The sequence below is a fragment of the Thalassophryne amazonica genome, chromosome 5 (assembly GCF_902500255.1).
Source record: "Thalassophryne amazonica chromosome 5, fThaAma1.1, whole genome shotgun sequence".
Taxonomy (NCBI): domain Eukaryota; kingdom Metazoa; phylum Chordata; class Actinopteri; order Batrachoidiformes; family Batrachoididae; genus Thalassophryne; species Thalassophryne amazonica.
In genome coordinates, this window is record NC_047107.1 from 14,805,653 (window position 1) to 14,877,741 (window position 72,089).

General features: G+C 40.5%; 1 protein-coding gene across 1 annotated transcript; it reads right to left on the reverse strand.

Moving 5' to 3' along the window:
- Positions 1–8,386: 8,386 nt before the first annotated feature.
- Positions 8,387–35,742, reverse strand: LOC117510126. The gene is made up of 9 exons (XM_034169736.1): positions 35,053–35,742; positions 33,191–33,283; positions 31,267–31,460; positions 27,944–28,057; positions 24,752–24,826; positions 24,276–24,466; positions 21,939–22,093; positions 15,233–15,340; positions 8,387–8,617 (listed from the first exon to the last, which is right to left on the reverse strand). The coding sequence occupies exons 1-5, from the start codon at positions 35,531–35,533 to the stop codon at positions 24,809–24,811; spliced, it is 900 nt and encodes a 299-aa protein (XP_034025627.1). The 5' UTR covers positions 35,534–35,742; the 3' UTR covers positions 8,387–8,617; positions 15,233–15,340; positions 21,939–22,093; positions 24,276–24,466; positions 24,752–24,808.
- Between the last annotated feature and the right edge of the window lie 36,347 nt (positions 35,743–72,089).

Sequence of the window (72,089 nt, forward strand, 5' to 3'; positions counted from 1 at the left end):
TACATCTTATCAGATTTGCTGAGAACTGCTGCCCCCGAAATACAGTTTGATTATGCATCCGTATGATAAGACATTCTGTCACCCTAGCAGGTACGGTTTAGCCGTCAGAGCTGGGTGTGTTGAGGATATAGGTATTTGCGAACAAACATAATAATTAGTAACGTAATTCCATAGCCAATAAATGAACATATCTGTACCACATATTAGTATGGTATATATGAGGGTGTCCATCTGTCTCGTTCACATTATGAATAAACCTCTTCTGATGTTGCTTGCGTTGTTCTCTGGCTCGGTCCACAGTGAGCTGCAATTCTTGGGTCAACCACCAGGCCAGGAATCCGAGGAGCACGAAACACACTAAGATCACAACACAACCGGCTGCCCTACCAACAGTCCGGCAGCGGCGGCGCTGAGCACGCCGCTCCGGGGTCTGCTGTAGTTCAGTCATGATTGCTAGGATACAGTGTTGTTAACCACCTCACCTAATAGTGCAAGGATCTCCCTGCTTCACTGGCATTGAGACAATCTATTGCTAATTAAATAGACTCCCTTTGTAGCCAGACTTCCCCTTACACTGTGGAGGCCGCCAACACACGCTGTATCTTACAGTGATGTATCCACGTTGATCTCTCCGCTATCTTTACTGCAGTTGGTGTTGTTAACAGCACTCGGTATAGACCTTCCCAACGAGGACTGGACCAGTTCTTCCTCTTAATCACTCTGATGAACACCCAGTCTCCTGGCTAGACTACTGGAAGGCCGTCCTGTGGAAGATCAAAATTATTCGGCAGTAAATGTGTTTAAGTTATCTCTTTCTGTGTTAATGTCTTTTTCATAAAATTTGCTAATGTTTGTTCCTCATCTGCTGTTTTAGTATCCATGTCAAAATTGGTAGACGATATGGTCGTCCATAAAGTATCTCAAATGGTGTTAACCCTGATGGTGTTGGTGTTATTCTCATATACAATTTTACTAGGTCCAACATTCAATCCAGGTTCGTTTTGTCTCTTCTATACATTTCCTTAATCTTATTTTTATTGTGCCCTTTGTCCTTTCCACTAATCCGGCACTGTGTGGATGATAAGCGCAATGAGTTTTGAGATTGACCTGTAGCGCTTCTCCTACGTATTGCACTATTGTATTAACAAAATGCGCTCCATTATCTGAATAGACTGTTTCTGGTATTCCAAATCATGGAATGATGTCTTTGCACAATGCCTTAGCCACTGTAAGTGCATCTGCATGTTTTGTAGGGAACAATTCTACCCATTTTGAGAAGGCATCAATTATGACTAAACAAAATTCCTTCCCTTCATGTTTACTCAGCTGTATATAATCCATATGAATCACTTGAAAGGGATATTGTGGTGTTGGAAATTTACCTCTTTGGGGTCTCAAATTGCCTTGTGAGTTGTGTTTTGCACATGTCATGCATGCTCTACAATGCTGTTTTGCATATGCATCGAACCCATAAAGACAAAAAATAGATTGCAATTGCGATATCATACCCCCTGATGAGACATGCGTCACGCCATGGCTCATAATAGCTGCCCATTTAAACATATTTTTTTTTGGCAATATGGGTTTCTTTTGTGGTCATATCCGGAGGGGTGTCATATAGGAGAAAAATAGAAAGAGCTGTTGCCGCCTTTGCGGTTTTGTCAGCAACGTCATTTCCTTTTGAAACACTGTCAGAGCCTTTGGTGTGAGCCGCACATTTGCATATAGCAATTTGGTTAGGCAATTTCACAGCGTACTGAAAGCGTACTGGCTGTCTGTATAAATTGATACAGCCGTACCTTGAAACAGATAGCAAGCTGCAGTTAAAGCAACTAATTCAGCTGCTTGTGCTGAAAATGAGGATGGCAATGAAGCAGAATCCAATACTTCTGAATTTGTGACAACAGCATATCCAGATTGTGTTTGTCCATAAGCGTTTTTAGTGGAAGAACCATCCACATACACAATTGTACTGTTTGGGATGGGTGTGTCCTGGAGGTCTGGACGTGCTTTCGTACAGACCGTAGCTACATCAAGACAATTGTGCGGCTCACCATCCTCAGGTAAGGGTATCAATGTGGATGGATTCAATGTTGTACATCGCTCTACCGTAAGATGTGGTTGTGATAATAGCAAGGACATACACGAAAGATGTCTTGCTGGGGACAAAAGGCTCATGTTTGTCTGCAACAGAAGTGCAGAGACTGCATGTGGAACTTTCAGTGTCAACTGATGGAATAGAACAACATTACTGCTACTTTGAACAGCCATAGAGGCTGCAACAACAGCCTGTACACATGGTGGTAGAGCACTTGCTACTGCATCCAATTTAGATGAGTAGTAGGCAACTGGCCTCAATTTTGAGCCATACACTTGAACCAAAACACTAGTCATGAACTTATTCTTACAATCAACTGTTTGAATGAATGGTTTACTATAATCTGGTAGTGCCAAAACTGTGGATGACACTGTTTGTTTTACTTTTACAAAAGCTTCCTCAGCATCTTTGTTCCATTCCAACACGGTTGACATTGAAATATCATCCTTGTACATCAAATCAGAAAGTGGACTAGTCAATTCTGCATAGCAGGGAATCCATGCCCTGCAGTAATTAGTCAGTCCAAAAAATGACATCATCTGCTTTTTGGTTTGTGGTTTTGGAGCGTGCAAAATTGCTTCCTTCCTGTCAGACAGGATTGTGCGCCCTGTGGCTGATAATTCATGTCCTAAATATTTTACTTTATCCCTACACAACTGAACTTTGTTTTTACTCACTTTGTGGCCATTATCAAATAAGAAACATAATAATGCTACTGTGTCAGTTATGCAGTTTTCTCGTGTGTCAGAGGCAATCAAATGTCATCAACATACACTAATAGTTGGCTATCTGCCGGTGGAACGAAATTAGCTAAACATGCTGACATGACTTGAGAATAAATAGTTGGGCTCTCTGCGTAACCCTGCGGTAATCTGGTGAATGTATATCGTTGTCCTTTAAAGGTAAAAGCAAACCAGAATTGACTATCTGGGTGTACTGGTACGGAAAAAAAAAAAATGCATTACTGATATCTATTACAGAAAAACAACTAGAATTTAATCTCAATGAGCTTAACAGTGTGTGCGGATCTGGTACACATGGAGCTCTTTTTACTACAGCAGCATTTACTGCCTGCAGATCTTGAATCATTCTCCATCCCACTGAGGGCGGAGCCTTTTTTTACAGGAAATATGGGTGTGTTACATGGTGAATCTGGACATGGCACTATTACTCCTGCTGTTAATAAATTCTCTATTACTGGCCTGATTCCTTCAATTGCATCAGGTTTCAATGGATACTGTCTTACACATGGTCTGTATTCTGTTTTTGGTCTTATAACTACAGGTTGTGCATTTTTTTTATCAGTCCTACGTCTGAAGGACCTGTTGTCCACAATCCTGATGGTACAGAAGAGAGAAGATCGTCCTCTTCAGGACTCAACTGAAACACTCAGGATTGTGAAGTGGACACATCAATCTGTGTTCCAGCTGTCAGCACCAATGAGACATTAACTGGCACTTTATACAATTTAGTTGATGGACTGAACTCCGTTCGTGGTCCAACTCTGCTCCAATCAGTGGCTGACAAAGCTGTTATGACTGTCAGTCCCAATTCTTGCCATTCTGTCAAATATGGTTTACAAAGTGACACATGTAATGGCATACCTGTGAATCTCAATTTTAAAACATCTTCAGTGGCACCTGTTACTGTTATGACAGCTGTTGAGTTGCCATCATGAATCAAATCGGTCATTATCAGCTTCACAGGTGAAATATTTTTCAATTTGTTTTCATACACTGGTGTTCCTGGCAATATGCCACTATGGACTCTAAATACACTCAAATCTGCATCTAAACTCTATCCATGGTTCTCCTTCTTTCTGAGTTGTCCTGGTAATTTCAGTATAATTTATCTTTGGTCCTAACACTCCTTTTGCACGTGTAATCGTAGCTTCCACTCTTGTTTTCAAGACTAGATCATCATGTGTCAGTGGTACGCCTTGTTGATCTGCAGGATTCCAGTCTCCACGTACCTGACTCCATTTAGGGCCACATGCTTTCATCCACACCTGTTGGACTTCAGGTCCATTAAGGTGGTAAGATGTTCTAATGTTTTCTATATCCTGCATAAATCCCTCAATGTCGACATGTGGCGATGGTATCATGTCGACTGCTGCTTTGATATCATCAGCATTCCATGTCCGATAAACGAGCATGGTTGGTAGCTGTCCTGCTGTTTCTGCACGAGGATTTGGTACTTCTATCATAGGATAGGCACCTCCCTGATCACTATGTTCCACCATGGGAGGGGCTGTAGGCACTTTTGCTTGACTGCGTGTTTGTGGTTTTTCTCTTTTTACCTTAGGTTTTACTGCCAAATCATACTGTGGTGGCAATACATCGTCATCCTCTGGTAGAGGAGATAAAGGTCTCTTTGCCACCGACGGTCCAGCCGGCGGTGGTTGTTGAGGCTGTTCTGGTTCTCTGTGCTGAATTATCACATCTTCTTCTGCCTTACCTACAGCTTTCTTTTTTCTTGCTTTCTCTAATCGTCGCTTCTCTGCTCCCTTCTGTCTGTTCTCTGCTTCTTCCTCCCAAAATGCCACTAAATCTGCCCCTACTTTCTGCATCTTTTTCTCATCACCTTTATGTTGCTGTTCTAACTCCTTCTTCAGCTTCTGTATACTGATCAGGTTCAGTCGTCCGTCAAAGTCATGTTTATTAATCCAGGTCTCCAATTTTTTGTTGTTTTTGGATTTTTTGCTTCCATAAATTTCCAGTCGTCAGTTGATAAATTTTCCTTATTTATAGACGTCTTACCCCCCATTTTTATTATCCCTTGTTATAATTTGGACTTCAGACGGGGGCACACCTAGGGTGTTCTAAATCTGAAGTTTTCACACTTTCTTTGGACGTGACAATTAATTTGCCGTCGTGTGGTTGATTCCTTTCACCTCCCCGTAGGAAGCGGAATCACTTGCCTCTGCTTCCACACGCACGGTTGTCACCAACGTTGTCCAAAGTATTACACACACACAGTTTTCACACAGTTATTTACACTTGCGCAAAACACTATTTACACATAGAAACACTCCTAATAATCGTACGCGTATTCTTATGCCAGGGGAGCTCACCCTCCTGTGAAATTTAACTAATGTCCTGCATTAGGGGACTCCGCCGTCCCTGCCAAATTTAACTACTTTTTACAGTGCACGTATTTCTACCCGGGATTTCCTTTACGTATTAAAACAGAGGAGTCCGTATCCTCCTTCCGGAATTTAACTACTTGCGTCCCTCGCAACCGTAGAGGAGTCCGCCCTCCTTACAGAGTTTAACTGCTTTGCATTAACAGACGATTCTGTATCATCGCTTACGGAGTTTAACTGTTTTATGTGATCACTTTTATCCCCTACCGGTACGCGTATATAAACAGAGGAGTCCGCACCCTCCTTACAGAGTTTAACTGCTTTGCATTAACAGACGATTCTGTATCATCGCTTGCGGAATTTAACTGTTTATGTGATCTGATCACCACTCACTCAGTACTATTTACAAAGAAATTCTACTCACTGACTCGACTTCCTGTCTGTCTTCTTCGGGAAAATCTCGTCAACCAGACGATGCCAACGGTGGTCGACAATTGCAGACACGATCAATCGATCGGACCTTGGCCAAGGATTTACGTCTGGACTTGACGACCTCCGCTGGACACCTCCGGTATTGTTGAAATCCCGGACGAGCCCCCAGTCAATGTTGGGTATTTTCTCCTCCAAACATTTTTAAACCTTTAACAAGACAAACAGAGTCAAGAAACACCAGTGAGACAGAAAGTCAAATATTACGCGCGGAGTGCGGCCAGGCTGTACACCAAGGCTACACTAAAGTCTGGCCTGCTTTTCCGCTCTTTTTATTAAGAGACGCCCTCATCACATAAACAAGAAACTTGTCCTAAGGGTGGGGGTAATGACGCAAGACAAGTTTCTTCCCATAACATAAACGCATACGTCAAGTGCAGCTGTAAGGAAGAACACTTCAGGTCAGCACATCTCGTTCGTCTGTTGCAGTTATCAGCTGTTTTGCATCTGCCTGGAACACTAAGCATCACAATCAGTCAAAATTCAACCTTCAGTTCTTTTACTCCCAGTCGTTAGCGGCTACGAAAACAAAGTTATGTTATAACAATAAGTACATCCAGTCCTTCATTCCCAGTTCAGATTGACCCCAGAGTGCTAAAACAAAATTGAATTCTCAGGATTGCATTAAGACAGGTGCAAAACAGCACATCTCCGTTCTCATGAGAAAGAAGACAAAGCTAAAACAAGGTTGAATAACACGTACGTTCTCAGGGTGAAGTGCAAAACAGCACAACACCGTTCTCATGAGAAAGAAGACAAAGCTACAAATGTTTAACAGTGATAACATATATATATATATATATATAAAATCCTTAACAGTGTTTACAAACAACAAATGCACAAAAAAATAAACAAAGATAATGGCTTTTGAACTGGTTGCAGTGTTTTTGTCCACAGTGTAACTTATTCTGGCTCTTTAATCTGTTACGATGCTTCAAAAACATTTTTCCTCGTTTGTTTTAGATGAAGAAGAAGAGTCCTCTTCTTTTTTATAACATTTAATGGCAGCTGGCATCCTCATTGGTGCATTGTTGACACCTTCTGCATCAGTCCGTTATAACAGCATTGTCCATTACAGCACTCGTGCCATGCAATCGACTGGAACTCAGCCCGCGATCAGTCGATCACACCCTAGGGCCCTCTGTTAAACTCCTGAAGTTTGCAGATGGCACCACCATCATTGGTCTCATCCAGGATGGTGATGAGGCCGCATACAGACAAAAGGTGAAACAGTTGGTCCTCTAGTGTGGTCAGAACAACCTGGAGCTCAACCTACTCAAGACTGTGGAGATGATGGTGTACTTCAGGAGAAACCCCCATCACTCCTCCCCAACACCGTGTCTACTGGAGACACTTTGCAGTTCCTGGGATCCACTATCTCCTGGGATCTGAAGTGGACCTCCCACATAGACTACATCAGAAAAAAGACACAGCAGAGGTTGTACTTCCTCAGACAGCTCAGGCAGTTCAACCTGCCCCAGGAACTGTTCATCTTTTACATATCCATCATCCAGTCTGTCCTGTGCATCTTCATCTCTGTTTGGTTTCCATCTGCATCCAAACACAACAGGCACAGACTTCAACGAACAGTCAGGCCTGCAGAAAAAAATAATCTGAGTCAGCCTGCTCTCCGTCCAGGACTGACACCATTCCAAGACCAGGAAGTGTGCTGCAAACATCTCTGCAGACCCCTCACACCCTGGACACACACTGTCTAAACTCCTCCCCTCTGGTCGACGTTACAGAGCTCTGTACATCAAAACAACGAGGCACAGGAGCAATTTCTTTCTACAGGCCATCACACTGATGAACAATTTAACACCTGAAACTCACTCGTTCATACAACTTCACTGTTTATCTGTTTCTCCTTTACACTTTTTTTTTAAAGGGATATGCCACCACCATGCTTCATTATAGGGATGGTGGTTTTCCGCCAAACATGTCACCTAGAATTCACACCAAAGAGCTCAATCTTATTCACAATGGATCAAAGAATTTTGTTTCTCATAATCTGATAGCCCTTCACATGCCTTTTGGCAAATGCCAAGCAGGCTGCCATGTGTCATTTACTAGAGGCTTCCGTCTGGCCACTCTACAGGACAGGCCTGATTGGTGGATTGCAGCAGAGATGGTTGTACTTCTGGAAAGTTCTCCTCTGTCCACAGAGGGATGCTGGAGCTCTGACAGAGTGACCATCGGGTTGTTGGTCACCTCCTTGACTAAAGCCCTTCTCCACCGATCGCTTAGTTTAGACGGGCAACCAGGTCTTGGAAGAGTCCTGGTGGACCTAAATTTCTATTTACAGATGATGGCCACTGTGCTCATTGGGACCTTCAAAGCAGCAGAAATGTTTCTGTATCCTTCCCCAGATTTGTGCCTTGAGACAATCCTGTCTCAGAGGTCTACAGACAATTCCTTGACTTCATGCTTGGTTTGTGCTCTGGCATGCACTGTCAACTGTGGGACCTTATATGTAGAGAGGTGTGTGACTTTCCAAATCAGGTCCAATCAACTGAGTTTACCCAGGTGGAGTCTAATTAAGCTGTAGAAACATCTCAAGGATGATCAATGGAAACAGAAGGCACCTGAGCTCAATTTTGAGCTTCATGGCAAAGACTGAATACTTTTGTACATGCCACTTCTGAGTGTTTTTTTTTTTAATTATTTAAATAAATTTGCAAAAATCTAAAAAACACTTTTTTTTACATTGTCATTATGGGGAATGTGTGTAGAATTTTGAGGGGAAAAAAATTAATTTCATCAATTTTGAAATAAGGCTGTAACATAACAAAAAATGTGGAAAAAGTGAAGCCCTGTGAATATTTTCCGGGTACACTGTACATACAATTTTCTTTTGAATTTCTTGTCTGTGCTGCTCTTCAATCTGGTTTATCACACTCATCTTCAACCACTTAGTCCAATCAAGGGTTGTGGGGGGCTGGAGCCTATCCCAGAAGAAGAATACACGTTCAAAAAGAGGTCAGAAGAGAAAGGAGGAGGCAGCTAACAGTCAAGAATGGCAGTTCAGACCAAATGAAAAATAAATATGAAATTAAATGTTTTTCTGCAAATAATGATCAAAGCTTTTTGGAAACATTTTGAGGCAAACAGTATTTGATGTCACGTTTGTTTTAATTATCACAGAAAAGTGCTGCACTGTTACAAATATATTAGAAAGTTTAAACAGCAGGTTGGACATTTTTTCTGTTTCCAGTGCACACGAGGACCAAGTCTGACAGACATTACATCATCATGTCTGGGCTAGAGTCCCTTTATTCAGAGAGTAGAGACATGACGAGCCGGGGAAAAAAAAAAAAAAAAAAAAAAAAAAAAAAAATTGTCACGTGACTCGTGGCGCCATCTTAGAGCCAAAACAGCATTCGCCGTTAATCTGTCTACATGTAAATCTAGCTGTTTTATTTATTTATTTATTCTCTGAAAATGCCGGGTTACTGTACATTTGGATGCATAAATAGACACAACAAGGGCTTTAAGTTGTACAGATTCCTTTCAGATTTGAACAGAAGAAAAATAAAGTCAGCTGTGTGGGATGGAAGCGACTTCAATGTCAAAGTTTTGAGAGGTAAATTTATTGTTCAGTCCCATGTACAGTAAAACACACCTAAACTGTCATCGTATAAACCGGATATTCGCAGTCACCGGCAGAGGTGTCAAGTAACGAAGTACAAATACTTCGTTACTGTACTTAAGTACACTTTTTAGGTATCTATACTTTACTCCATTACTTATTTTTCTGCCTACTTCTGACTTCTACTCATTACATTTTCACACAAGTATCTGTACTTTCTATTCCTTACATTTTTAAAACAAACAGCCTCGTTACTCTTGGCTTCAGTTTAATATTTATATATGTATATATTTCACGTCATGTGCGCCTGTAATCAGCTTTTCTGCAGCGCGGCTTTGCTTTGAACCGTGCACCAATCGAAGCAGTGGTTCGCAGATTGAAGCAATGCTTTGACCTATTGCTTCGTGTATTCCTTCTTTCTTTCGCTTAATTTTCCCCCGCTAAAACCCTAAAGAGCATACGTCTGAGTATTATTTACCTTTTCTATGTTAAACCGACCTGTTATGGTCTTCTGAAACAGTTGATAGATGTATTTTATAACTTAAAAATGGGAGCGACGCTAACGCGTTAGCATGTCTATGGCATTTTCAATGTTAAAACTTAGCATTAAGCAATTGCAGCTCTCATCACGTTTGGGTGCATTTGTTTTCAAATTGTAATATTTCTTACATTTATTTTTGTTTATATATTAATAATCTAATGATTATTATATACAATTTTAGAGAAAGAGACAAAAAGAACCTGAATAGAAACACAACAGAAAATATAAAAGCAATGAACATACATAAATAAATACATACGAGTACATACATAAATAAATACATACATACATAAATAAATGTTTCCTGTGAACACCTAGTGACTTTTACACCTCCATTTCATCCCTGTCTTATTTAATGACAGTTTGTTTCGGTCAAACCATATTTTCAATTTGTTAATTTCTTCAGTGATTTTCTCCAGAATTATCTGCCAAACTAGAAAACTGCTGCATCCTAGTAAGAGCAGAATACTACTGGAATTAATTTGAATAAGGAAAGTTGTGTTTTTGTTTTTTTTTTCCTTCACTAAATGGATGCTGCACTCACTGCAGTTTATTATCTGGAATAGTCCCAGATTGCATTTCAGAGCTTCTAGAATTTAAACATTTGCATGCAGGTGGTGTTGGGGGGTAATTTGGAGTTTTGGGCCACGTAGAACGAATCAGTTTTTAAATTAAGCTTTCAATTCATATAGTGGCATCTACCTTTTTTTTTTTTTTTTTTTTTTTTTTTTAAAGGTTACTTTATACTTTTGTACTTTAAGTAGGTTTTGGAGCACATACTTTTTCACTTTTACTTGAGTAAAGAGGTCAAGTTGATACTTCAACTTTTACCAGAGTGTTTTTAAACTGCAGTATCTATACTTCTACTTAAGTAACAAATGTGTGTACTTTTGACACCACTGGTCACCGGACAAAAAAAGTCCTAATGTTTTTGTATTGTTTTCCATGTATTAAACACTGTATATTACAGATTTTTCGCTCACATCAGATAAAATGTCCTGTCCGATCGCAATGTATTTCCATTAAAAACCCTAAGCAGTCTGGACATGCACAGTAACAGAGGTACAAAATTAAAGTTCAGTGCTCTGACACTCGCCGATTTGAGGAAAGTGGGACCGGAGTCATTTCTGTGATTAAAAGCCCGACCACTTATTTTTTCACACCGTGCTCTTACAGCGCAAAGGCTGTGATTTGACACTTTTCTGCTTTCACTCTTTCCTCTCATATTTTAGTAGTTTTTACAGTGCGCATGCTGATTACATTTCAGGATCACATAAATTTGGCAGAATAGATGGAAAAAAGATGAAATTATGCAGCTTACCTTTGAATTGGAGGTGATGATTGTAGAAAGAAAAGCTTGTTGAGGGTCAAATAATCCAGAATAAAGCATATTCCAGCAATGGAGAACTTTAAAAAACTGTCACGCACGTCACTGTATGACACAGTGTTACAGAGTGGCAGGAGCATAAATCAGGATTTAAATTAATTTTTTTAAAAATCATCATAAATTGTAAATTCATGTAAATTTGATAGCTTAACTATTTTTATATTTATTTTGATAGTACCTGTACCTGGATGAGTTGCTTTATGTGGTTTACTGATTTAAAAACAAAAACGCTGAAGACAGATGAGGTGGGCTTCATAGATAATTGGCAAAGCTTCTGGGGAAAACCTGGTCTTGTTAGGAGAGACGGCATCCATCCCACTTTGGATGGAGCAGCTCTCATTTCTAGAAATCTGGCCAATTTTCTTAAATCCTCCAAACCGTGACTATCCAGGGTTGGGACCAGGAAGCAGAGTTGTAGTCTTACACACCTCTCTGCAGCTTCTCTCCCCCTGCCATCCCCTCATTACCCCATCCCCGTAGAGACGGTGCCTGCTCCCAGACTACCAATAACCAGCAAAAATCTATTTAAGCATACAAATTCAAAAAGAAAAAATAATATAGCACCTTCAACTGCACCACAGACTAAAACAGTTAAATGTGGTCTATTAAACATTAGGTCTCTCTCTTCTAAGTCCCTGTTGGTAAATGATATAATAATTGATCAACATATTGATTTATTCTGCCTTACAGAAACCTGGTTACAGCAGGATGAATATGTTAGTTTAAATGAGTCAACACCCCCGAGTCACACTAACTGTCAGAATGCTCGTAGCACGGGCCGGGGCGGAGGATTAGCAGCAATCTTCCATTCCAGCTTATTAATTAATCAAAAACCCAGACAGAGCTTTAATTCATTTGAAAGCTTGACTCTTAGTCTTGTCCATCCAAATTGGAAGTCCCAAAAACCAGTTTTATTTGTTATTATCTATCGTCCACCTGGTCGTTACTGTGAGTTTCTCTGTGAATTTTCAGACCTTTTGTCTGACTTAGTGCTTAGCTCAGATAAGATAATTATAGTGGGCGATTTTAACATCCACACAGATGCTGAGAATGACAGCCTCAACACTGCATTTAATCTATTATTAGACTCTATTGGCTTTGCTCAAAAAGTAAATGAGTCCACCCACCACTTTAATCATATCTTAGATCTTGTTCTGACTTATGGTATGGAAATAGAAGATTTAACAGTATTCCCTGAAAACTCCCTTCTGTCTGATCATTTCTTAATAACATTTACATTTACTCTGATGGACTACCCAGCAGTGGGGAATAAGTTTCATTACACTAGAAGTTTTTCAGAAAGCGCTGTAACTAGGTTTAAGGATATGATTCCTTCTTTATGTTCTCTAATGCCATATACCAACACAGTGCAGAGTAGCTACCTAAACTCTGTAAGTGAGATAGAGTATCTCGTCAATAGTTTTACATCCTCATTGAAGACAACTTTGGATGCTGTAGCTCCTCTAAAAAAAGAGAGCTTTAAATCAGAAGTGCCTGACTCCGTGGTATAACTCACAAACTCATAGCTTAAAGCAGATAACCCGTAAGTTGGAGAGGAAATGGCGTCTCACTAATTTAGAAGATCTTCACTTAGCCTGGAAAAAGAGTCTGTTGCTCTATAAAAAAGCCCTCCGTAAAGCTAGGACATCTTTCTATTCATCACTAATTGAAGAAAATAAGAACAACCCCAGGTTTCTTTTCAGCACTGTAGCCAGGCTGACAAAGAGTCAGAGCTCTATTGAGCTGAGTATTCCATTAACTTTAACTAGTAATGACTTCATGACTTTCTTTGCTAACAAAATTTTAACTATTAGAGAAAAAATTACTCATAACCATCCCAAAGACGTATCGTTATCTTTGGCTGCTTTCAGTGATGCCGGTATTTGGTTAGACTCTTTCTCTCCAATTGTTCTGTCTGAGTTATTTTCATTAGTTACTTCATCCAAACCATCAACATGTTTATTAGACCCCATTCCTACCAGGCTGCTCAAGGAAGCCCTACCATTATTTAATGCTTTGATCTTAAATATGATCAATCTATCTTTGTTAGTTGGCTATGTACCACAGGCGTGGCAGTAATTAAACCATTACTTAAAAAGCCATCACTTGACCCAGCTATCTTAGCTAATTATAGGCCAATCTCCAACCTTCCTTTTCTCTCAAAAATTCTTGAAAGGGTAGTTGTAAAACAGCTAACTGATCATCTGCAGAGGAATGGTCTATTTGAAGAGTTTCAGTCAGGTTTTAGAATTCATCATAGTACAGAAACAGCATTAGTGAAGGTTACAAATGATCTTCTTATGGCCTCGGACAGTGGACTCATCTCTGTGCTTGTTCTGTTAGACCTCAGTGCTGCTTTTGATACTGTTGACCATAAAATTTTATTACAGAGATTAGAGCATGCCATAGGTATTAAAGGCACTGCGCTGCGGTGGTTTGAATCATATTTGTCTAATAGATTACAATTTGTTCATGTAAATGGGGAATCTTCTTCACAGACTAAATTTAATTATGGAGTTCCGCAAGGTTCTGTGCTAGGACCAATTTTATTCACTTTATACATGCTTCCCTTAGGCAGTATTATTAGACGGTATTGCTTAAATTTTCATTGTTACGCAGATGATACCCAGCTTTATCTATCCATGAAGCCAGAGGACACACACCAATTAGCTAAACTGCAGGATTGTCTTACAGACATAAAGACATGGATGACCTCTAATTTCCTGCTTTTAAACTCAGATAAAACTGAAGTTATTGTACTTGGCCCCTCAAATCTTAGAAACATGGTGTCTAACCAGATCCTTACTCTGGATGGCATTACCCTGACCTCTAGTAATACTGTGAGAAATCTTGGAGTCATTTTTGATCAGGATATGTCATTCAAAGTGCATATTAAACAAATATGTAGGACTGCTTTTTTGCATTTACGCAATATCTCTAAAATCAGAAAGGTCTTGTCTCAGAGTGATGCTGAAAAACTAATTCATGCATTTATTTCCTCTAGGCTGGACTATTGTAATTCATTATTATCAGGTTGTCCTAAAAGTTCCCTAAAAAGCCTTCAGTTAATTCAAAATGCTGCAGCTAGAGTACTGACGGGGACTAGAAGGAGAGAGCATATCTCACCCATATTGGCCTCTCTTCATTGGCTTCCTGTTAATTCTAGAATAGAATTTAAAATTCTTCTTCTTACTTATAAGGTTTTGAATAATCAGGTCCCATCTTATCTTAGGGACCTCGTAGTACCATATCACCCCAATAGAGCGCTTCGCTCTCAGACTGCAGGCTTACTTGTAGTTCCTAGGGTTTGTAAGAGTAGAATGGGAGGCAGAGCCTTCAGCTTTCAGGCTCCTCTCCTGTGGAACCAGCTCCCAATTCAGATCAGGGAGACAGACACCCTCTCTACTTTTAAGATTAGGCTTAAAACTTTCCTTTTTGCTAAAGCTTATAGTTAGGGCTGGATCAGGTGACCCTGAACCATCCCTTAGTTGTGCTGCTATAGACGTAGACTGCTGGGGGGTTCCCATGATGCACTGTTTCTTTCTCTTTTTGCTCTGTATGCACCACTCTGCATTTAATCATTAGTGATCGATCTCTGCTCCCCTCCACAGCATGTCTTTTTCCTGGTTCTCTCCCTCAGCCCCAACCAGTCCCAGCAGAAGACTGCCCCTCCCTGAGCCTGGTTCTGCTGGAGGTTTCTTCCTGTTAAAAGGGAGTTTTTCCTTCCCACTGTAGCCAAGTGCTTGCTCACAGGGGGTCGTTTTGACCGTTGGGGTTTTACATAATTATTGTATGGCCTTGCCTTACAATATAAAGCGCCTTGGGGCAACTGTTTGTTGTGATTTGGCGCTATATAAAAAAATTGATTGATTGATTGATTGATAAAAGGTTCATTTGGTTGTTCAGCACAATTAGCGCCGTGTTCACAGTTGTGGCTACTCTCTGTATAAAGGGACTCTAGTCTGTGCACACATGCCCCACGACCCAAGACGTTACCATGACAAGCAAAATCACGTTTTCTTCTGCAGAGCTGCACTGCTCACCTGTTGCTGGGCAAATCTTCTGCTGTTGCTCAGATTTAAGGATGATGATCTCCTTTATTTGCTCTGAGGCTTTGAGGTCAGTTTCTTCTTCAAAACCAGAGCCAGCAACTGAAACAGAAACAGGACAGGAACAATCAGGGGGACATATGCTGTGATTTAGTGATTCTTCTTTGACTTTTCAGTCTTGGATGGAAAAACACGGAGCAGCAGAACATTATCGGAATAAATGGCATCAAATCTAAGTACCTGCTGAAAAACTGATTTCTGTACATTTCCTGTCTTAAAGTGCGTGTCACCAGTAAATAAAATGTCAAATGAGCTGACTATTCTAAATAAATAAAGAATTATGGAAATATTGATGCATTTCATTTTATTGTTGGTGCCATATATCCAAAGAAATTAAGTCATAAACATGGAGAAATTAGCATGAGTTCACCTGCTGCTGATAAACGCTCAGAAACCTCAAGCTGTCAGGACTATGAACTTTGGTGACATCATCTCAGGTCACGCCTTTCAAGTCACTTTATTGAAATCAATGGGAAAAAAACTTTTTTTTTTACAGTGTGAAATCAGTATGTTTTGTGGACTTTGACAGTGAGCACAGTGAGGCAAATAAGTATTTGATCCACTATCGATTTTGAAAGTTTTCCCACCTACAAAGAATGGAGAGGGGCTGTAATATTTATCATAGGTACACTTCAACTGTGAAAAAGTCACATTGTGTATGATTTTTAAATAAATCATTTGCATTTTATTGCATAAAATAAGTATTTGATACAACAGAAAAGCAGACCTTAATATTTGGTACAGAAACTAAGAAACAGAGGTCAGACGTTTCCTGTAGTTTGTGACCACGTTTGCACACTGCAGCAGGGATTTTGGTCCACTCCTCCATACAGATCTTCTCCAGATCTTTCAGGTTTTGAGTTTCAGCTCCTTCCAAAGATATTCTATTGAGTTCAGGTCTGGAGACTGGTCAGGCCACTCCAGAACCTTTAAATGCTTCTTACACAGCCCCTCCTTAGTTGCCCTGGCTGTGTGTTTTGGGTCACTGTCATGCTGGAAGACCCAACCACGACCCATCTTCAATACCCTTACTGAGGGAAGGCGGTTGTTTGCCAAAATGTCACGATACGACTCTGTCCATCCTCCCTTCAATACGGTGCAGTTGTCCTGTCCCCTTTTCAGAAACGTGCACCCAAATATGATGTTTAGACCCCCATGCTTCATGGTTGGGATGGTGTTCTCTGGGTTGTTCTCATCTTCCAAACACGAAAGCTCTATTTTGGTCTTCCTCTGGATCATCCAGATGGTCACTAGCAAACTTCAAATGGGCCTGGACATGTGCTGGCTTGAGCAGGGGGAACTTGTGTGTCCTGCAGGCTTTTAAACCATGACAGCATAGTGTGTTACTAATGTAATCCTTGTGACTGTGGTCCCAGGTCTCTTCAGGTCATTGACCAGGTCCTCCTGTGTAGTTCTGTGCTTTCTCAGATCCATCCTTACCCCACAAGGCGAGATCTTGTATGGAGCCACAGACTGAGGACTAATGATAGTCATCTTCTGTTTCATCCATTTTCTAATAACTACACCAACAGTTGTTGTCTTCTTACTAAGCTGCTTGCCTGTTGTCCTGTAGTTCATCCCAGCCTTGTGCAAGTCTGCAGTTTTGTCCCTGGTGTCCTTACACAGCTCTTTGGTCTTGGCCATGGTGGATAGGTTGGAGTGTGATGGATTGAGTGTGCGGACAGGTGTTTTTTTTTTTGTAGGTAACAAGTTCAAAATGTGCAATTAATACAGATACAGAGTGCAGAATGGGAGGGCTTCTTAAAGAAAAACTAACAGGTCTGTGAGAGACAGACCTGTTAGTTACTCTACCATGCAAAGTGAAAGCCATACATCAACAACATCCAGAAATGCCGCCACCTTCTCTGGGACTGAACTTATTTGAAATGGACCGACACAAAGTGGAAAAGTGTGGTGTGGTCTGACGAGTCCACATTTCAAGTTGTTTTTGGAAATTATGAACGTTGTGTCCTCCGGACAAAAGAGGAAAAAGACCATCCAGATTGTTACCAGCGCAAAGTTCAAAAGCCAGCATCTGTGATGGTATGGGGGTGTGTTAGTGCCCATGGCACGGGCAACTTACACATCTGTGATGGCACCATCAATGCTGAAAGGTACATCCAGCTTTTGGAGCAACACGTGCTGCCATCCAAGCAACGACTTTTCAGAGCATCCCTGCTTATTTCGTAGTAAAAGAGTGCGGGTACTAGACTGGCCTGCCTGCAGTCCAGATCTGTCGCCCACTGAAAATGTGTGGCACATTGTGAAGCGCAAAATACAACAACAGAGACCCCGGACTGTTGAACAAATGAAGTCGTACATCAAGCAAGAATGGGAAAGAATTCCACCTACAAAGCTTCAACAATTAGTGTCCTCAGTTCCCAAATGCTTATTGAGTGTTGTTAGAAGGAAAGGTGATGTAACACAGTGGTAAACATACCACTGTCCCAGCTTTTTTTTTAAATGTGTTGCAGGTATCCATTTCAAAATGAGCAAATATTTGCAAAAACAATAAAGTTTATCAGTTTGCACATTAAATATATTGTTTTGTGGTGTATTCAATTGAATATAGGTTGAAGAGGATTTGCAAATCATTGTATTCTGTTTTTATTTACATTTTACACAATGTCCCAACTTCACTGGAACTGGGGTTGTACAACATTCCACACTTATCTTTGAAGGTGAAAATTACAGACAGAAAGCTTAATGAGGCAAAAAAAACAAAAAAAAAGTTGCTGAGACTTGGAGAGGATGCAAACTTTTACAGTGACAGTTCAGTTAAAATCATCATGTGAGAGAGGAAACGGAGACTGCAGGGAGTCGACCATGTAACAAGTTCATCACACTGGTTTCATGCATCAGTCTGCAATTCTATTCAGTTTTCATGAGTGAATGTGAATCGAAGCCAAACACTCTGACAAACAGTCCTATTTGATGCTGTCTGTAACTAAAATAGTTCTAATCTTAAACTGCACAAAAATTTTACAGTCTCCTTAAAGGCCCAGTCACATGGCATATGATGTTTCCTGGATGAAGGAAATTCACCGTATTCAGGAAGTCAGGGTGGGCGGCTCCATTTTGTCAAGCAACTTCCGGTTTGCCACTGAGTCGATGATTAGCTACGTGGGAACACAGTACGCTAGAAATGTCCAATCATGAGCAGCATTCATTGTTCAGTTCGTTAGTGCCACAACAACTGGAAGAAAAGGAAACTATCACTTTCAGAACAATGTTTTGAACATGGAAAGGAGAGATCTGAGTGCTGTGGACCAGCATTTAACTTGTTCCCTCCTACATCGAAAGACGAGGATCTCCGGTGCTGGCTAAAGGTGCTGAATTTGAAAAATCCACCCAAACGTCCCTGTCTGTTCTTTTTATTTTATGGAGAAAAAACTCACACCACTAGATCTTTACCCAGAGAAATGGTTGGACTACAACGCTCCATTGAAGAAGCCACGGTGGATGCTAGTGAGATAAATGGGTAAGCTGTGTTTGTAGCATTAGCTGCTATCTTATTAAGTCATTTTCTGGCGTTTGATACAACTAAACACTGCATGAAATAACACCATACCTATATTAACATTAGGTAATCTTGGCATTATGGTGGTACTACTTGTCGGGTAGTATTTTAACTTAATTATGCTTTTATACAAGCACAGCGGTGTGAAGCTCGTAGTTTCTCATAGCACAACCGTCCACACCGAGTGACAACACAAAGTAGTTAAAAATAATCGAGGGCCACTTGTTCATGTCATCTTCCCACTCTGTTATGACCCGTGGGTGAGCCAGACTTGAACCCATTGAGCTTTTCAAAAAGCTTTGTTTCTACCCATGTAGTATCTTCCATTGTTCTATATTGAAAACGGCTCACCGGAAGTCCTAAGACAAAACGGAAATGCCTCTGTTGTCAAGGTGGGCGGGGCTGAGTAAGGTTAATAAAGTAAAAAAGTCACAAATCATTGAGAAAAGGTGGATGAACGAACTTTATCACCAAGTAGCCTGCAAACCAAGAGCGCAAAAGAGACAAAAGAGGAACAAAATAAAATCAAAGCTAAGGATGTTGTGATTCAAACCACTCAAAACAAGGTTGGACCACAAAATGCAAGGCAGCGGACACAGAAGGACTGAAGACCTCAGGGTTTTATTTTACCTAGGTGATTAGGAGAAAATAGATGTTAACACAATCCAAGGTGACAACAAAACAATAATGGCAACAAAAGTCTTTAGTGAAGAACCAAAAATCCAAAAAGTGACAACTCAAACAGTGCAATAAGAGTCTTTAGTAGAGAAACAAAAATCCAAAGTGACAACTAAAATAGATAAAATCCCAACATCTCGATCCTTTAAACGAAACACACCTGGAGCCACTGTTGGAACAGTGTGTGTCTGCATCTCTGTGTTCCAGGACTCAGGCACTATAAGCTCCGTCCCAGCGCCAAGTCCTGGAGAAATTGCAAACAGAAGCGTGTGATCTGACCCACTGTGCAGATCTGTGCGCACATCGGTGGATCCACCTGCTCTGGTTCCTCATCCAGAACAAAAGAGAGATCATCTCATTCATCATCAGAATCCTCACTGTCTGGTTCGGACTCTGACGATGCTCTGTATGCTCCTTCTTGCTCCAATAAAAAAAATAAATTGGAAGTGCTAAACATTCACAAAATGCCTCACTTAAAAAAAAAACAAAAAAAAAAACACTGCAAATAAAATGGCACTCAGGTTTGAAAATGTACAGCAGGACACACTGCTTCCTTGTCAGGACTGGGAACATCAGATCGCAAAGTTCAAAGTCCTTCTGTGTCCCCCCACCCAAAAAAAAAAAATAAAGAGAGAAAGTACTGCTAATTAAAGTCACAAGCAAACTTAAAACTGTCCGTCTCTTGTTTCAGCATTGAGAGAAAGAGAGAGAGACAAATAGCGTTGTCTCTCTCTGCAGTTTTTTTTTTCAAAACCCTGGTGTTTCTGATCACTGGCACTGCAGCTGTGTGATCAAGCAGTCGGTCACGCACGTGCGCAAGTTAGATTACCAGTTCTGATCACGCATGCACAGGCGCTGCATACGTGGATCAGACACACACACGCCTCACCTTCTCTCCAGCTGATTCAATCTGGATGAATGCATTCAGTGTTTGGATATGTTGTAGTGCGCGCACAAAAGGACTGCCTCATATATGATTCAGCGAGTGAAACATTCAAACACTGGGTTTTCCATTTTCATATGTCACACCTCTGTGGATCAAAGCTGTTCACACGAGAATGTCCACTCCTGCTGGAACTTTTTCCATACTTGATGCATCAAAGTCATGCTTCTGTAAACTGTTGTCTGGTTTGCACAAATGGAGGCGCAGGTCGCCCCGAGAGATCACAGCAGACGACACAAAATAGCTCCACGGAAACAAACGAGGCTGACTGCACTCCTGCAAAGCCTCCTGCTGCGAACAAATACGCAGCCATCAACAATCGTGTCGGCTGTCAGCAGCTACACAGAGCCAAGGCTGATGCGCTCCTGCAAAGTCCCCCTCCTGCGAACAAATACGTGGAAGTATCACTTCCTCAAAACTTTTGAACTGTCAGACTGAAAGGGCCAGCAGGCTCTTGTCTCTGCACAGGGTAGAGAATAGCAAGCCCTGCAGAGTTCATGGACAGAATGCTGCAGGTCCTGAGGGGACACTGGCCGGACATTTTGTGCAGCAACGCGCAGTGCGGGAACAACACCATGATCACAGACTGCAGTGCGATGGTGGAGAGGCCAATGAAATTCTTCCTGGCCGGCCAGCACCACCACAAGACCGCGGCAGCACTCGCCACATCACACGCTGTAGCAGAAGCCCCACACCACACCGCCACGGAGGAGCTGCATCTCTCCTCCACAAAAGTGCTCACAAACCAGCTTCTGTACTGTGTGAAAACATTCGGCTAAAATGATAAAATTACGCAAACGATAAAAACAGCAAAACTAAATATGGACAAATTGAAGTTTTTGGTGGCATTTGATAAAATTTTTTAAAAATCCTGATGAAGCGCCAGCTGCAGGAACGAAGGGGAGGTGATGGACTAGTGGTTGAAACATCGGGCTTGAGATCAGAGGATCCTTGGTTCAAATCCCACCCTGACCAGAAAATCACTAAGGGCCCTTGGGCGAGGACCTTAATCCCCTTGTTGATCATGGTGTGTAGTGAGCACCTTACACGGCAGCAGCCTGACATCAGGTTGAATGTGAGGCATTAATGTGTAAAGTGCTTTGAGCATCTGATGCAGATGGAAAAGCCAAAGTCCAGATTTCTTGTTTTGTTGGGGCTTCGTTGCCCTTCGTTAAGTGCCGTGTGACCGGGCCTTAAGTTTTCTCCTTCAGAACAATTCAAAGCTGATCTGTAGGTTCCAATATTCAGAGGTGCACAAACACTTAAAACTTCCATTTCTTGGCACTCAGATGTAACAACATGAAGGGTTTTTATGAAGCACCTACATCTGGTACCTCTGAATGAGAAAGTGTTCAAACTAATAGTCAGCTTGATTTCTAACATGTTGCTTCTCTCAGATGATGGTTGTACTTTTAAATTGTCATCAATTCTTCTTTTCTCTTTCAAAAACAGGCAATATCACTTCAAGTTGTTCATGATGTCACAGTGTTGTATCTGACCTCATCAGTTGGAGGTCCAGCTTTAGGTCCTCATCCTGTACTTTTGGTCCATCTGCCATCTCTGCTTTGAGATTTTGATGAGTGAACACGATTCCCTCTGAGAAAACTGATTCATCATAATGACCTCATATGCTGGCAGTCAGTCACACTTTACTCTGTTTTAAAGAAACACAAAGACTCGTTCACAGAATTATCTTGTAGAGATTGTGTTCAATGTGAGATTAAACATTAGAACTCTAAACGGAAGCCTCATTCTTATTTTAACTCGATGTAATAAAATCATATCAATATGCACTAAATTGGCCCATATTTACCAAAATATTGGTATACAGTTGTGTCATGTGTCCATAGATGTGGAAATATTAATTCTTGTCTGAAACTTTCCAGTGGAGACTAAAACCACATTATGAGCACATTACACATTACACACTGATCAGGGATGCACTGATCCACAATTTTTTACTTCTGACCCGATCCCGATACCTGAATTTGGATATCTGCCAATACAGATACTATTCTGATACCAGAGCTGTTTGCTTTAATATTATTATTATCTTTAAAAGAAGACCTGAAAGTGCAGCTACAATTTGCCAGAAGGTGTATCTAAGCCTACAAAAGCCTAAATTTGATGTTTTGGTGAAAGAATTAAGTACTTTTATTTTTTTATAGACTTTCAAAGCCTTATTTTTATAGCGTTAAGGAGAAAGGAGAGTGCTCTCTCCCCTTCTCAATTTTCAATTTCAATGGAGCTTTAATGGTGCTTTGGGAAACACGTTTACATTGTATATATAAATGATACTGATACCCGAAATATGTGTGTGTGTATGTATGTTTGTGCAAGTGGCATTTTATACTTCCTGAGTATAATTTTTTCCTATATACCCGTATAAACATGTTATACTGCTGTTCAATAGTGCAGTGAGTTGGGCTGGGTATCGACTCAAATTTCAAAAAAATCAATTCGATTCCGATTCTTAAGGGCCCCTTCACACATATGAATGTGGTCGAATTGCGCACGAAGCAGCAAACGTATGTAATTCATGTAAAATCGGAGCTGACTCTAACGCCTCATACAGCTGTCACTATAACTACTTGCACACACCAGCAGCTGAAAGACAGAGTGTGCCCTGTGAGAGCCCATTCGATCCCTCTCGTGGCAGGTGTCGGCCAAATTACAGGTGACACACAGGAACATCCAACATGGCTCGCTTGACACTTGTGCGAATGGCCACACATTCTCTAAAACAGTCAGTAGACAATCACTTTCGAGCAGCATGTGAAACTTGTCTAAGTGCCCCCATGAGTGTGGCGTTGCAAAAAGCAACACACGTGGTGCAGGTGTCTCGCACATGTGCGTGTGCTGCATGTACGCCCCCCCCACACACACACACATTCTTGTACTTGCTACATAGTGAGGACTGTGTAAATATACCCACAAAGTGACGACCACCAGTTCTGCTTGGTGTTGTAAAACGCAATAATTATTTTTGGCCACAAGGGAGAGCCCTTATCCAAAACACTGCTTTAGATTACAGAAAACATCAAGATTTAGAAAAAAGTTTTTCACCATCAAAGTGAGGACACAACACTTTATGATTTAAAATAGGTCAACTACGATACAGTATCCATTGCTCAATATTTAATGTAAATTGTAATGACAAAAGCACCATTTGTAAATTGTTACCATTAACAGGGCCATTATATTTATTGAAATAATTGATTAAAAGAGCAAATTTGTTATTTAAGCAGGGAGAAGTGTTTTATTTCTGCTTGTCAAAAGGTACCGCATGGAATATTGATTTTCTTAAAGATATGCTTACCAATTATCAGTGTTAGGCAAGTTACTTTAAAAGTGTAACATTGTCTATTACCAGTTAATCTAAAAATGTTTATATTACAGTCATGTATTTTTATATGTACGTATACTACCTAATGTCCTAATACTTTGAAATACTTTTGACAAAATATCTTACAGATGTCTGTGACACCATTCTTAAGTACTACAAAATATCAAAAGTGCAGTTTTTCCTCACATTTTATTAATCCAAAAAAAGGTAAATGTGATTTTTAAAACTGAAAATGCACAGGCACTTGTGAACACCACAAAGCCCAGCCTGCTCAATGGAACCACAATGGAGCTCATGCAAATCAATGCATGGCTCAAATATTCAACATCAGCCACAAACAGGGAAAAAAGTGACTGTCAATGTTCTATAACAGAAAATGCGACATGAGTTTAAGGGATTCTTAAACTAGTAATACATAACTGGTTGTAGAACTACAACCACATCTAATGCAGTTCATTAATTCAGAATGCAAGCTTTCTTTTAGCTTTACCAATTTCACTAAATATTTCACGTCTTTCCACGTCCGCGCTCTTAGGACTGGAGACTCTTTGGCAATGCACATCAGACAGTCCTGCTTTCCTGGAACCTTCTTCAGCGTGATGAACCTGGCAAGGCGTCGTCCAACTGCACTTCTCTCCTGGTCATTCCAGGGTCTCTTAACTTTCTTCTTGACCACCATTTCTGAAGTATATGGGGGGAAAAAAATGAGTTTAAAGTCATTGTTTGCAAGTGAAATATAAATACATATAATTACTGACCCATCTACTTCTAGATTATTTACTTTCAAGATTTATCTCCCTCTCGCCTCATTCAAACTTGAAGACAATAGTTTTATTAAGGCTGGGGAAATGATTGCGTTAAAATTGAAAATGACCACATCAACTGTGATTCAGTGACTTGTGCAGTAAGTCCCACTTGTATTGTTCTGAGGAAACATGCCAAAGAAATTCATCGAATACGTCTTACCATCATCATTGCCTGCAGTCTTCTTACGGCCCTTTGGAGGGAATTTTGGGCCAGCAGTCAGTCTGTTCTCTTCATCTGACAGAGACAGTATAGTAGTGTAATTAAAACCGATTACTTTACACAAGTATTTATTGCATGAACTCAGAGTCATCGTGTTGATGCTTTCGTTTTACACATTTCTTTTGCTTGTTGACAGACCTTTTTCTGTCCCTTTCGCCTTTTCAAGAACACAGCCATATTATAAAAGTAGTTTTTACAACAAGTCCATTGCATAAAAGCGTGATCAGACAGAATCTTATGGGTGTGACAATTTGCCGATAATCGTAAATGTTCTGCTTCAGATAAGGCCTAAAAAAAAAAAAGTGTGTTTCAGGCAACATGCCCCCCCCCAAAAGAAATTAGGTTAGGTAGTGTTTATATATATATATATATATATATATATATATATATATACCATATGCAAGTGACGGAGCTAACATTCACCTTTTTAATACTATTAAACCAATGTTGTCTTTGATTTGACTAATTAAGATGTTTTGGACTTAACATTTGAGCGTTTAATCTTTTTGAAGTAGTTAAAGTAGACCTGCATTGAAATAAATGTGGTCAGATTTCAGAAAGAAAGAAATAGCTGATATGTATTTATAAGACCCTTGTGAATGCAGTAAAGTAAATCTGTAAGCCCAAATTTGTAATTCAGCGGAGAAATCTTCGTTTAAAAATGACAAATATGCAGCTAAAATTTAACCCTCTGTGAAAACAGTTTGTACATCCGTATCATTTCCATGACGTCAGGGACGAGACGACGCGCTCCCGCCTTCAGCCCGATCCCGCATTGAAATTGATTTTATCTGTTAGTAATGTTACTGTTATACACATCCTGGTTTCAACATCCAAAAGTAAGCTGCAATGAATGTGAGATACAGCTCTGATACATGCTCAGATCAGCGGCGACATCGACAGCAGGCGACGTTCTTCCCCCACACCCCTCTCTCTCTCTCTCTCTCTCTCTCTCTCTCTCTCTCTCTCTCTCTCTCTCTCTCTCTCTCTCTCTCTCCTGCGCTTAACGGGTGCATGCGCTCGTTAAAGTCCACCGCAGGCCTCTCACACCCCCGTGTCTGCTGTGCAGCCGCAGACACGGCTCTTTCTACTGAATGGAGGTGCAGCCTTGGCACAAGTCCAGAGACTACGCTCGCCATTATGATGCGAATCAGCTGGTGACACCTGTTGCTCGCAAGGACAGACTTGCGGCAAAATGTGCAGCGCCGCACGTCTCGTAATCGGAGCCGCAGAGCTCCGTGGCCACAGAGAGATTTATATCTTTTTAATGACTTGAATTCTTTGCGGGTCTCGCCTCCATAGCCCACAACGGTTCACCGGAGGCGAAAGACAGTAGATTTTCAATGCAACACCACTCAAACGGGTCTATGAAAAAGTCCCCCAAAATAATTTTCAAGCGTAAATAAAAGAAATGTGTACTCACCAAGTGTACCCCAAGACAATATGAAGTTTAAAAAAAGTAGATCCTTCCATATAAGACAAGAAAAAGGTGCAGATGAAACTTGACGTAAATCCACAAATTACAGTTGGCGCGCGGAATGCATGCTGGGAGAGGGTCTTCTCCGTGACATCTCGGCAGCATCCATGATGAGGTAACAGTTTTGCGGAGGGCTAAATGTTAGCTGTAAATTTGTTATTTTTAAATGAAGATTTGTCCGTTGAATGACAAATCTGGGCTTGCAGATTTACTTTACTACATTCAGAAGGATCTTATGTGTAAATATAAGTCATTTTTTGGTCCAAAGATCTGACCGCTTTTATTTCAATGCAGGTCTACTTTAAGAATGTTTACTGAATACAGATGTAAATATAGGCCTGAATTATGCTCGAGTGTAGGCAACAGTGAGTCGGGATGGCACCGATGACACCCCCACCTGCAGGTAGTGATATAGAAACCCATAAAAAATGAAGGAAATCCAACTTCATAAACATGAATATACAAGAAAGATCCATACTAAATTGAAGTATTTTAATTTAATACATAGCCTAAGGAATGAAAAATATCTTGAGCGATAAAGACTGTAATAAATTTCAACTTCTGTTTGTTCATTGAATGAATTTATATTCCAGAAAAAGACAACGAAGGATCAATCTGTTAACTTTTAGACACTTTAATTTAATACGTACTAGTATTAAAAGGTGCCAAAGAGTGCAGGTGTTAGATCTGCGGTAGATTGATGTTGAAGAGCCTATTCTCACTTGACTCCAACCATCCATATAGATTTAATATTCATATTAAATCGTTGGAACACGCTTTTTTGCCGTATAAAGCATCATTTCACGAGAGCTGTAATCGGGACCAGCAAATCCAGCTTGACCTGACTCGAGCCTTCACGTTCTGTTCAAACCAGAACAAGTGAAGCCGAACGCGAGCGTTTTTTTTTTATTTGATCCGGAGACACAGAATCAGCGCCTGTTGCACCACACTTCAAATCCTCAGTCTCCCCATGTTCATGTTAACTTTGCACTAACAGTCTCAGAGCGACTTCAGGAGAGCATTTGTCCAATACGCACTACTGAAGTCGAGAGACGAAAGTAGCAGAAAGAGGGGAGAGATTAATAAAAGAGACAGACAGAGAGATTAACAACATTTGGCTACATATGGCTTTGGTGGTGTACGTGTGACACAGAACACACAGACACTGAGCCGCATCGTATATTTTTTTAATCGACAGCCAGTATAATAAACTATGGGGAGGGGACAGGATCGGGAGCATCGAAAAAAGTTAGGGTCGGCGACATTTTGTTAGGGACAGTCAGTTATTGACCTAATCCCTTGAAAGTCACCTGTCAATATGTTACGTTTGTGGTCTTTTATGTTGACAAGATGTGAAAACAAAATCTGTCATTAGAAAAGCAATATTAGTCAAGACACTAGGCACAAGTTGCTGACCTTTTTGTATTTAACATGGTAATAGATTACTGTTCTATAAAGTATTAAAATTCAACTGATGCAATCTAAGGCTCACTAAACAAAAAGATAAGTAAACTTTAAGACACAAAATTAACAGCGAGGAGGTGAAGACAAAACTCCACCACTTAGTAAAGTGTAGCACCTCTACATGTTAAAGAGGACAAGAAAAATAATCAAACACACTGAACAGCCATAGAATGAGATTTTTTACTGCTTACCATGCTCAGGGTCACTGCCATCTTCATCATCACCATCATCCAGTTGAGCAGTTGCCATCCTCTTTGGTTTGTCAACAGATGATCTTTCAGAAGTTGAGTGTGGCTCCTGTACAACTGTGCCCCATAAAAATGGTATAATCAAACAGTTGATATTTAGAAATTACAAATGCTGTACAGAGCTTTAAAAATATGTATTTGTAACAACGTCAAAGCTACAGCAAGTTGTAGAAAACATGGTTACATCATCTTTATCCATTTATAGCAAATGTTCAAAACACCATTCAGGATATTATTATTGCACAGTATTTATACTTTAAGTCTATATGGTAAAGGATAGACATTTGTATTTGACTGCTGAGATTTTGGAATGTGAAGAAATATATATATAAAAAAATTACTAAATTTGGGCCAGTGTTAAAGATCATGATTTTCAGTAGTTCTTCATTTTGTGTTCCTCTCATGGTCTCCATCTACAGTCCTTAACAAATGTATTAGACCACACCCAGTATAAAGTGTGCTGCTATAATTAGGGCCCAAGTAGGAAAAGTCCTATGAGGACCCTATTGTAATTGCACTGTTTATTATTATTATTTATTAGGGCCCGAGTAGGACAATGTCCTACGAGGACCCTATTGTAATTGCGCTGTTTATTATTATTATTCTCACTTTTGAAATCGAAAATTTCGGCCTCTTCCCATGCTCAAAAACTAAAATTTGGCAAAGTCATCCGGCCGGATCCAAAATTCGATATTTTGGGGGTCGCGCACATGGTCGCAGTAAAATCGTGAAATGGCGCCCCCTAGCAATTTTCAAAAACCCCTCCACATTGGGGTTTTTTCATCGTAGCCTCACGAAATTCGGTACACATATTTACCATGTCAGGACGCACCAAAAAAAAAAAGTCTCTTACCGTCATGGTGAAATATCGACAGGAAGTCAACCATTTTGATTTTAAGTTTCGATTTTGAGGTAATTTGCCGTTTTTGGCCATTTCCACTACTTACTTTTGAACAAACTCATCCTAGGGATTTCATCCAATAGTTGTCAAATTTGGTCAACATCACGACACAATGGTGACCAAAATATTCTAATTAGATCAAAAGGCGTGGCTGGTAGGGCTCGTCAAACTTTGGCAAGCTTTTCGGAGCACACCGTTTCACTTCGAACGGCTGTCACGCCCACATACTTCATCGTAGAGTCTTCAAACTTGCCCTGAACATCTACATATATTAAGTTCCCACCTCCGCCGTAGCGCCCCCCGGTGGTGGCGGGAAATGTCCTATTTTTACTTTAAGAGGTCCTGATGTCACATACTTAACCCAATCAACTTCATTCCATTTCTAAAACATGCAGAACAAGTTGTTGAATGTAGGCGATGAACGCCGTGAAGTTATGAGTAACGGCATCCGTGTGGTGGTGTGCTGAATATTGCCCAGTCGCCATGAAGTTACATTCTTCCTTTTGACAGCTTTAATTTTTTGTCATATCATCATGAAAATTGATACACAGGTCAAGCACGACAACCTCTTACAATTCATAGGGGCGTCGCTCACGGCTGGGCCAAAATGCCTCAATAGCGCCCCCTTTAAGCTTTCAAAAAACCCTCCCCATAGGGTTTTTTTTTTTGGAGTACGGAGATGAAAATTGGTACACGTGTGACTTGCATATACGTACAAAAAAAGTCTCTTGCACCATTGGTCTACTCCAAACAGGAAGTCGACCATTTTTAATTTTCTTGTCATTTTGGCGTGAATTCCACACGTATTTGAACGACGTCCTCCTAGGGATTTTGTCCAATGCACTTCAAATTTCTTTCACAGCATCCTGAGACGATAATGATCAAAAGTTATCGAAAGCTTTTCTCTGTCAAAGGGGGTGGCCGCTATGGTGCCGCCATTTTGACCCTTTGCTATGGAACATTATACTTAAACAGGCATTGATGTCACATAGATAACCCCATCAACTTCCTTCCACTTCTAAAACATGCAGAATGAGTTGGTGAACATAGGCGATGATCGCCGTGAAGTTACGAGTAATGGCGTCCATGTGGCGGCGTGCCGAATATCACCACTTCGCCATGAAATTCCGTTCTTAGAAGATGCACAAAAAAGTCTCTTGCACCATTGGTCTACTCCAAACAGGAAGTCGGCCATTTTGAATTTTCTTGTCATTTTGGCATGATTTCCACACGTATTTGAACGAACTCCACCTATGGATTTTATCCAATGCTCTTCAAATTTTCTCACAGCATTCAGAGATGATACTGACCAAAATTTATCGAAAGCTTTTCTCGATGTTGAAGGGTGTGGCCGCTGTGGCGCCGCCATTTTGACAGTTCGCCATGGAACCTCAATTCATGATAACTCCTTCATACTTTGCCTGATTGACTTGAAACTTCATGTGTGAAGACAGTTGGCCCCTGAACACACCTGACCCCTCTGTTGGTACACTGAGCGCCCCCTAGTGGACGACCCATCAACAAGTTATAACTCCTTCAGGCATTGTGTGATTTGCTTGAAATTTTAACTAACTAAACTGTATGATGAGTGGTTGCCCCTGTACGCACATGCCCACATCTGGTCACAAGGGGATGCACTGCCCTGGGTAGGCGGTCGTGCAGAACGAGGGCCCGTATATGACTACTTGCAGTCATAGTTTAATAGTATTTCTGCTTACCCAAATATCTATGTTTGTATAATGGTTAATCCACAGTACATATGCAAGATCTTAGGAAAAATATATATTTTATGTTAAAATACTGTAACTATTGTTTCTATGCATAAATGTTTAAGTTTAATGTTCCCAAAAATGCAAACGGAAATGCAGCAGCAAATTACATTTTTATGTGATATTTGGAATAAAGAGACTTTGCAAAACTACTTAAAAACAATACCAGCAAGAATGCAGCTAGTGACCCACACCAAAGGTGATCACAAAAGATGTTGACATTTTTGGTTATTTTTCAACAAGGACCATTTTGTTTTTCCAATTTGTCATTTTATCAATGAACAACAATGAAATTCTTAAATTGAAACAAGTTTGTTATACTACAGGTGGTCTAATAAACTTAAGAACTGTATAAAAGAAAATGTTTTGACAAACTGAAAATCCTTATAATCTGACTCTCAAAAACACGAAACACGAGTGAAATATGAGTCAGACAAAAACATTATCCATGTTTTCAGGGCCTGGGCCAGTCTTGCTATAAATTCATGACATTGTCTTCTTTCTGTTGCTGTCTTGCTGCAACTCTACAACTGTGCCAGGGCATGTTGTTGAATGAAATGGCTCAGAAACCAGATTCAAGTCACACAGAGTGTTACCTGTGTCTTCAGTGCCTTGACTGATGTCATTGCTCCAATCCTCCTCCTCAGAACCACCATAATCTTCACGTCTTGTTGTAGACTCTCTACAGAAGACATCGCTGCAGAGGCCTCATCAGAATCATCTCTTGGTGTTGGGACAGTCATCTTTTTCCCCTGAGCTGATGAGCTTGTGGAGGACAGCTGTTCTCCATCTGTTGATGCATGCATCTTTCAGGTATACTATACTTGTACAGAAAAGCTTCAAATCAGTTATGCAAAAAAATATTTTTCCCCATCTTTTCAGTGATTTATATAGAAGATTATACATTCAAAATCAGTCAGATCAACAGTAAAACTCATGAATAAGCATAATCAATCAATCAATCAATTTTTTTTTATATAGCGCCAAATCACAACAAACAGTTGCCCCAAGGCGCTTTATATTGTAAGGCAAGGCCATACAATAATTATGTAAAACCCCAACGGTCAAAACGACCCCCTGTGAGCAAGCACTTGGCTACAGTGGGAAGGAAAAACTCCCTTTTAACAGGAAGAAACCTCCAGCAGAACCAGGCTCAGGGAGGGGCAGTCTTCTGCTGGGACTGGTTGGGGCTGAGGGAGAGAACCAGGAAAAAGACATGCTGTGGAGGGGAGCAGAGATCGATCACTAATGATTAAATGCAGAGTGGTGCATACAGAGCAAAAAGAGAAAGAAACAGTGCATCATGGGAACCAGGGTCACCTGATCCAGCCCTAACTATAAGCTTTAGCAAAAAGGAAAGTTTTAAGCCTAATCTTAAAAGTAGAGAGGGTGTCTGTCTCCCTGATCTGAATTGGGAGCTGGTTCCACAGGAGAGGAGCCTGAAAGCTGAAGGCTCTGCCTCCCATTCTACTCTTACAAACCCTAGGAACTACAAGTAAGCCTGCAGTCTGAGAGCGAAGCGCTCTATTGGGGTGATATGGTACTACGAGGTCCCTAAGATAAGATGGGACCTGATTATTCAAAACCTTATAAGTAAGAAGAAGAATTTTAAATTCTATTCTAGAATTAACAGGAAGCCAATGGAGAGGCCAATATGGGTGAGATATGCTCTCTCCTTCTAGTCCCCGTTAGTACTCTAGCTGCAGCATTTTGAATTAACTGAAGGCTTTTTAGGGAACTTTTAGGACAACCTGATAATAATGAATTACAATAGTCCAGCCTAGAGGAAATAAATGCATGAATTAGTTTTTCAGCATCACTCTGAGACAAGACCTTTCTAATTTTAGAGATATTGCGTAAATGCAAAAAGGCAGTCCTACATATTTGTTTAATATGCGCTTTGAATGACATATCCTGATCAAAAATGACTCCAAGATTTCTCACAGTATTACTAGAGGTCAGGGTAATGCCATCCAGAGTAAGGATCTGGTTAGACACCATGTTTCTAAGATTTGTGGGGCCAAGTACAATAACTTCAGTTTTATCTGAGTTTAAAAGCAGGAAATTAGAGGTCAGCCATGTCTTTATGTCTGTAAGACAATCCTGCAGTTTAGCTAATTGGTGTGTGTCCTCTGGCTTCATGGATAGATAAAGCTGGGTATCATCTGCGTAACAATGAAAATTTAAGCAATACCGTCTAATAATACTGCCTAAGGGAAGCATGTATAAAGTGAATAAAATTGGTCCTAGCACAGAACCTTGTGGAACTCCATAATTAACTTTAGTCTGTGAAGAAGATTCCCCATTTACATGAACAAATTGTAATCTATTAGACAAATATGATTCAAACCACCGCAGCGCAGTGCCTTTAATACCTATGGCATGCTCTAATCTCTGTAATAAAATTTTATGGTCAACAGTATCAAAAGCAGCACTGAGGTCTAACAGAACAAGCAGTTTCAGATCCAGCAGCAGCATTAACACAATAGCAGTAAGATTTTTATGATTTGTATTTCATACCATCATGCTCTTCCAGTTGACCACGTGCATCTGAGATCCTTCTCTTTTTGACAGCTTGCGAACGTTTGGTTGAGGTGGCTGCAGGTCTTTTGCCTGTGAAAATATTTACAGTAAATTAGTAAAGTTTCTTTTAAATTAAAAGTAGAAAATATGCAGATAAATAAGGATACGAGGTCTGTCAATAAAGTCTCAATCTCAATTTATTTATAAAGCACTTTAAAATGAATACAAACAACCAAAGCGCTGTACACAACAAGAACAGGCAAGTTAAAATAAATAAATAAACCACAGTTAAAAGCAGAAACACTAAAAAAAAAAAAAAAAAAAAAAAAAACACACAACACGTGTCAAGCTGCGTTAAAAGCCAAAGAGAAGAAATGTGTTTTAAGAGAAGATTTAAAAGCAGAGAGAGAATCAGCCTGCCTGCCTAAGCTCGGTCACCTCTACGCTTCCTCTTTGACCTTGGGATAACCAACAGTGAAAGTATTGGTCCTTTTTATTTTTTTCAAAAACTATATGGATTTCATTCATGTTTTTACGTCAGACATGCTTGAACCCTCGTGCGCATGCGTGAGTTTTTCCACGCCTGTCGGTGACGTCATTCGCCTGTGAGCACTCCTTGTGGGAGAAGTCGTCCAGCCCCCCGTCGGAATTCCTTTGTCTGAGAAGTTGCTGAGAGACTGGCACTTTGTTTGATCAAAATTTTTTCTAAACCTGTGAGGCACATCAAAGTGGACACGGTTCGAAAAATTCAGCTGGTTTTCGGTGAAAATTTTAACGGCTGATGAGAGATTTTGAGGTGATACTGTCGCTTTAAGGACTTCCCACGGTGCGAGACGTCGCGCAGCGCTCCCAGGCGACGTCGTCAGCCTGTTTCAAGCTGAAAACCTCCACATTTAAGCCTCTGTTGACCCGGGACGTCGTGAGAGAACAGAAGTTTCAGAAGAAGTCGGTTTCAGCGTTTTATCCGGATATTCCACTGTTAAAGGATTTTTTTTTTTAATGAAAGACGTGCGAACGGACATGCGCCGCCACTGGAAAGACACCTCTGTTGGAAGCCTTAAGGACAAGTTGGAACATGCCTAGCTGTTAAACAATTTCTCAGATACTCCACTGAAAGCCATCAAAAGCCGCCTGGATTTTACAAATGGTTATCAACACGGAGGTGTTTTTCCAGTGGCAGCGCGTCGCGGCAGCTGCGAGCCGACGCTGTAATCCATTCGCACATCTTTCATTAAAAAAAATCTCCTTTAACAGTGGAATATCCAGATAAAATGCTGAAACCGACTTCTTCTGAAACTTCTCTGTTCTCTCACGACGTCCTGGATCAATAGAGCCTGAAATGTGGAGGTTTTCAGCTTGAAACAGGCTGATGACGTCGCCTGGGAGCGCTGCGCGACGTCCCGCTCTGTGGGAAGTCCTTAAAGCGACAGTATCACTTCAAAATCTCTCATCAAGCGTTAAACTTTTCACCAAAAACCAGCTGAATTTTTCGAACCGTGTCCACTTCGATGTGCCTCACAGGTTTTGAAAAAATTTTGATCAAACAAAGCGCCAGTCTCTCAGCAACTTCTCAGACAAAGGAATTCCGACGAGGGGCTGGACGACTCCTCCCACAAGGAGTGCTCACAGGCGAATGACGTCACCGACAGGCGTGGAAAAACTCACGCATGCGCACGAGGGTTCAAGCATGTCTGACGTAAAAACATATGAATGAAATCCATATAGTTTTTGAAAAAAATATAAAAAGGACCTATACTTTATTGACAGACCTCGTACACACAGAATGGACAGAAAGTCAAAGAGACAATGTAATTGCAAGAGGTAAGACTTTTAAATTTTATCTTAATAAATGTACGTACTGCTGATAACAGAGTCCAGTGTTTGCAGGCTTTTATCTTTCAGTGAATTTGCTCCGTGTTCCATGGCAAACAGAAGTTTGCCAATCTTGGCCACTTGAAATGTTTTATCCGTCTGCCGATAATACTCGTAGTGGACTCTGATGTCATGCCCCATAAAACGAGCAACTTGCTCAAGTTCCTGGTTGCTGAGGTCGAGCAGCTGGCATAAGGTAGCAACATGCTTCCTCAACTTTGCTGACCTCAGCAGTTCTGGGTTGTTGGCCTTGCTCTCTTCTGCAAATTTTCTTAGGCAGTCGCACCCACGAAGATTAGTTGTTGTGCCATGCCTTGCAAACAGAAATGGGTTCTCCTCAAGAATGCCAACTTCGCTCCTTTTTTCAACCATGAAGTCAAGCGACTCTTTTGTGCGCTCAAGAAGTAGGATGGGTACTTTTCTCCCTCTCTTTCCACGTGTCACCAAACGTGTGAGTCTTTTGCTCATTTGTTTCTCCACAGTTGATAGAGTCTCATAAATGTCCTTATTTAAAGGGCCTTTGTCTGCTTTGAGATATGTCTCAAGGGTTAAATGTGATGCCTCTCCTTCTCGTCTCTTATTGAACACAATTATTTGTGCAAGAAGGCTCTCACTTGACAGTCTGTATTCTGTAGGAGTCTGTATTCTGTAGGAGTCACATGCTCTCTTAACTTCTCTTTAACCTTTGACTCATCCTCAACTTTCCTCAGGTAGTTCTGAAGAATGAGTACATCCTCAGTTAGAGGTATGTTGTCTTCTTTCCCCCACCTCCGTTGCTCCATTGTGCCATGAGCGTTGGTCGAAACATAAGTGGACCATGAGTGCTCCAGCAACTGCTTGAAGTTTTTTGCCTTCTTCTCAGTTGAGACATCACACTTCATCAAGCAGTGGCCAATCCACGCCTCAGTGGCCCCTTTCAATGAAAATCCAATTTTAACTGCTGTAGATGGCTTTCCATATTCATTCTTGTTTTCATCGTAGTTTGACACATGCCTGGCTGCTTTAATTGCTAGTTCAAATTTTGATGGATCACGAATGTCTTTAAGACTTTTGACACGCTTAGCAATTTCTTTAGCAGCCAACATAAACCTTCTTAGTTCTCTTAGCTTTTGCGCAATGTATCTGTGCTGAGACTTTTCACGGCCCTTTTTCGCAAATAAAGCATCTCCATATGCACAGATCATCTCATCAGTCCTGATCTGAGAGGTCACATGATCCTGGAGCATAGAGTGAATGATCTTTTCTACATTGTTGCATGATGATTTGACTGGAAGTAGATAGGAGGAAGATTGTTGTACGCTTTTGCCTTTGCGTCTTTCCTCTTTCCGTTCTCTACATGATTTCTCATGTCTCCACAGTTCAGTCCTCATGAACATTGCATAGCAGTATTGACATGGGAGGTAGCTCTTTACATCCACCTTCTCAGGGGGCTGCCTCCATGTTACAATCTTACCATTTCCTTCCTCTAAGACTTTGCGATTGTGCAGCCAGTCACCCTTATTTCGAAGGCCTTCTAATTGTATCTTCCTTTGTTTGGACCCAACCTGTAAACTAAAAGCATAGGCGACCTCACGTTCACCACTATGTTTTCTTTCTAGATGTCTCGCAATCTTCAGTTGAGCCTTTTCACGGTATATGCAGTAATGGACTTTGTCCCAAACTCTGACACCATCCTTGTTTTTGCTTCTTTTAACAGTAATTTTTTGTTTACCACCTTTAAACTTCCCTTTTCCTTTTAATTGTTTGTCCATTTCAACTGATTCACCTTTTTCCTTCTGGTCCTGAGCCTCCCCCATGTCAGTGTCAATGGATGATGGATGACTGTGGTGCTTCACTGGTGTACTGTGGCAGGATGACTGGGACTCCTGTATAAGGGGCTCATCGTCACTGGATGATGGCGATGGTGTGTAATCTTCATCCAGTGGATCTGATGTCAGAGGCTCCTCACTGGATTGCAATGGCGTTGGGGAGTAGCAGGCTTCATCAGGTTCCTCAGTATAATTGTCTTTGAGAGGCGCATGTTCCGCTGTTTTGGGGCAGTGGTCCTTTTCAGCCTTCAGAGCAGGGCACAAGAGGGAAATGTAAGTGATGCAAATACATTAGTGCATGATTCAGAGTGAAACCTTTACGTTGCTGAAGAAAAGCCTACATCTCTACATCTCTTTACCACTGTCTAAACAACATGATGCATCTTTCTTCTCACAAAACTCCAACACATTAATTTGATTTTAGTCCAATTTTAATACATTTTATCTTGCTTTATCTTTTTCATTTAGGCTTTTAATGCTCTGTAGAAATAAACTTGTGTGCATACATTTTTTTAAAGAACATGCCCTACTGTTTTAAGTTGTATGTGCCGACCTACTACATTACCAATACACAGGTACAAATCAAAAAATTACACATTCAACATTTGAGACGTTTCTTGTATACATCATACAAGAATTCATGCAACATCTTGCAGTGCCAAGGTCATTCTACCGAATAGTTTTTATTATTATTGTTGGCTTAGTTTTACCTGCATGTCTCCAAACTCTTTTTTTATTATGAGAGATCACCTTCACATAAAAACAAGATTAAACCCAGTGATGTTTAATGGCCCTCAATACAACATCTATCAGTATGATCAGCTCATGCTGATCTCACATGGAGCAGAGTTGGAGATCAACACACACCATAAATACAATTCTAACAAATAAATAATTTAAAATTTTAAAAGTAAATGAGTGCTAGAATATCAATCTAAATAGGAAAATGTATTTTTGTGGTTAAAGTAAGCATAAAATGGATAATAGAGTTTATATATTTGGCACAATTTTAGGCAAACGACTTCTTTTTACAAAAATAATACAGTATCAAAATGCTGATGAGCAGAGTCTGAAATTACACACACTTGTTGTCCACAACATGCATTACAAGTGTATGGGAGTAGCAACAGCCTCTGATGAAGTATGGCCAAGATAAAGGCTTTTAAAAATGCATTTCTTTTTCTGAGAAAAAAAATATACATTTAAAAATATGTTTAAAACGATCGTGTGCAAATTCTGTAGCACTCACAGAATTTATATACATATTCCCAGAAACTACAAGACCAGACCTTTCAAATGATGTATAATAGAAGTCTGGGATTTACTTAATGACCAATGGACATTTGATATGTGCCAAAAAGAGGCGGATATAAAGGGGTAAAAGCTAAAACCACTGAGCAGAAATAGGAGTAGAACTTTAAGATTTTATATTAAAACTGCCAGAGTAACCTACTTACATCTGATTTAAATTTTCTGTGGTAATTATCTGTCTAAACAATGTGTAAATTAAGAAGGATACGTCTGGTTACCACTGTTTCGCTAACGTTAGCATACGCGGACAGCTTGGTCTAAAGTGAAATCAGTCTGCTGTCCTCCCACGGACAAATCACACAAAACAATTCATATGTAAAGCAAAGAAATACTTACCTGAGCATTTTCATCTCTCTTTTCACTCTTTTGATGGTGATTCCGTAAAACCGTAAGTCTTTTTTTAAACCGGTCCATGGTGAAAAACAGGCCGTTGCACTCGGAGGAGACAGTGTGATGCTGCAGGAGCAGGTGAACTCTTCACCTCACTCTCTCGCTTCTGATTGGATAATCAGTTAACAAGCATGGGGGGGGGAGAGGGGGCGGGGCGCAGGAGCTGCTTTGACTCTGAAAAGTCAATCTTAAAACTTCATTAACCCTTCACGATCCGGTCTTTTTTCAATTTTGCCTAAAACAGCATCAGAACTTCACACAGATTCTCAAACTGTAAACGGGAATGTGTAGGTATAAATGTATGTATGTGTATATATGTATACGAGGTCTGTCCATAAAGTATAGGTCCTTTTAATTTTTTTCAAAAACTATATGGATTTCATTCATATGTTTTTACGTCAGACATGCTTGAACCCTCGTGCGCATGCGTGAGTTTTTCCACGCCTGTCGGTGACGTCATTCGCCTGTGAGCACTCCTTGTGGGAGGAGTCGTCCAGCCCCTCGTCGGAATTCCTTTGTCTGAGAAGTTGCTGAGAGACTGGCGCTTTGTTTGATCAAAATTTTTTCTAAACCTGTGAGACACATCGAAGTGGACATGGTTCGAAAAATTAAGCTGGTTTTCAGTGAAAATTTTAACGGCTGATGAGAGATTTTGAGGTGATACTGTCGCTTTAAGGACTTCCCACAGTGCGAGACGTCGCTCAGCTCTCTCAGGCGGCGTCATCAGCCTGTTTCAAGCTTAAAACCTCCACATTTCAGGCTCTATTGATCCAGGACGTCGTGAGAGAACAGAGAAGTTTCAGAAGAAGTCGGTTTCAGCATTTTATCCGGATATTCCACTGTTAAAGGAGATTTTTTTTAATGAAAGACGTGCGGACGGGTCCGCGCGGCGGGACGCAGCCGACGCGGTGCGGCGGCACAGGAAAAACACCTCCGTGTTGATAACCATTTGTAAAATCCAGGCGGCTTTTGATGGCTTTCAGTGGAGTGAGTATATGAGAAATTGTTTAACAGCTGGACATGTTCCAACTTGTCCTTAAGGCTTCCAACAGAGGTGTTTTTCCTGTGGCGGAGCGTCGCGGCGGCTGCGAGCCGACGCGCGGACCCGTCCGCACGTCTTTCATTAAAAAAATCTCCTTTAACAGTGGATTATCCGGATAAAATGCTGAAACCAACTTCTTCTGAAACTTCTCTGTTCTCTCACGACGTCCTGGATCAATAGAGCCTGAAATGTGGAGGTTTTCAGCTTGAAACAGGCTGATGACGCCGCCTGAGAGCGCTGCGCGACGTCTCGCACTGTGGGAAGTCCTTAAAGCGACAGTGTAACCTCAAAATCTCTCATCAGCCGTTAAAATTTTCACTGAAAACCAGCTTAATTTTTCGAACCATGTCCACTTCGATGTGTCTCACAGGTTTAGAAAAAATTTTGATCAAACAAAGCGCCAGTCTCTCAGCAACTTCTCAGACAAAGGAATTCCGACGAGGGGCTGGACGACTCCTCCCACAAGGAGTGCTCACAGGCGAATGACGTCACCGACAGGCGTGGAAAAACTCACGCATGCGCACGAGGGTTCAAGCATGTCTGACGTAAATACATATGAATGAAATCCATATAGTTTTTGAAAAAAATAAAAAGGACCTATACTTTATGGACAGACCTCGTACATGTGTGTGTGTATATGTATGTATATGTGTGCGTGTATATATATGTGTGTTTGGCCTCTACTGGTGGTTGGCTCTCACTGCGGTATTGTATCACTTCCTGTTCCGGAGCACAGCTGTGTTTTGCTGTATCTGTTAGCTGTTTAATCTGCGCAGTTAGATTGATCTAGTTACCTAGATAACGATTTGTTTCACAGTGTAATCTTCACGTGCCTTAACTAAAGCACGCCCTCTGCTGAATCACCTCTAAATTATTTACACATTCTTCACTTTGTGTGTTTTTAGGAATCCGCTATCTTAGCGCAGCTACTAGCTCTTAGCCGGTTTAGCATGGCGGCTTCTCCTGTCTCTCCTGCACTTTTCTGCTCTGGGTGTGAAATGTTTAGTTATTCCTCGGCCTCCTTTAGCAGTAATGGTACTTGTAATAAGTGTAGCTTATTCGTAGCTTTGGAGGCCAGGCTGGGCGAATTGGAGACTCGGCTCCACACCGTGGAAAATTCTACAGCTAGCCAGGCCCCTGTAGTCGGTGCGGACCAAGGTAGCTTAGCCGCCGTTAGTTTCCCTCTGGCAGATCCCAAGCAGCCAGGAAAGCAGGCCGACTGGGTGACTGTGAGGAGGAAGCGTAGTTCTAAACAGAAGCCCCGTGTACACCGCCAACCCGTTCACATTTCTAACCGTTTTTCCCCACTCGACGACACACCCGCCGAGGATCAAACTCTGGTTATTGGCGACTCTGTTTTGAGAAATGTGAAGTTAGCGACACCAGCAACCAAAGTCAATTGTCTTCCGGGGGCCAGAGCAGGCGACATTGAAGGAAATTTGAAACTGCTGGCTAAGGCTAAGCGAAAATTTGGTAAGATTGTAATTCACGTCGGCAGTAATGACACCCGGTTACGCCAATCAGAGGCCACTAAAATTAACATTGAATCGGTGTGTAACTTTGCAAAAACAATGTCGGACTCTGTAGTTTTCTCTGGGCCCCTCCCCAATCGGACCGGGAATGACATGTTTAGCCGCATGTTCTCCTTGAATTGCTGGCTGTCTGAGTGGTGTCCAAAAAATGAGGTGGGCTTCATAGATAATTGGCAAAGCTTCTGGGGAAAACCTGGTCTTGTTAGGAGAGACGGCATCCATCCCACTTTGGATGGAGCAGCTCTCATTTCTAGAAATCTGGCCAATTTTCTTAAATCCTCCAAACCGTGACTATCCAGGGTTGGGACCAGGAAGCAGAGTTGTAGTCTTACACACCTCTCTGCAGCTTCTCTCCCCCTGCCATCCCCTCATTACCCCATCCCCGTAGAGACGGTGCCTGCTCCCAGACCACCAATAACCAGCAAAAATCTATTTAAGCATAAAAATTCAAAAAGAAAAAATAATATAGCACCTTCAACTGCACCACAGACTAAAACAGTTAAATGTGGTCTATTAAACATTAGGTCTCTCTCTTCTAAGTCCCTGTTGGTAAATGATATAATAATTGATCAACATATTGATTTATTCTGCCTTACAAAACCTGGTTACAGCAGGATGAATATGTTAGTTTAAATGAGTCAACACCCCCGAGTCACACTAACTGCCAGAACGCTCGTAGCACAGGCCGAGGCGGAGGATTAGCAGCAATCTTCCATTCCAGCTTATTAATTAAACAAAAACCCAGACAGAGCTTTAATTCATTTGAAATCTTGACTCTTAGTCTTGTCCATCCAAATTGGAAGTCCCAAAAACCAGTTTTATTTGTTATTAACTATCGTCTACCTGGTCGTTACTGTGAGTTTCTCTGTGAATTTTCAGACCTTTTGTCTGACTTAGTGCTTAGCTCACATAAGATAATTATAGTGGGCGATTTTAACATCCACACAGATGCTGAGAATGACAGCCTCAACACTGCATTGAATCTATTATTAGACTCAATTGGCTTTGCTCAAAATGTAAATGAGTCCACCCACCACTTTAATCATATCTTAGATCTTGTTCTGACTTATGGTATGGAAATTGAAGACTTAACAGTATTCCCTGAAAACTCCCTTCTGTCTGATCATTTCTTAATAACATTTACATTTACTCTGATGGACTACCCAGCAGTGGGGAATAAGTTTCATTACACTAGAAGTCTTTCAGAAAGCGCTGTAACTAGGTTTAAGGATATGATTCCTTCTTTATGTTCTCTAATGCCATATACCAACACAGTGCAGAGTAGCTACCTAAACTCTGTAAGTGAGATAGAGTATCTCGTCAATAGTTTTACATCCTCAATGAAGACAACTCTGTATGCTGTAGCTCCTCTGAAAAAGAGAGCTTTAAATCAGAAGTGCCTGACTCTGAGGTATAACTCACAAACTCGCAGCTTAAAGCAGATAACCCGTAAGTTGGAGAGGAAATGGCGTCTCACTAATTTAGAAGATCTTCACTTAGCCTGGAAAAAGAGTCTGTTGCTCTATAAAAAGCCCTCCGTAAAGCTAGGACATCTTACTACTCATCACTAATTGAAGAAAATAAGAACAACCCCAGGTTTCTTTTCAGCACTGTAGCCAGGCTGATAAAGAGTCAGAGCTCTATTGAGCCAAGTATTCCTTTAACTTTAACTAGTAATGACTTCATGACTTTCTTTGCTAATAGAATTTTAAATATTAGAGAAAAAATTACTCATAACCATCCCAAAGACGTATCGTTATCTTTGGCTGCTTTCAGTGATGCCGGTATTTGGTTAGACTCTTTCTCTCCGATTGTTCTGTCTGAGTTATTTTCATTAGTTACTTCCTCCAAACCATCAACATGTCTATTAGACCCCATTCCTACCAGGCTGCTCAAGGAAGCCCTACCATTATTTAATGCTTCGATCTTAAATATGATCAATCTATCTTTATTAGTTGGCTATGTACCACAGGCTTTTAAGGTGGCAGTAATTAAACCATTACTTAAAAAGCCATCACTTGACCCAGCTATCTTAGCTAATTATAGGCCAATCTCCAACCTTCCTTTTCTCTCAAAAATTCTTGAAAAGGTAGTTGTAAAACAGCTAACTGATCATCTGCAGAGGAATGGTCTATTTGAAGAGTTTCAGTCAGGTTTTAGAATTCATCATAGTACAGAAACAGCATTAGTGAAGGTTACAAATGATCTTCTTATGGCCTCAGACAGTGGACTCATCTCTGTGCTTGTTCTGTTAGACCTCAGTGCTGCTTTTGATACTGTTGACCATAAAATTTTATTACAGAGATTAGAGCATGCCATAGGTATTAAAGGCACTGCGCTGCGGTGGTTTGAATCATATTTATCTAATAGATTACAATTTGTTCATGTAAATGGGGAATCTTCTTCACAGACTAAGGCTAATTATGGAGTTCCACAAGGTTCTGTGCTAGGACCAATTTTATTCACTTTATACATGCTTCCCTTAGGCAGTATTATTAGATGGCATTGCTTAAATTTTCATTGTTACGCAGATGATACCCAGCTTTATCTATCCATGAAGCCAGAGGACACACACCAATTAGCTAAACTGCAGGATTGTCTTACAGACATAAAGACATGGCTGACCTCTAATTTCCTGCTTTTAAACTCAGATAAAACTGAAGTTATTGTACTTGGCCCCACAAATCTTAGAAACATGGTGTCTAACCAGATCCTTACTCTGGATGGCATTACCCTGACCTCTAGTAATACTGTGAGAAATCTTGGAGTTATTTTTGATCAGGATATGTCATTCAATGCGCATATTAAAGAAATATGTAGGACTGCTTTTTTGCATTTATGCAATATCTCTAAAATTAGAAAGGTCTTGTCTCAGAGTGATGCTGAAAAACTAATTCATGCATTTATTTCCTCTAGGCTGGACTATTGTAATTCATTATTATCATCAGGTTGTCCTAAAAGTTCCCTGAAAAGCCTTCAGTTAATTCAAAATGCTGCAGCTAGAGTACTAACGGGGACTAGAAGGAGAGAGCATATCTCACCCATATTGGCCTCTCTTCATTGGCTTCCTGTTAATTCTAGAATAGAATTTAAAATTCTTCTTCTTACTTATAAGGTTTTGAATAATCAGGTCCCATCTTATCTTAGGAACCTCATAGTACCATATCACCCCAATAGAGCGCTTCGCTCTCAGACTGCAGGCTTACTTGTAGTTCCTAGGGTTTGTAAGAGTAGAATGGGAGGCAGAGCCTTCAGCTTTCAGGCTCCTCTCCTGTGGAACCAGCTCCCAATTCAGATCAGGGAGACAGACACCCTCTCTACTTTTAAGATTAGGCTTAAAACTTTCCTTTTTGCTAAAGCTTATAGTTAGGGCTGGATCAGGTGACCCTGAACCATCCCTTAGTTATGCTGCTATAGTCTTAGACTGCTGGGGGGTTCCCATGATGCACTGAGTGTTTCTTTATCTTTTTGCTCTGGATGCACCACTCTGCATTTAATCATTAGTGATTGATCTCTGCTCCCCTCCACAGCATGTCTTTTTCCTGGTTCTCTCCCTCAGCCCCAACCAGTCCCAGCAGAAGACTGCCCCTCCCTGAGCCTGGTTCTGCTGGAGGTTTCTTCCTGTTAAAAGGGAGTTTTTCCTTCCCACTGTCGCCAGGTGCTTGCTCACAGGGGGTCGTTTTGACCGTTGGGGTTTTTACGTAATTATTGTATGGCCTTGCCTTACAATATAAAGCGCCTTGGGGCAACTGTTTGTTGTGATTTGGCGCTATATAAATAAAATTGATTGATTGATTGATTGATATATATGTGTATATGTGTTAGTGGGTATGTATATGTGTGTGTATAAGTGTATATATATATATATATATATATATACATATATATATATATATATAATGTGTGTGTATGTATGTACATATACGGGTATATATGCACGGCCCAAGCAGGTCACCCCCTAGAGCCTGGTCTGCTTGAGGTTTCTTCCTAAGAGGGAGTTTTTCCTCACCACAGTTGCCTAGTGCTTGCTCTGGGGGTCGGCAGGGTTAATATGGAGTGACTTGGGCCAAGTTTGCTGTGATTTGGCGCTTTATACATAACATACTTATACATGAATTGAAATGTAATTGAATATTAAAGTGTATGTCTGTGTTGGTATGTAGTGTGTTGTGAATTTGTGTATATGTTGTTATGACTGTTATAATTGTTGGACTCATTCTAGCAGGGGCGGGCGTTGATAAGCTTTGCTTCTGCCCACATCCTTTCGGACTCACAGGCTTGTTTATATAACATTCATATTATTGGTATGATTCTGTTCTTTGTGTGTGTGCCGAATAAATCCATTAATTCATTCATTCATTCATTCAGATCAAAGCATTTCACTTTCATTTAAAATAAATTCATGTAAATATAAACTCTTTTTATTAAGTAATTAATAAAATTAGTTACTAAATTAGTATTAGTAAGTAATTTATTTTTATTGTATTAGTTTATTTATTTATAATCCCTCTGAACATGTTTAAATCTTGATTCATGGCAATAGCTCTGCCCATCCCCCACCCTCAGCTCCTGCTGCACTGGGCAGCAAGATGATGCACATAGTAAATATGTAGACCTGTGGCTTTTCATAAATTTGAATAAGGCCCAAAAAGACACTGCATATGTTCTGCCCATCCCCCACCCTCAGCTCCTGCTCGGGGCCTGTGAGATGGCTCAGAGACACTGCAGAGATGCAACCACTTAAGGCCCGTATCTTGGTCAAATATGAACCAGTTCACTCCAAAATCACTGTGGTGAGTTTAGACAACGTGTTTGACTAGGCATAAAAAGCTGGGCTCTCAGATCCTTAAGGGAAGCTACTTCCTTTATTAAAGGGCACAGTGAGATGGAACAAAAATATTCCTATATAAGACAGTCAGGACAATGGCACAGTCGAATGTCAGCACAAAATTCCATTGGTAAGTATTGAAAAGGTTAAAAAAAGCATTTAAAGCCATAAATTTGCTTTTTTTTATATATAATTACGTGACCTTTGACCCTAGGGACAACAAAAAGGCACATAAGATCACTGGGGAACCTTCTACAAGACTGCATAGTTGTTTTTTCCTAGGACCCCCAAGGAGTTAATGGGCTGTCTCTAAAACAGCCCCTCAGAATGGGGTAAGGTGTCAGGCCTGTCACAGGCTTTGACATGAAGGCCTCGAGAAAGACATTTTCCTTGGTACATATAGCTGGCAGGTGATTTTCACAAATGTTTTAGATCACATAAATACAAGTAGAACAAGCTTTGTTTCATCTCTCTCGGACTCAGCTCCTGCACTGGGCTCAGAGGCAGAGTGCACCTGTATCTTCAAATATGAACCAGTTCACTGCTCCTGTCATAGGATTGTTGTCTTGCATTGCACTGTACATATTTATTGACGAATGGCCATTCATATAATTCTGATCTTATTTGTCTATGTTGCACTAATATATGGTACCATCAAAATCTATTCTTCAGTCTCTGTGTCTCACCTCCCGAACAGTCTTACCGTTATCGTCTGATCTAGCCAGTTATCTTAATTAATTAGCTTGTATTCTTGCTATTATAAATAAATTATATCTAGCCTGGTACATAGTAATAACATACTTGCTACAAGTAGTAGTACATGCAGTAGCAGTAGTGCATGCAGTAGTACATGTGTAACCCAGGTCATTTAGCGCCCGGCTTCCTGTTGCCCTTTTATTTTTGTGGGTGCGTTCCTTTAAGTTGCCGATCCCCCTTTGTCACTTTATCCTGCTCCAGTGCTGCACCTCACGCTGCTTCTCGCTGTGGCTCTGTTGACGTTTGGTTCAAACAAACCGCTCAAAACCCACTCATATAAACACAATGGGCTGACAAAACCTTTAGCATTAGTTATTTCTCCTCTCGTCGGTGAGTTTGTCCACTCGTATTTAATACGTATCCATTTAAACTGTTAACAATGACATCAAACTAATTAATTCAATAATACTGCAGAGTCATCACCCATAACTTTGTGGACATCACCCTAACAGGCTTTTACAAACCTCTACTCACCGGTGAGTCAATCCATTTTGTATTTTTAATTAAGATTGTGTTTTTGTGCCGCCGCGGACGCCATTAACATTTCAGCTAAGTTAGCTAACACTTAGCATAGCACGAAACACGGTCAGCGTGACTAAAATTGTCCATATAAAACCCACTGTGGTTCTTTTTTATGAATTATTACTGCCAAATCATGGCTTAAGAACTGTTTACATAAAGCAGTGCTTTATTTTTCTCTCCCTTCTCAATTTTTGTACATTTTTGTAACTTTTTGAAATATAGCATTTAGCGGCTATGACTTTTTTAATGGCCTCAAGCCTTTCTATAACCTCTTTTGAATGGGATGCAATCTCTTTATTTTAATGATTTTTGATTCAATAATGAAATGGTACTTTTGTACAAAACTTGAATTTTGATAAATAAGTGCACTTTACTTTTTTGACTGATTATTCTTGGGGAAAAAGAAGCTTCTAAATTGAATTAGTTTATCATTTAGATAAACAATTATTATATTAATATATATTACTGTTGTAAGATGTATTGTATTTATATTGTTTATTTTTATTTATAGTTTATTACAATATTTGTTGTATTTTGTTTGACGCATTTCTTGATATTGATATAATTATATTTATTGTTATATATTGTTATATTGCAGCCTCGGCTCGCAGCCGCCGCGACGCTCCGCCACAGGAAAAACACCTCCGTTGGAAGCCTTAAGGACAAGTTGGAACATGTCCAGCTGTTAAACAATTTCTCATATACTCACTCCACTGAAAGCCATCAAAAGCCGCCTGGATTTACAAATGATTATCAACACGGAGGTGTTTTTCCTGTGCCGCTGCACCGCGCAACGTCTTTCATTAAAAAAAAATCTCCTTTAACAGTGGAATATCCGGATAAAATGCTGAAACCGACTTCTTCTGAAACTTCTCTGTTCTCTCACGACGTCCTGGATCAATAGAGCCTGAAATGTGGAGGTTTTCAGCTTGAAACAGGCTGACGACGGCGCCTGGGAGTGCTGCGCGACGTCCTGCACCGTGGGAAATCCTTAAAGCGACAGCATCACCTCAAAATCTCTCATCAGCCGTTAAAATTTTCACCGAAAACCAGCTTAATTTTTCGAACCGTGTCCACTTCGTTGTGTCTCAGCAACTTCTCAGACAAAGGAATTCCGACGAGGGGCTGGTCGACTCCTCCCACAAGGAGTGCTCACAGGCGAATGACGTCACCGACAGGCGTGGAAAAACTCACGCATGCGCACAAGGGTTCAAGCATGTCTGACGTAAAAACATATGAATGAAATCCATATAGTTTTTGAAAAAAATAAAAAGGACCTATACTTTATGGACAGCCCTCATATAATATCAGCTAACATAAATAAATAAATACATACAGAAATAAATGTTTCCTGTGAACACCTAGTGACTCTCACACCTCCATTTCATCCCTGTCTTATTTAAGTTTAATGACAGTTTGTTTCGGTCAAACCATATTTTCAGTTTGTTAATTTCTTCAGTGATTTCCTCCAGAACTATCTGCCAAACTAGAAAACTGCTGCATCCTAGTAAGAGCAGAATACTACTGGAATGAATTTGAATAAGGAAAGTTGTATTTTTTTTCTCACCTAAATGGATGCTGCACTCACTCCAGTTTATTGTCTGGAATAGTCCCAGATTGCATTTCAGAGGTTCTAGAATTCAAACATTTTCATGCAGGTGGTGTTGGGGGGTAATTTTTGGTTTCAGCTTTTTTTGTTTTTCACCACTTTCATCCCTGAATATGAGTTGTGATTCACTTTCGTGCGGATTAAAGTTACTAACTGGGACTCCTGTCTTGTTGCGAGAAAGAAACGAGAATCGTCCTCCGTTCTGTTCACACAGCTCCAAACGTTGCGCGGCTCTCTGACAAGTCAAGATAGAACGATAGAATTCAGTCTGAATTAATAACTTCAAAGTGAAACAGTTTTGTTTATTTTTATTTATGTCCAGAGATCAAGGATACAGTGACTAATTTCATATTTATTTACTTTAAGACTCAAGGAAATACATAGAAAACCTGTAAAGCCTACTTTTAGTACAAAATTCACGAGGTATCGATAAGGGAATCGATAAGGAATCGGATCGATAAGCAGAATCGATAATGGCATCGATATCAATACCCATCCCTAGATTTCACTGATGAACTCTTCCCATCTGCTCAAAGTGATGTTTATCAGTGAAATCACCTGGTGGAGTTGGTGGTTACAAAGAAAACCTGCACCCTCTTGGCCCTTTCTGGAATCAGTTTGACACCTATGCACTAGACCAAGCAAGTTATTAACTTTACTTTTGGAAGCCTGCAGCAAAGTCAAATCAACAACAGGATCCGGTATAGTACATGAAGGGACAGTCAGCCTGCACACAGGGGGGCCCACAGTAAGTTGAAGTATTCCCAGTCTTTCTGCCAGAGATTTCACTTGTTCTCCAAAGTTTGTTTTAATTGGCTGCCCTTGGCCCATAAACTCCCAGTTTGCATTTAACAAAGTTGTGGGTGGAATCCTCTCAGCCTGACCTTTTAGTCTGACCAGGTACCTAAGACCACGTCCGTTGTCCGTCGCAGTGCTAATGGCAGTTCTCCTGTTTCCACCAGCAGCGATGGGATTGGTGTTGTGCAAAAAGCACCAATGCATGCCCTCAGGGCCTTAGCTTGCACAATATATAGTTTTTCAGTACAGAGGGGGCTGCTGAACCATAAGCCACACATCCGTAATCAATGGTTGAGCTGATCATTGCTATATAAATCATCAACATAGTCTCACTGCCTGCACCCCACAAAGACCCAGCAACACAACTCAGAACGTTGATTGCTTTTTCGCATCTCAAACAAACTTTGTCAATATGAGGCTTCCAAGTGAGCCTTTCATCCAGCCACATTCCCAAATATTTAAAACACTGAACTCTTTCAAGCCATTCTCCATAAATTTGCAGCTGATGGTCTGGAATTTTCCTTTGATTAACAAATATCATATACTTTGTTTTACTAATAGAGACCCTGAATCCCCAATCATTTGTCCATTCAGTCACTTTCCCCAAAGCAACCTGGACTCGAAAAAGGACATAATGGAGGTTTCTACCCCATTTCCAAACAGCTCCATCATCTGCAAATAAGGACAGACCAAACTCCCTCCCTACATGACTAAAAATACCATTTATTAGAACATTAAAAACGACTGGACTTATGACGCTGCCCTGAGGAGTTCCATTCTCTACCTGACAGGTTTCAGAAAATTCACCAACTCCTACTTGAATAGTTCTGTCACACAGAAAGTTTTTAATCTAATTAAACAGCCTTCCACGAATCCATGCATGCGTCATTTCGGAGCTCAGCAGCATCTTTTCTGAGCGTCACCAGCGATTCACTGATTATCACCCTGTTTCTGCTTAAAACTGCACTCCAGTCATCATCTATCTCAGCAACAGCTGTCTGAAGCTTTTGTGCAACAATCATTTCCACATAAATTCTGCATTATTTCATCATAAAAAAAGGATAACTGATCAGAGCAGATTATTGCCTTGTTTCTGCTCAAAACAGTCTTGTTTCTGCTTAAAACTGACTCTAGAATGATTTAAGAGATTTTAATTCACCATCTGATGTTAATAATCACATTATTCTCTTTGGGTGTAGAGATTCAGACTCACACGCATGTGCAGTGAAGACAGGACAAACCAATTTTTAGAGGGGACCGTTTGGTTGGGGAGACCGGTGCCAGACACATATATGTGCAGGGCTGTAGCACAAGCGCAGGTTAAATACATGTGAGCGCAGTTTAAATGCACCTCTAATACTGAATTACTGAATAGGATTTAAAAACTTCATGCACCTCCTTTTTATTTTTGAACTACAAAATTAAAATTGTTCGTGGGTCACAGACAAAAGTAGTGGAATAAACTCAACAGACTAAGAAAGCAGTGAGGACAACAACGCTGAGCAGCTTGACCGTGCACAGAGAGAAACAGCTGAGTCTTGGCAAGGAAATCAGGTGTGAAGTACACCTAAAGTGATTGGGTGCCATCAATCTGGGATGTTAGGAGATGCTCTCAGAACAGATGAAGAGTGCACGTACACTGGAGAGAGGAGGCCAGGGGTGTCAGGAGAATGTTCAATAGGGGTGCTGGAAAAAAAAAGAATTGATTCACATCCGAATTGCGATTCTTATTTATTAAGATTCTGAATCGATCCAAAATGTACAAGAATAGATTTTTTAAAAGCATTTGTTTAAACATTTTCTCACTTACTCGCTGTGTGTACTGTTTGTCAGGCAACGGCCTCCGTACTACAACGTCCCCGCGAGGGGAAGGTCCGGCGTGCTGCAAACATTCGTGAGCTGCAGCTCAGCATGGCGAACGAAGAGCTAATTCACCCAGCACCGTCTTTGCTGAAGGCAAATGTTTGGGCGCATTTTGGATTTTATTGTTTGCTGCGTAAGAAGGAGCTTGAAATGACGTATGCAGTGTGCAAAATCTGCAAAATGAAAGTCAAGTACTAAGCTAAGCTACGCCAACACCCAGAGCTAAAAGAACCGGAGCAGCGGTCTCTGCCGACTACTGACCAGCGCACACTTCATCACTTTGCTAAACTGCCAGCAAATTCTGAATGAGCAAAGCAGATAAGTAAATTTGCATCTTTAGAATCACTTGATTACCCTTGTAAAGCTGCATTTTCTTAAATATAAACATTTTTTAATTAATATAACTATTTCTCAGAGCTACTTCAATCGAAAATCGATTCTGAATTAAATCATCACCCCAAGAATCGGAATTGAACTGAATCGTGAGTTGTTTTAAGATTCACATCCCTAACTTTAAGATTTTCTATATGTTTATGGTTGTTGCTGTAATGAACAACCTGTTTCAGAAACAGCTCGTGCTTTTCTACCGTTGAGAGCATCCTTGTGTATGGCATGACTGTGTGGTACACTGGATGCTATGCAGCAGACAACAACAAAAACAATAATACAGAGAGTGATTAACACAGCTCAAAAGATGGTCGGCTGTTCTCTTTGTCCTCTGGAGGAATTGCCAACTCCAGATTGCGCTCCAAGACCCCATTCACACTGCAATTTGCAATCCATCTTAGGCCAGATTCAACCAGGATGGATTCTGAGCCAGAAAGCGTTCAGACTTGTTTTTATGCCACATTCAGACTGGGGTTTGAAATCCAGCTGCAGCCACACCAGACTGTAAAGTCTGATTAAATATGATTCACTTAATTACTTTTATTTCATTATTTTTAAGTGAAATAGCGCCTTGGGGCAACTGTTTGTTGTGATTTGGCGCTATATAAATAAAATTGAATTGAGTTGAATTGAATTGAAATGGGACTGATAAAACGGGGGATAAACGTAGCGAAATGGAGCAGACTGAGCCATTGACTGAAGTATCTCACCCATATTGGCCTCTCTTCATTGGCTTCCTGTTAATTCTAGAATAGAATTTAAAATTCTTCTTCTTACTTATAAGGTTTTGAATAATCAGGTCCCATCTTATCTTAGGGACCTCGTAGTACCATATCACCCCAATAGAGCGCTTCGCTCTCAGACTGCAGGCTTACTTGTAGTTCCTAGGGTTTGTAAGAGTAGAATGGGAGGCAGAGCCTTCAGCTTTCAGGCTCCTCTCCTGTGGAACCAGCTCCCAATTCAGATCAGGGAGACAGACACCCTCTCTACTTTTAAGATTAGGCTTAAAACTTTCCTTTTTGCTAAAGCTTATAGTTAGGGCTGGATCAGGTGACCCTGAACCATCCCTTAGTTATGCTGCTATAGACGTAGACTGCTGGGGGGTTCCCATGATGCACTGTTTCTTTCTCTTTTTGCTCTGTATGCACCACTCTGCATTTAATCATTAGTGATCGATCTCTGCTCCCCTCCACAGCATGTCTTTTTCCTGGTTCTCTCCCTCAGCCCCAACCAGTCCCAGCAGAAGACTGCCCCTCCCTGAGCCTGGTTCTCCTGGAGGTTTCTTCCTGTTAAAAGGGAGTTTTTCCTTCCCACTGTAGCCAAGTGCTTGCTCACAGGGGGTCGTTTTGACCGTTGGGGTTTTACATAATTATTGTATGGCCTTGCCTTACAATATAAAGCACCTTGGGGCAACTGTTTGTTGTGATTTGGCGCTATATAAAAAAATTGATTGATTGATTGAAGTTTCATCTCTTGAACGCCAGATGGCGCACCTGCCCTACTACATGTACTGAGCATCTCACAAAAACAAAAGCTGAACAAGTAAATAAAAGTAATTATTTGGAGTCAGTCTGGTTCAATCTGCTCAATTTCGTATTTTAGTATGGCTCTGAAACAGAAATAGGGCCTGACTCCACATTACCTCGGCTAATTATTGCACAAAGAAATCAGGTTACACAAACAACAGACAGAGATCTATAACATCGAACTAATTAGTCACAAGGTTCAATGTATTAGCTCAAGTTAGCATACATCAAACGACAAACTATCCTCATGACAAAGCACTGTAAACATGCAACAGAAGCATTAAACTTACTTGGTGTTCATAAAACGCACACAAAACTAGAAATGAATGTTCTCCAACTCCGTGTCTGTTTTCGTCAGCTCCGAAGGCAAACAACTGAGCAGCGAAGTTCACGGGATGGTGCGTTCAAGCGCATGTCGGAAATCCGAGCGCTGAACAAATAGGCTTCCAGACAAGCCTTTATCGCGAGCTTGAGTTACTTTTTGTGGACCCTGGCACTTGGTGCCCGACCGCAGTGCGTGATACGCGTATGTGTGCATACGTATGTACGCTCGCGCGCCTGTGTATGACACTTCAACAGAACAGTACAGAACAGTATGACGTCACAGCACGGACCTGCTCCTTCTGCCACGCCCTCCCATTGCCTTTCCTGTGTCGCGCTTAAAAAAAAAAAAACACAACTCCCCCTCCCCCTCCGAAAATAATGAGTGTCCATCCAACGTCATCACGTCGTATCGTAGCAACAGCGACGCTTCTGTTTGGACCGACGAACTGCAGGAGACGTTAGTTGAAGTGAAGTGAAGCTTGAAATCAGTCTGAAATTGTTTGTCTCCGAGAAATAGACAACTTTATCTGTGTAAACCGATCTGGCAAGTACATTTTTGTAGCTAATTTTACTGAAGCTAACATCACTTATCAGTTAATCTTTACAATTCAGGAAACACAAGCAAAAAAGATTTCATTTGGTCCAAATTGTGGCTTTGCTGAATTAATAAACTATTTTAAAGCATTTTATTGTTGAACAACATGCTAACCTTCTGTGACAAACTGTGTAACAGTTTTAATATAGCTGTTTTCTTATAATACATTAATGTATTTGAACAGCTAAGGTTTTTGTTTTGTTTTTTAGCTTGTTCTCTGTTGTAAAAGAATAAGAACTGTTAAAAAAAAAAAAAAAAAAGCCTGGTTTGATTTTAATCTGCGTTTAAAATTGTTTTGGGAACCTGATCTGGGTTCACTCAGTCATAAACTGGACAAATTCTCAGGGCTGGATCCAGAGTGAAAATCTGACAGATGTATTTTTGCATATACGAGGTCTATTAGAAAAGTATCCGACCTTATTATGTTATTATTATTATTTTTTTTTTTTCAAAAACCATATGGATTTGAATCACGTGTGATTACATCAGACATGCTTGAACCCTCGTGGGCATGCGAGAGTTTTTTCACGCCTGTCGGTTACATCATTCGCCTGTGGGCAGGCTTTGAGTGAGGAGTCGTCCACCCCCTCGTCGATTTTTTTCATTGTTTAGGAATGGCTCAGAGACTGTTGCTTTGTTTGATAAAAATTTTTTCAAAACTGTAAGGCACAACTGAGTGGACACCATTCAATAAATTCAGCTGGTTTTCGGTAAAAATTTTAACGGCTGATGAGAGATTTTGGTCTGGTAGTGTCGCTTTAAGGACGGTCCACGCCGCCTGACGGCGATCTGCGCTTCGAGGCGGCAGCGTCTCGCCGTTTCAAGTTGAAAACTTCCACATTTCAGGCTCTGTTGACGCAGTAAGTCGTCAGAGAACAGAGAACTTTCAGAAGAAGTCGGCATGAGGAGTTTATTCGGACATTCCATTGTTAACGGTCATTTCGTAATGAAAGAACGTGCGGGCAGAGTCGCATGTCGGGCTGGACCCGACCGCGGGGGGTCGCGGCAGGAAAAACACCTCCGTTGGAAATCTTAACGGGCAAGTTGGAACATGCCCAAGCTGTTAAACAATTTCTCAGTTACTCACTTGTTGAAAGCCATTAAAAGCCACCTGAATTCTACAAATGGTTTTCAACACGGAGGTGTTTTTCCTGTCGCGGCGCACACAGATTTGCCGAGTCGTCACGGAAACGACTCGGCGAATTTGCGCGTACGTCTTTCATTAAAAAAATGTCCTTAAACAGTGGAATGTCCGCATAAATTCCTCATGCCGGCCTCTTCTGAATCTTCTCTGTTCTCTCACGATGTCCTGGGTGAATTAAGCCTTAAATTAGGATGTTTTAAGCTCGAAACAGGCCGACGACAGCGCCTGGAAGCGCTGCAGGACGTCCCGCTCTGTGGGAAGTCCTTACACCGACAGAAACACCCCATAATCTCTCATCAGCCGTTAAACTTTTCACAGAAAGCCATCTTAATTTCTCGAATAGTGTCCACTCGGATATTCCTCACAGGTCCAGAAAAAATTTTGATAAAGCAACGCGCGCCGTCTCGAGCAGCGTGTGAAACAAAGGAATTCAGCCGAGAGGGCGGGACCACATCTCACTCAAGGCCTGCCCACAGGGAAATGACGTCACCGACACGCGTGAAAAAACTCACGCATGCGCACGAGGGTTCAAGCATGATTGGTGTAATTGCATGTCATTCAAATCCATATAGTTAAAAAAAAATAAAAGGGTCGGTTTATTATCTAAGAGACCTCGTATTTATTATACTTCATGGACCATAGTGAATACTTCTTATTTGTATAAATATGATGTCCTAAAAACACTATAACAAAAACTGACATGGTGGATCCTTGACCTCTGGACATAAATAGGAATAAACAAAATCTGTAGTTTTTATCAAAAGCATTTCCTTTCAGTCATTATCGTTATCTTTGGCTGCTTTCAGTGATGCCGGTATTTGGTTAGACTCTTTCTCTCCGATTTTTCTGTCTGAGTTATTTTCATTAGTTACTTCATCCAAACCATCAACATGTTTATTAGACCCCATTCCTACCAGGCTGCTCAAGGAAGCCCTACCATTATTTAATGCTTCGATCTTAAATATGATCAATCTATCTTTGTTAGTTGGCTATGTACCACAGGCTTTTAAGGTGGCAGTAATTAAACCATTACTTAAAAAGCCATCACTTGACCCAGCTATCTTAGCTAATTATAGGCCAATCTCCAACCTTCCTTTTCTCTCAAAAATTCTTGAAAGGGTAGTTGTAAAACAGCTAACTGATCATCTGCAGAGGAATGGTCTATTTGAAGAGTTTCAGTCAGGTTTTAGAATTCATCATAGTACAGAAACAGCATTAGTGAAGGTTACAAATGATCTTCTTATGGCCTCGGACAGTGGACTCATCTCTGTGCTTGTTCTGTTAGACCTCAGTGCTGCTTTTGATACTGTTGACCATAAAATTTTATTACAGAGATTAGAGCATGCCATAGGTATTAAAGGCACTGCGCTGCGGTGGTTTGAATCATATTTGTCTAATAGATTACAATTTGTTCATGTAAATGGGGAATCTTCTTCACAGACTAAAGTTAATTATGGAGTTCCACAAGGTTCTGTGCTAGGACCAATTTTATTCACTTTATACATGCTTCCCTTAGGCAGTATTATTAGACGGTATTGCTTAAATTTTCATTGTTACGCAGATGATACCCAGCTTTATCTATCCATGAAGCCAGAGGACACACACCAATTAGCTAAACTGCAGGATTGTCTTACAGACATAAAGACATGGATGACCTCTAATTTCCTGCTTTTAAACTCAGATAAAACTGAAGTTATTGTACTTGGCCCCACAAATCTTAGAAACATGGTGTCTAACCAGATCCTTACTCTGGATGGCATTACCCTGACCTCTAGTAATACTGTGAGAAATCTTGGAGTCATTTTTGATCAGGATATGTCATTCAAAGCGCATATTAAACAAATATGTAGGACTGCTTTTTTGCATTTACGCAATATCTCTAAAATCAGAAAGGTCTTGTCTCAGAGTGATGCTGAAAAACTAATTCATGCATTTATTTCCTCTAGGCTGGACTATTGTAATTCATTATTATCAGGTTGTCCTAAAAGTTCCCTAAAAAGCCTTCAGTTAATTCAAAATGCTGCAGCTAGAGTACTGACGGGGACTAGAAGGAGAGAGCATATCTCACCCATATTGGCCTCTTTTCATTGGCTTCCTGTTAATTCTAGAATAGAATTTTAAATTCTTCTTCTTACTTATAAGGTTTTGAATAATCAGGTCCCATCTTATCTTAGGGACCTCATAGTACCATATCACCCCAATAGAGCACTTCGCTCTCAGACTGCAGGCTTACTTGTAGTTCCTAGGGTTTGTAAGAGTAGAATGGGAGGCAGAGCCTTCAGCTTTCAGGCTCCTCTCCTGTGGAACCAGCTCCCAATTCAGATCAGGGGGACAGACACCCTCTCTACTTTTAAGATTAGGCTTAAAACTTTCCTTTTTGCTAAAGCTTATAGTTAGGGCTGGATCAGGTGACCCTGAACCATCCCTTAGTTATGCTGCTATAGACTTAGACTGCTGGGGGGTTCCCATGATGCACTGAGTGTTTCTTTCTCCTTTTGATCTGTATGCACCACTCTGCATTTAATCATTAGAGATTGATCTCTGCTCCCCTCCACAGCATGTCTTTTTCCTGGTTCTCTCCCTCAGCCCCAACCAGTCCCAGCAGAAGACTGCCCCTCCCTGAGCCTGGTTCTGCTGGAGGTTTCTTCCTGTTAAAAGGGAGTTTTTCCTTCCCACTGTCGCCAAGTGCTTGCTCACAGGGGGTCGTTTTGACCGTTGGGGTTTTTACGTAATTATTGTATGGCCTTGCCTTACAATATAAAGCGCCTTGGGGCAACTGTTTGTTGTGATTTGGCGCTATATAAATAAAATTGATTGAATTGATTGATTGATTGATTGATTAACATACCTTGTAGGAAAAAAGCTACATATTCTTGTGTAAATTCCAGTAAATCCACTCAAAGCCACTGTGTCTTTTTCCCATGAAAAACGTCTACATTAATAAAAACTTGTTTACATTCTTGTGTAAATTCATGCAGCCTAAATCCATTCAAAGTCAGTCTTTTTTCCCAATGAAAGAAAGTGGAGATTAATGAAAAAAGTCATAATCTTTTCTAAAATCCTGTTTGAACAGCACAATGTTTATTTTCCAGAGAGAGAAAAATTCTTACCGTGTTTCCTGATGGCACAGTTCACTTTCCCGTTTCTTTTATCTTTCAGGTGTGTTGATGAAGCCAGCAACAATTCCACGGATTCTTGTCCTTATCAGACTTTTTCAAACAATCTTTCTCTCCATCTTCTCTCTGTCCGACGTCGCTCCGTGACAGACATGCTGCACAAGTCTTCTTTTAAAAACTTTAGCGGTCTAAAGGTTTGCGATGTCCACATGTTACCTTTAGCTAAAGCTTCGTGCAGGAGACACACAGTGTCGCCGCAGCAACCAACCAGTCTCACTTTACGATAACTGTTGCAACAGCCAGGCTACTTTTTCCTCCGAGGACACCGATTTTTATCAGTGTCCACGGACTGCCGCAGGCTTATAAAACTTGCACAATGTCGTTAAAAAAGAATACTTTGTGATAGACATTTTAAAAACTCAGTGACAATCATGATTACAGAGTAAAACACTAACACCTCCCCCCATGATGAAATCCGTTGAATTTCACAGATCCGCGGATTTTTCACAGCCCTGCATTTCTTTTAGACGGCAAGAATTTACAAAAAGACAGAAAATCGTCCAAAGACGGCGAATAAGCATCCCTGCTTATGTCTGGTTCAGGGTTTTGTCGTACGTCAAGTTTTAGTAGAAAGTCAACACAAGTCTTTGTCCATGAGGCCCCTGGTGTTTCTGTAATAGATGACACACTGAGTGATCCAGCACTCTGAGGACCTCTGTGGTTTTTCTTCAGGTTTCCTTTAATTAAGTGAAAATTGAGCTGATCAGACAAATATACCTGCAGTAAAGCAGCATCATGTCTCGGGTATTTGTTGATACTCAAAATGAGTGAAACACTGATGGTAGCAGGAAGTTTGCTGCTTCAACGATGAACATCACACGCTGTCAGACACCAAAACAGCCTCATCAATGATCAGGATGATTATAATAATTAGGGAGACACAACAACATCTCTTCCTTTCTAATCATATGCTACACACACACACACACACACACACACACACACACACACACACATACATACATATGGTCAAAAGGTCAAAGGTCAGGGGTATACTTTACTTTTACTTTCTTGAGTGCAATCATGTCTTTTTTAACTGCCTTGCTAACACTAGATATGTGTGTCAGGTATATTGACTCCAAGAATCCTACTGTCTTTGGGGTCAAAGGTCAAGGTCACTGGATCGTATTTTGTACAGATCTTGTGAGCACAGTAACATTCTTCGTAATTGCCTGATTGTTACCAATCTTGGTTTGTGTGTCATGGTGACCCCAAGAAGCCTGTTTACATTGGTGTCAAAAGGTCAAAATCACAGAACTGTACTCTGTAAAAGTTTTCTGCATGAAGCTTCACGTGTCGATGGTTAGCTTATCATCATTTGTCCAGGGGGCACCGTGGGTTCATGCAGACTTTGTGCTTATTGTTACTGAAGTCAGCTCGGCTCTCCAGCTTTGTACGTGATCTTAGAGAACGTTGGGGAGGAACTGCATCAGGAGATGGACTCTGTGGTGTCCTTGATGTCCAGGATTATAGGAGGCCCTCCACCTTGAAGGTTATTCTCTTTTTAGGGTTGGTGGTGGTTTTGGCATTTCACTGTTTGGCACGAAAAAAGATGATCTCTTGTGTGAACTGTTTGGAGCCTCATTTGTATAAAAAGTGAAACCAGTCAGATGCATCGTGTGTCTCATCTCTGTTCAGTCCTGAAACAGACTGTTGTCCTGTCCAGGGTTGACCTGGCCTCTCACCCAGTGACCGCTGGGATAGGCTCCGGCTCCACACCACCTTTAATTAGAATAAGTGCATCGAGAAAATGAATGAATGAATGATCACTAAAATAAACAGGAGTTAGAATCAATGTAACAAGCTGGACATTAAACAACCTGAAGTATTGAGGCTCAGTATCAGAGCTGCATGCAGCCACCAAAGAGCTTAAAATTTAAATTTTTAAAGCTAAACCAGACTACAAATCTGTCTTGGAGAACAAAATGGGTATCTTGGTTCAGCCTGGTCTTGTATGAAAAGAATTAATAATCTGAAATATAGTACTCCTAGCATTTTAAATTATTTTAATTTGGATTTAGAATTTGCCAATGCTCTTAGTTTTTAAAATCATTTCAATGTATTTTATTTTGGTAAAGAAATTCAGGAACTAAGTCAGACACTGAAAGACCCTAAGCACTTTAACATCAATCAGAAAGAAGTTGAGAGAATTTCTGTGTTAAGATCAACAGGAGTTGTGGACCAGATGATATATGTGGACGTGTCCTTAAACACTGTGCTAAGGAGCTGAGTTCAGTGTTCCATTATATCTTCAATCAGTCTTTACTGTTACAACATGTCCCTAGTGTCTGATAAAATGCTGTGGTTGTTCCTGTTCCAAAATGTAGCCACCCTATATCCCTCATTGATTTTAGACCAGCGGCACGAACATCAATTCTCATGAAGGTTTTTGAAACATTTGTAAACTTTGGTTTAAGACCAAATGTGAAGCTTTTTGCAAAAAAAAAAAAAAAAAAAAAAAAAAAAAAAAGGACATCAGCGTTTGTCTTGTTTAAGAAAACTGTCATCTTTTAACATTGACAAAACCATCATGACATTGTTTTATTGATCTTTTATTTTATCGGTTTTGTCTTATTCCTTGGTGTCGTGGTTTGGTGTTTTATTGGTGAAGGAGAGAAGCAAACTGATGTACATTGTGAAGTGGTCAGGAAGCTGATTGGTGACCCACAGCTTGGTCCTGAGTCTCTGTAAACCAGGCAGCTACAGAGGATCAATAAATCTATTATAAATGACCAGTCACACCCTCTACATGGGCAATTTCAGCTTCTCCCCTCCGGTCACAAGTTTACAGTCCTGAAGTACAGAACAAAGAGCTACAGGATCAGTTTTGTTCCAGTCGCTATTATTCAGATGAACAAATCATCAAAGCAAATTTTGCACCATTTTCGGTGGTTTTTCCAGGCTGTGGTCTCAATTCAATTCAATCAATTTTTTTATATAGCGCCAAATCACAACAAACAGTTGCCCCAAGGCGCTTTATATTGTAAGGCAAGGCCATACAATAATTATGTAAAACCCCAACGGTCAAAACGACCCCCTGTGAGCAAGCACTTGGCTACAGTGGGAAGGAAAAACTCCCTTTTAACTGGAAGAAACCTCCAGCAGAACCAGGCTCAGGGAGGGGCAGTCTTCTGCTGGGACTGGTTGGGGCTGAGGGAGAGAACCAGGAAAAAGACATGCTGTGGAGGGGAGCAGAGATCGATCACTAATGATTAAATGCAGAGTGGTGCATACAGAGCAAAAAGAGAAAGAAACAATGCATCATGGGAACCCCCCAGCAGTCTACGTCTATAGCAGCATAACTAAGGGATGGTTCAGGGTCACCTGATCCAGCCCTAACTATAAGCTTTAGCAAAAAGGAAAGTTTTAAGCCTAATCTTAAAAGTAGAGAGGGTGTCTGTCTCCCTGATCTGAATTGGGAGCTGGTTCCACAGGAGAGGAGCCTGAAAGCTGAAGGCTCTGCCTCCCATTCTACTCTTACAAACCCTAGGAACTACAAGTAAGCCTGCAGTCTGAGAGCGAAGCGCTCTATTGGGGTGATATGGTACTACGAGGTCCCTAAGATAAGATGGGACCTGATTATTCAAAACCTTATAAGTAAGAAGAAGAATTTTAAATTCTATTCTAGAATTAACAGGAAGCCAATGAAGAGAGGCCAATATGGGTGAGATATGCTCTCTCCTTCTAGTCCCCGTCAGTACTCTAGCTGCAGCATTTTGAATTAACTGAAGGCTTTTTAGGGAACTTTTAGGACAACCTGATAATAATGAATTACAATAGTCCAGCCTAGAGGAAATAAATGCATGAATTAGTTTTTCAGCATCACTCTGAGACAAGACCTTTCTGATTTTAGAGATATTGCGTAAATGCAAAAAAGCAGTCCTACATATTTGTTTAATATGTGCTTTGAATGACATATCCTGATCAAAAATGACTCCAAGATTTCTCACAGTATTACTAGAGCTCAGGGGAATGCCATCCAGAGTAAGGATCTGGTTAGACACCATGTTTCTAAGATTTGTGGGGCCAAGTACAATAACTTCAGTTTTATCTGAGTTTAAAAGCAGGAAATTAGAGGTCATCCATGTCTTTATGTCTGTAAGACAATCCTGCAGTTTAGCTAATTGGTGTGTGTCCTCTGGCTTCATGGATAGATAAAGCTGGGTATCATCTGCGTAACAATGAAAATTTAAGCAATGCCGTCTAATAATACTGCCTAAGGGAAGCATGTATAAAGTGAATAAAATTGGTCCTAGCACAGAACCTTGTGGAACTCCATAATTAACTTTAGTCTGTGAGTCTCATGGGACTATGAGCACGTTCATGTCTGTGTCAGGTCTTTGTGTATGTCAGTGTTGTCCTGTATGTTTAATATGTTGGATGCTCTCTGTTTCTGCAACACAAATCTACCTGCAGGTACCAATAAAGTAACCTGAACCTGGACCAGCTGAAATGTTGACAGCAGTGTGTCAACTGTATCGGGGGACAGTAATTTTCTGGACAATATTTTTACTGTCAGTTGAGACTCTCCTCCACAATTTTAAGGAGTTTAAATTTTCTTGAATTGGCCAATTTCATAAAATCCTCCAAACCGTGACTATCCAGGGTTGGGACCAGGAAGCAGAGTTGTAGTCTTACACACCTCTCTGCAGCTTCTCTCCCCCTGCCATCCCCTCATTACCCCATCCCCGTAGAGACGGTGCCTGCTCCCAGACTACCAATAACCAGCAAAAATCTATTTAAGCATAAAAATTCAAAAAGAAAAAATAATATAGCACCTTCAACTGCACCACAGACTAAAACAGTTAAATGTGGTCTATTAAACATTAGGTCTCTCTCTTCTAAGTCCCTGTTGGTAAATGATATAATAATTTATCAACATATTGATTTATTCTGCCTTACAGAAACCTGGTTACAGCAGGATGAATATGTTAGTTTAAATGAGTCAACATCCCCGAGTCACACTAACTGTCAGAATGCTCGTAGCACGGGCCGGGGCGGAGGATTAGCAGCAATCTTCCATTCCAGCTTATTAATTAATCAAAAACCCAGACAGAGCTTTAATTCATTTGAAAGCTTGACTCTTAGTCTTGTCCATCCAAATTGGAAGTCCCAAAAACCAGTTTTATTTGTTATTATCTATCGTCCACCTGGTCGTTACTGTGAGTTTCTCTGTGAATTTTCAGACCTTTTGTCTGACTTAGTGCTTAGCTCAGATAAGATAATTATAGTGGGCGATTTTAACATCCACACAGATGCTGAGAATGACAGCCTCAACACTGCATTTAATCTATTATTAGACTCTATTGGCTTTGCTCAAAAAGTAAATGAGTCCACCCACCACTTTAATCATATCTTAGATCTTGTTCTGACTTATGGTATGGAAATAGAAGACTTAACAGTATTCCCTGAAAACTCCCTTCTGTCTGATCATTTCTTAATAACATTTACATTTACTCTGATAGACTACCCAGCAGTGGGGAATAAGTTTCATTACACTAGAAGTCTTTCAGAAAGCGCTGTAACTAGGTTTAAGGATATGATTCCTTCTTTATGTTCTCTAATGCCATATACCAACACAGTGCAGAGTAGCTACCTAAACTCTGTAAGTGAGATAGAGTATCTCGTCAATAGTTTTACATCCTCATTGAAGACAACTTTGGATGCTGTAGCTCCTCTGAAAAAGAGAGCTTTAAATCAGAAGTGCCTGACTCCGTGGTATAACTCACAAACTCGTAGCTTAAAGCAGATAACCCGTAAGTTGGAGAGGAAATGGCGTCTCACTAATTTAGAAGATCTTCACTTAGCCTGGAAAAAGAGTCTGTTGCTCTATAAAAAAGCCTTCCATAAAGCTAGGACATCTTTCTACTCATCACTAATTGAAGAAAATAAGAACAACCCCAGGTTTCTTTTCAGCACTGTAGCCAGGCTGACAAAGAGTCAGAGCTCTATTGAGCTGAGTATTCCATTAACTTTAACTAGTAATGACTTCATGACTTTCTTTGCTAACAAACTTTTAACTATTAGAGAAAAAATTACTCATAACCATCCCAAAGACGTATCGTTATCTTTGGCTGCTTTCAGTGATGCCGGTATTTGGTTAGACTCTTTCTCTCCGATTGTTCTGTCTGAGTTATTTTCATTAGTTACTTCATCCAAACCATCAACATGTTTATTAGACCCCATTCCTACCAGGCTGCTCAAGGAAGCCCTACCATTATTTAATGCTTCGATCTTAAATATGATCAATCTATCTTTGTTAGTTGGCTATGTACCACAGGCTTTTAAGGTGGCAGTAATTAAACCATTACTTAAAAAGACATCACTTGACCCAGCTATCTTAGCTAATTATAGGCCAATCTCCAACCTTCCTTTTCTCTCAAAAATTCTTGAAAGGGTAGTTGTAAAACAGCTAACTGATCATCTGCAGAGGAATGGTCTATTTGAAGAGTTTCAGTCAGGTTTTAGAATTCATCATAGTACAGAAACAGCATTAGTGAAGGTTACAAATGATCTTCTTATGGCCTCGGACAGTGGACTCATCTCTGTGCTTGTTCTGTTAGACCTCAGTGCTGCTTTTGATACTGTTGACCATAAAATTTTATTACAGAGATTAGAACATGCCATAGGTATTAAAGGCACTGCGCTGCGGTGGTTTGAATCATATTTGTCTAATAGATTACAATTTGTTCATGTAAATGGGGAATCTTCTTCACAGACTAAAGTTAATTATGGAGTTCCACAAGGTTCTGTGCTAGGACCAATTTTATTCACTTTATACATGCTTCCCTTAGGCAGTATTATTAGATGGTATTGCTTAAATTTTCATTGTTATGCAGATGATACCCAGCTTTATCTATCCATGAAGCCAGAGGACACACACCAATTAGCTAAACTGCAGGATTGTCTTACAGACATAAAGACATGGATGACCTCTAATTTCCTGCTTTTAAACTCAGATAAAACTGAAGTTATTGTACTTGGCCCCACAAATCTTAGAAACATGGTGTCTAACCAGATCCTTACTCTGGATGGCATTACCCTGAGCTCTAGTAATACTGTGAGAAATCTTGGAGTCATTTTTGATCAGGATATGTCATTCAAAGCGCATATTGAACAAATATGTAGGACTGCTTTTTTGCATTTACGCAGTATCTCTAAAATCAATCAATCAACCAATCAACTTTTTTTTTATATAGCGCCAAATCACAACAAACAGTTGCCCCAAGGCGCTTTATATTGTAAGGCAAGGCCATACAATAATTATGAAAAACCCCAATGGTCAAAACGACCCCCTGTGAGCAAGCACTTGGCAACAGTGGGAAGGAAAAACTCCCTCTTAACAGGAAGAAACCTCCAGCAGAACCAGGCTCAGGGAGGGGCAGTTTTCTGCTGAGACTGGTTGGGGCTGAGGGAAAGAACCAGGAAAAAGACATGCTGTGGAGGGGGGCAGAGATCGATCACTAATGATTAAATGCGGAGTGATGCATACAGAGCAAAAAGAGAAAGAAACAGTGCATCATGGGAACCCCCCCACAGTCTACGTCTAAAGCAGCATAACCAAGGGATAGTCCAGGGTCACCCGATCCAGCCCTAACTATAAGCCTTAGCGAAAAGGAAAGTTTTAAGCCTAATCTTAAAAGTAGAGAGGGTATCTGTCTCCCTGATCTGAATTGGGAGCTGGTTCCACAGGAGAGGAGCCTGAAAGCTGAAGGCTCTGCCTCCCATTCTACTCTTACAAACCCTAGGAACTACAAGTAAGCCTGCAGTCTGAGAGCGAAGCGCTCTATTAGGGTGATATGGTACTACGAGGTCCCTAAGATAAGATGGGACCTGATTATTCAAAACCTTATAAGTAAGAAGAAGAATTTTAAATTCTATTCTAGAATTAACAGGAAGCCAATGAAGAGAGGCCAACACGGGTGAGATATGCTCTCTCCTGCTAGTCCCCGTCAGTACTCTAGCTGCAGCATTTTGAATTAACTGAAGGCTTTTTAGGGAACTTTTAGGACAACCTAATAATAAAGAATTACAATAGTCCAGCCTAGAGGAAATAAATGCATGAATTAGTTTTTCAGCATCACTCTGAGACAAGACCTTTCTGATTTTAGAGATATTGCGTAAATGCAAAAAGGCAGTCCTACATATTTGTTTAATATGCGCTTTGAATGACATATCCTGATCAAAAATGACTCCAAGATTTCTCACAGTATTACTAGAGGTCAGGGAAGGTCAGAAAGGTCTTGTCTCAGAGTGATGCTGAAAAACTAATTCATGCATTTATTTCCTCTAGGCTGGACTATTGTAATTAATTGTTATCAGGTTGTCCTAAAAGTTCCCTGAAAAGCCTTCACTTAATTCAAAATGCTGCAGCTAGAGTACTGACGGGGACTAGACGGAGAGAGCATATCTCACCCATATTGGCCTCTCTTCATTGGCTTCCTGTTAATTCTAGAATAGAATTTAAAATTCTTCTTCTTACTTATAAGGTTTTGAATAATCAGGTCCCATCTTATCTTAGGGACCTCGTTGTACCATATCACCCCAATAGAGCGCTTCGCTCTCAGACTGCAGGCTTACTTGTAGTTCCTAGGGTTTGTAAGAGTAGAATGGGAGGCAGAGCCTTCAGCTTTCAGGCTCCTCTCTTTTAAGATTAGGCTTAAAACTTTCCTTTTTGCTAAAGCTTATAGTTAGGGCTGGATCAGGTGACCCTGAACCATCCCTTAGTTATGCTGCTATAGACGTAGACTGCTGGGGGGTTCCCATGATGCATTGTTTCTTTCTCTTTTTGCTCTGTATGCACCACTCTGCATTTAATCATTAGTGATCGATCTCTGCTCCCCTCCACAGCATGTCTTTTTCCTGGTTCTCTCCCTCAGCCCCAACCAGTCCCAGCAGAAGACTGCCCCTCCCTGAGCCTGGTTCTGCTGGAGGTTTCTTCCTGTTAAAAGGGAGTTTTTCCTTCCCACTGTAGCCAAGTGCTTGCTCACAGGGGGTCGTTTTGACCGTTGGGGTTTTACATAATTATTGTATGGCCTTGCCTTACAATATAAAGCGCCTTGGGGCAACTGTTTGTTGTGATTTGGCGCTATATAAAAAATTGATTGATTGATTGATTGGTTGATTGAATGCAGTCTTGTTTTTTTTTTCCTTAATTTTGGGTGAATTTCATGATTTTCATGACCAAAACGTAGTCTTTTGCCCAAATTCTAAATTCTGCAATGAAGAACGGAGCTTAGATTAATCAAACAAAACAATGAAAATTAAATTTTATCAGAAACTGGAGGAAAAGAAGCCTTTTTGATGAATTTTATTATTTTTCCCAACAGTATTTAATGACAACAAAAATTCTTAATGTGGTGACGAATTATTTTGAACAGTGTTTAAATGAATCAAAGAAACTAATCTGAAAAAAAAAAAATCAAAAATCAAAACCAAAGAGAAGAAACATTTTGCTTTAATTTCACCCCAAAGAAGTCCATATTTTCCCTAAACTTCATAATTTCATATTTTCACAAGGAAGAACAGTGAACAGTGTTTAGATGAATCAAACAAAACCAACAGAATTAAAATCAGAAACTGAAAGAGAAAATGTGTTTTGGTGAATTTCACTATTTCCACCATTAAAAAAAAAAAAAAAAAAAATCCACATTTTTAAAACAATTCTAATTTTTTCTATTTTGTCAACAATGCTTTGATGAAACAAACAAACAAAAAAACAAAACAACAATAACAAAACCAAGCAAGAAAAAAAAAAACAAAAAACAAAAAAAACCAAACAAAAAAAAAAAAGCATAATAATCAAAATGCATCAAGAACTTAAGATGGAAAACATTTAGGGTGAATTTCAGTTTTAGCCCTAAGAAGTTTATATTTTCCCCAAAATTTACAGTTTCAACATTAAAGTATCCCAGCATACAGCAGGACTCCTGACACAGTCGCCATCTCACACCTCAACAACTGCAGCACCGTGCTGACAGGTTAAACACCATGAACATCCAAACACATCAAACCTTCACACCAACTTTTAGTCCAAAGCCACCTTTTTTTCTCTTGGATTTCTTTTTAATAGAATGCAATGGGCCCCAGACTCGGGGTCGATAGCTGCAGGGGAGAATGTGTCAAAGTACTAAAAGAAAGAATGGTAATAATCAAAGAGCTAATCATGGCAGACATAGATGAGGAGGGATGAAGGTTACATTAACTGGAGAACAAAAACAAGGAAATGAGAGAATCAGCTCGCTTATTATTCAAAACCGTTTATGTTCTAATAAGCTGTCAATGTGCGGTTCTCATAACTTGTGAGTGGTAAGATGGCCGCCCTTTTACTTCAGCGGTTTGTACAGAGTGTGTGGGCCAATGAGTGATCCAGTGTTATACACAGATCAGTGACTTTTGTGCATATAGCAGTACTTTTAAAAAATAAGAGTGTGCAGTACAATACTTTTGAATTAATTACTGAATTTTATGCAATGCAAATAATCACACTGTGCAGTGTGAGCGAGTAATTGTCGAAAATCATGCGTTTAATCGTGATTAAAAAATTTTAATCATTGCCTGGCACTAAAAAAGACATGACAGCAGTAAATCATAAATCTAAGAGCAGAGATCTCCCAAATGACAACATTTATGGGAGGCCAAAATCATAACAGGAACCTCCTTAAAAAAAGTCAGCTGCATTAAAAGAAAATACAATATTGGAGATAAACAACTGGATGGGAGGCTGCAGAACATCAAGTCTTAGTGAAAGTCTTGGCTGCACAAATCAGAAACAAAGACCAGGTAAAAAAAAAAAAAAAAAATTCTAAACAGATAAGCAGTTTGCAGAAAACCCAAGGCTCCTCTACAGGAACATGGCAAAGGACACAATAGAAGTGCAACAGCCATATTGAAGGAGGTGCAATAAAACCTGATAGTTATTTGGAATAAGCAATAAAAAGGCAAATTTCTTGATGTAACAGTCCAAAATTACTATGGGTGGGGGGGGATGGGGGGGGGGGGTCACAAAGTACCAAGATCGACGGACGACATGGTCATTAGACACAATACCAGTTGTGGTGGGTGTTGGAGTTTATGAAGAAATGCCTCAAAGAAATCCCTGGTCACCCAAATGCCCACGAGGTGCAATTATCAGCAGTTTAGGGAACGGTCACCATCTTGAAGAGAACCTTCAGATACAATGCCAGCAATGTTCACGGTGCAGCCAGTAACCACTGGGCTGGGACCAGGCCCCAGCAGCAGCCAGCTACCTTTGCAGCTATTGGCACAGTTGTCCAACGTTGGACCAGGCCAGTTTAGCCACCAGGCAGGTTTGGGCACCAGGCCCAGCGGGGGCTAAACGCTGGGACGGGACCTTCACTCTTGGACAGTGTATTAGCCGCTCAGAGGGTGAAGGTAAAATATTTCTTCTTAACTGCTCATCATGTCGAGAAAAACCATAAGTGGTGAAGATTTGGATAAGATCAAACTGTTCTGGAACTTCATGTCTGAGGAGCTCAGTGGAGTGAAAAAACACACGGAACTGCTTGGACTGTTGAAGGAGGTTTGTGATCTCAGGAGAATATTGCAGGAGAAAGACAGTGGTGCCGGGGGAAATTCACTCCCTGGACCAACAGGTGAATGATTTGTTTTTTTTTTTCCATGAAGAATGTCCACATTAACAGGAATGATATTGCAGGCTGACATTCAATTCCAAAAAAAAGATAAAAAGTAAAAATTGGTTATTATTATCCAGTCTGCAAATAAGAAGTTTTAGAACAATTTGTTAAAGCAAACAAAAAAATTGAGAGGAACTGAGGTGTATGTAAATGAACATTTAAATAAAAATGTGGATATTGTATACAAGCCAGAGCCCTTCAAAAACAGAAAATAAAACATCAGTGAGTCACTGACAAGTCTTGTTGAAAGGTCTTTGTGCTCTATTTGTTTTTTAGGCTTATACACACAGACAGTCCACATGTTCTGACCAAATTTCAAGTCAATCAGATGAAAAATGCTCCAAATTTAAGGTGAACAAACAAACAAACAAATGGACAGACAAACAAACATATAAACAAACAAACAAACCAACAGACAGACCAACACAGTCTTGTCAAATTACTTCAAATTACTTCAACAAGACTAATAAATACTAGCACCAGCCGTGAACGAAAACAAAACATAAATTGCGGCCACACACACACACACACACACACAAAGAGAGAGAGAGAGAGAGAAGAGGTGATGGTCTCGTGGTTAAGGCGTTGGGTTTGAGACCAGAATCCCAGCCTGACTGGAAAATCACTAATTCAAGGTCTTTAACCCCCTGTTGCTCCCGGTGTGTAGTGAGCGCCTTGTATGGCAACACCCTCACATCAGGGTGAATGTGAGTCATTATTGTAAAGCACTTTGAGCGTCTGATGCAGATGGAAAAGCCATTTACCATAAATAAATACTAGACTAGCTGCAAACCAATAAAAACAAACAAAAAATAAATACCATCAAAACATAAAGACAGACACAGCAAATAAATGGACCAAAATCGGAGTTTCAGAGGAATTTATAATACGTTAATGTCGTACTACAACAACAACAATAATAACAATAAGGCATGACAGAATCCCACAGCTCAGTTTTTGGTCATTGTGGTGATTAACAACACTGGAACTCTGCAGATGGTTGATGATGATGAATGTCTGAAGGGACTCCAAACATGCCACCAAAGATCCAAGGACAAATCCAACCCCCAGAAGAACACAACCATTATAGCTGATGTTTGTAGCAAAGGGTTTCTTCTGGTAGATCTTCTCTTGGGTTGTCAAGTCCTTCCTAAGCCTCTCATTTCTGCTCTTCCAGACATTTACAGAAATGGTTCATGACTTCTTCCATCTCTGGGGAGAAGGCTTAGATCTTTGGTCTTAGTTCCTTCCAGTAGGTTTACAGTTGCTCTGCTGCGGATCCCTCTGTGGACGAGTGGATCCCTCTGCCACCATCTTTGGGTCTTTCCCTAAAGGCATTCATCAGAACCAATGAAGGTAGTCTTTCCCCCCCCCCAAATTCCAGTCTTTATAACTCCAAAATCCTACCATCCAAAACATCCCACCAGCAATCCAACAACGAGTCCAAGCCCCAGAAGAACATATCCCTTACAGCTCCTGTTTTTGTCATCAGCTCTCTTCTGGTAAATCTCCTCAAGGTCTTGCAGGTCCTTTCTATAACTCTCCTTCTGCTGTTCCAGCCGTTTCTGGTAATAGTTCCTAACTTCTTCGACATGTTCTTCCATCTCTGGACTTAAGTCCTTCTGGCAGGTTTCCAGCTGCTCTGCTGTCAGGACCTCAGCATCCTTGGCCTCCTTCAAGAGCTGAAGTTGACGCTTCTTGATCTTCAAGATCTCCAGCTCTTTTTTCTTCAGCAGCTCCTCAAGATGTCTGAGTC

Coding starts and splice junctions, on each gene's coding strand:
- LOC117510126 (XM_034169736.1), bottom strand. CDS start 35,533: ATGAGCAAAAGACTCACACGTTTGGTGACACGTGGAAAGAGAGGGAGA. Junction 33,284..35,052: donor ACTGGACTCTGTTATCAGCA/GTACGTACATTT, acceptor ATATTTTCACAG/GCAAAAGACCTGCAGCCACC. Junction 28,058..31,266: donor TCAAGGCACTGAAGACACAG/GTAACACTCTGT, acceptor TATGGGGCACAG/TTGTACAGGAGCCACACTCA.